The 71155-nt window shown below is 51.2% G+C and overlaps 1 long non-coding RNA gene across 1 annotated transcript; it reads left to right on the forward strand.

Annotated features, from left to right (window-relative positions):
* The first annotated feature begins 25721 nt into the window (after nt 1–25721).
* On the forward strand, nt 25722–30854 carry LOC106026352 (uncharacterized). Its single transcript, XR_002789884.2, has 4 exons — nt 25722–25775; nt 26344–26412; nt 26893–27943; nt 28190–30854. It is a non-coding gene; the product is annotated as an uncharacterized LOC106026352 (long non-coding RNA).
* The last annotated feature ends 40301 nt before the right edge of the window (nt 30855–71155 follow it).

Genomic DNA, 71155 nt, shown 5'->3' on the forward strand with positions numbered 1-71155 from the left:
GGCAGGGGCTGCTGTGGTTTCCTAGCCAGAGGGCGTCTCTGATTTCCCCCCAGACTCCCAGACCTCATCTCCTCTGCTTTCCCTTCCTAGCTGGCAACGGTGGAGGCAGCTTGCTCACTGTGCCCATTTCACAGATGGGCATGCAGGGTGAGTCTGGGGTGAGAAGGTAGGCCCTGTCCTCTCAGGAGGTCACACCCATCAGAGGAGGGACAAGGTGATTGTGTACATGGCCCCCTGAGAAATGTCCCAGAGCATGAATGGAGGTCACCATCTACCGGGGAGGAGGTCCTTGGAGAAAGCCCATTTGCAGATGGTGGCTGCGAAGTGTCCATGGTTTGGAAAGGCTCACTGATCCTGGGTCCTTGGTCCCATCTGTTGGGTTCACCTGCGGCGGGGAAGATCTGCAGCCTGGAATGTTTCTGCTTCCCTGCCAGGCTTACCAGAACCAAACAGCACTTCTGAGATAACCTTGCCGAAAGACTGTGGCCTGGCTGCCACCTGGTATGCCCACCGCACCCCCCTCCTGAATCCATCTCCCATATTTGCCTGGCTTCATGGCAAATACCTGCACTGTGTGACCAGTGCAGTTGTATGGAGAGCTGCACTGGGAGTGTATAGGACTCAGCACTCTGGGAGGCTGAGGTGGGAGGATCCCAAGTGCAAGCCCAGCCTGGGCAGTTTAGCAGGACCCTGTTTCAAAAATGCAAAATGAAAATGGGCTGGGGATGTTGCTTGTATGAAGGCTTTGGGTTCAATCCCTAGTGCTGCCAAAAGACAAAACAAAACTAACAGTGAGCAAACAAAAATACAAACATCAAACCACAAAACCAAGGATACACCAGAGTTCAGCGCTGCGGTCTTGAATTTCTGAGTCATTTTATCTTTGAATTTGTGCTAAAGACGAGGGCATAAGGAATGCACTGGGGACTGGCACCTGCCTCCTGCTGCTTCTGTGAGACAGTTCTGGGTTGCCTGTCCCTCTTCCACAGTGACGCAGGCCTTACCCAGTCTCCTGTCTCTGTCCCTGCCCAGTGTTCCAGCTCCCTTCCAAAAGGTGGGGACCAGGGCATCAGGGCGGGAAACCAGGGCCGGTGTACCCCTTGCCCCATGGGCGGAGTGGGCAGGACTGTCCTTTCCTGGCCGGCACTGCCACATGCTCACTGGCTGTTTGGGCACCTGAGCCGCCCCAGCACAGAGACTGCAGTGCCCCTGGGGTTACCTGTCTTCCCTCAGTCTGGGGGGTGGAGGGGCAGGGCCCTGACTCTGCTGCCCATGCCTGGCCAGCAGGAAGAGGAGCCAGGGTGAGTGCAAGGCACTGCTGGGGGCTCCTGGGGATTCTTGGGGTCTGCACTTGCTTCTGAAATAGCAACAAACAACCCTGGGTGGGAGATCATGAAGGAAAGAGAAAGCTTTCTAGGGAGCCCTCCCTGGCGCCCTTCATCCTGGCTTTTGAACCTAGGGCCCTGAAATTTTATTTGGCACTGGACTCACAAATCTCATAGCTATGCTGTCCCTGGGTTCGTGGCTCACGTGTGTCCATCCTGGAGGCACAGACAACTCTCTCCGGTCAGCAGGGCCACCACAGACACCTGGGTGCGGGGGAACAGCCTCTCGGCTGGAGACGAGTCCTCAAGGAGTGGGACCTGCCTTCCCTGGGACACCAGCTCTCTGATGAGGTCCTTAGAAAGAGGAGGCCTCTGCACATGCAGGCTGGAATGGCCTGGAGAGCCATAGGCCCACCCTGAGGGGCCGCAGGAGGAAACTGAGTCCGGAGAGAGGCTGTGGCTGCCCTAGCATCACTGAGCTGGGATGGGCAATCTGCAGTGAGGTGGTCCAGCCCCAATCTCTGGCTGCACGGGTGCAGAGCAGGGAGCCCCTGTCTTCCCAGCGCCTTCCGAAGCCATCCAGGGACAAAAGCCTGTGCCACCTGGCAGGCTCTGCAGTGTCACATGTGACTCCCCTTGGGTTCTGGCAGGGACTCCTTAGGGGTGGCACCCCTGTACCTCCTCTGTGACCACGCGGACCCTCTGCTAACTCCTTACCTTGTTTCCTTTTCCCTCCCAGCTCTCATCTGCCCAGGCGATGGGACAGGGACTTTGCCAGTTTGCTCATGGTGGTGCCATCCTAGGGCCTGGTCCACGTGGGCAGCAGGCAGTGTTTGTTGAGTGAATGAAGGAGTGAATGAGCAAGGCCAGTCTCAGCTCTCATTCCTCCTTGTATGCTCCCAGGACCAAGAGCTCATTACCCTGGAAATAGTTAAGCCCTCCTCGTGCCTCTATCCTCCTTTCCCTCATTTGTCACTGCTCATCGTGGGCACCGATGAATTGCTGAGCACCCCCTACATGCCAGGAGATGGGCTGCTGGCAGGACCCAGGGTAAAGAAGGACAAAGATAAGTGCTTTGCCCACGTGGAGCCTCAGGCCTAGGAGGAAACAGATATTTGTAAAGGTGACACAAACACACGCGAAATAAAGATTTTAACATGTGACTGCCAAGCAGGGTGTAAGGATCCTCGTGCTGTTTAATGACCCCTTCAGTGGGAGGCTACAGGGAAGCATTATTATTGTTCTTTGACGGGAAGGAAAGTCAAGGTCGGAGTGGAGGGAGCTGAAGGGTTCTCCAGTACGTGGCTGGCTGGTCAGTCCTATCCAGTCCCTACAGCAGCCGTGAGGAAGATCTGTTTAAATCCGGTCATTTTACTCGGAAGCCCAGAAGCCTTTGATGGCTCTTCATCTGGCTAACAGTAAAATGCATGATCCTTACCTGGAAACAAAGCCCTCTGGGACTGGCCAGCTCCCTGTCCTTGTGAGTCACTTAGCCATTGTAGCTTCTCTGATCTAGCTGTCTGGGCCCTGCCTCAGGCCCTTTGCACTTGCTGTTCCCCTTCCTAGAGTGATAATGTCTCTTTGGCTGTTTGTAGATCCCTCTCTCTAGCTCAGGTTTTTGTGATAGTGTCTCAGAGAAGCCTTTTGTGTCCCTCTGTCACTCTCTTATTCCTCATATAATCTGCTCTGGGACACAGTTTTTATGTCCCTCTTCATCTTGTCTTTGTTCCACAAGGGCAGGGTTTTGAGGGCAGATCCCTCATCTCCCCAGCACCTTGGACAGTGCCAGCACACAGTAGGACTTCACTATTCAATACTTAGGGGGAGGATTACTCTTCCCCTGCTGCACACAGCAGTCCCAGGCTCTGGGAGGTGCTGTGCGCACCCCAGGACCTGCAGGCTGCTGCATGGGGACCCAGGCCCCCGTGTAAGCAAAGCTCACCCTGGAGCCTCATCACTGAGACTATAGGGAGCTTCGGGAGAAGGGGTGGGGCTGGCAATCAGCAGCCCCACCCCGCCCTGGCCTGCCCTGCCGCCTGGGACCCCGGATCTGCAGGACACGGCAGATAGACGAGAGGGCCCTTGTTTCTGCAGAGTTCTCCTGGCTCTGATCCACACGCCTATGCCCCCGCCGCTGTCCAGGGCAGAGCCAGGACACCCCAAGATTCAAAGGCAGATGGGCTAGGGTGATGGGGCTTCCGGCAGAGGTGGACAGGGAGTGTGGTTCTCCTGTCTTCAGCAAGCCAGGTCATTTAATTCATTCCCCACGGTGAGCCGTGGAGCTGGACCCTGCCCCCCACTCCCTCTGCAGACACTGTAGGCCCTTTCCTTCTCCTTGCAGTTGGAAAAGCTCTCTGACCTCTCCTAGAGACCCTTCACCAACTGGCCGTGTGACCTTGGGCACTGTTTCAACATGGCGAATAAATTTAGGGCCTCCCCACTGACCTATACCAGCCCTTTTAAAATTTTTTTATTTTGAGACAGCATCACAAATCATGAAGTTGCTCAGCCTGGTCTCAACCTTGTGATCCTCCTGCTTCAGCCTCCCAAAACACTGGGATTCCAGGCAGAGGCCCCCATGCCTGGCTTGGGCACACCTTTCCCTCCCTGTGTTATCAGTCTTTTCATCTATATAATGGGAGTTACCATAGCTCCTGACGCTGTCTGCAGGATCGTCATGAAGATCAAGTGAGTGGAGGCATGTGACCTCCAAAACACGTGGCTGGATCTAGGCTCCTTGAACCCAGAAGCCAGAGGACCTGCGACCCCTGCCCTTTCCTGCCTTCCCTCTGCTGAGGGCGGGGGCAGAGTTGAGGAGGGGGAAGAGTGGGAGAAGAGACACAGAGATTCACCCCCAAACTGCTCTCCCATCTCGCAGAGCCAGTGCGACTGCCAAGCTGAAGAGACCCGGGAGAGGTCGCTCATTTTAGTTTGCTTAAGGTTTCACAGCAAGGAATAAGACAAAGGGCCAGGCCTGGGGGTCCAGCGGCACCTTCTGCTCGGGTCTGCGCCCTGCGCGGACCTGGATTCTGTGCTCTCACTGGCTGACGCTTTTTTATTTTTCATTTTTTCCAGACGACCGAATGGCTGCCTTGCACCCTAACAGGCGCTGGGAGCCTGTTTTATTGCGAGCCTTGGACTCGGTCCTACCCTGAAGTTCTGTGACTCACGAGAGTTTCTGCAGCCCTGATCAGTCCGTGAGATAACAAGATGGATTTCCAAGCGGACCCAGAATGCAGGGAATGCGGGGAATCCAGCTGGGGTGCAGCTGTGCTGGGAGGCCCTGTGGTCTTCAGCCTCATGAGCTTCTGCTTTTGCGGGAGGGTGAGTTCTGATGACACCCCCCCCCCCACGTTCCTCATGAGTGTTCCTTAAGTTAACATCCTCACCAGCACGGGGAGATGGGGGTCACGTTCCCACTTTTGGGGGAATCCTGAGTTCCAGGGAAGTGAGGACTCAACCCTCACCCCCCAGGACCAGATCTGGAATTCAGATTAGGCCTGTGCGACTCTGGGGCGCGCTCCCAGAGCATGCACACCCAGGGGCTGCAGTTCCCTTCCGGCCCTCAAAACAGGTAAATATGCTTCCCCAGGACTCCGCAAAACGGTTGCAAAACATTGGATCACATATAGGACTCAAAGGAAAAAGAATATGAAGAGAAAAAGCAAGAAACCAAACAACAAAAAGCAAACAGCAGACTCGACCCCTCCTGAGGTTTTGGTGGCTTCACTGGAGATCATAAAGAGGCGGAGACTCTTAAACCCAGCCCGAAGGCCTGTTTAAGACGGGCTGGTAGGAGAAAGCCAGCAAACGTTATGAGTTTTTTTCTTGTTAAAATCTCATTTCAAATAATTCCCTTTCGTCATCCCTTTTTTTTTTTTTTTTAATGAGGAGCGAAAACAAATGTTTTCCAAACCTTCAAACCAAAATCTCTGTGCGGGTTTCTTGTTTGGGGCCAAATATTCCACCCCTTCTCCCAGCTGAGAATTCCCTTCCCTCTCTCTTTCTTGGCCTGAGTCCCCCATGTTCTGCTGCCCTGAGCCCCTCACCACTGTCCTTAGATGGTGGTCCTGTTGCCATTGATGGCCAGAGTCCTGAGTTCAAGGTACCCAACCTTGCATTTTTTTAAATAATTAAAAGTTATTTCTTGTTTTAATACAAACCATACTTAAATATATTTCCACTGTAAGATAATCAGGGGACCGAGAGGACCTCAGAGCGCCAGGCTGGGGACGCAGCCCAGTGTCAGAGGTGAGGTACTGGTGCACTCCCCAGCTAAAAATCAAACCAAAAACAACAAACAGAACCAACCAAACAAACAAACAAAAATCAACAAAACCAGCTTTACATTTCCACTGCTTTCTGTGGAGATTATCAGCTTTTAAAGTTGTTTGTAAACTTGATTTAGATTTTCTTTTATTAAAGAAGAGTCACATACTTGTAAAAATCAAGTGGTTTTAAAAAGACTTGGAAGGAAGAAGAGGAGCTGTGCTCCGCACCCTGCCCGCCCCGAAGCTTCCCTCTCAGTGTAATTATTTTCGACTTGTGCTTATTTCTCCTAGAGTTTTCCTTCTTCCTTTTAAATAACATTTTACACAAAAAAATTCTTGAGTTTTGGCACTTGATCCAGTGAATGGATTTCTTATTACAAAGATAAAGATTTGTGTTTACACTGCTTACCCTAAATATCCTCATTGTAATCAGAGGGCCATTTTTGCTGAACTCAAATCCGTGTTTACTGTAGTAACCAGGAAAGCCATGTTCACAGTATTGTACCACGTTGACTCCAGATACCTTTCCTGACTCGTATAACCATTTGCTTTTCCTGGAGTTGGCAAGTGCCCTTGTGTTTTAACTAGAACTGCGGGCCTGCCGGTAGTTAATGTCGCTCTGTCAGAAGTACAGGAACATGTGGGCAAGTTTGCATGTACTGGGCAATCTCACAGTGCTGCATCCCAGGACTCGGTCCTCCAGGGGACCCGTGTGCTTCCACCGAGAAGTTCTCCATCACCACAGACGTTCCTTCGCCTGTCTCTTGGGTCACGTCCCTAATTTATTCCGGCTCGCGCCTTCCGTTTGCTGCGTGTATTTCTTGTCCTGTTGAACATCCTTCCGTAGCTTCCTGAGGCCAGGCATCGGGAGGTGCCTGCTTCGTCTGCCTGCTGAGGCAAAGCTCTGCCTTCACCTCTGCGCTGGTTTGCTTGCAGGTACAATTGTGGCTCCTGCAACCTTGGAGCTATTGTCCTGCACCTGACTTACGGCTCTGGGTTGTCTGAATCTTTCTGATTTCCTCCTACCGTGGGCTTTTGAGGTATTTTTCTTATGCCTGTGGCTCAGAAACCCCATCATTGTGTACCATCGGGTACTCAGGCTTCCTGGGTAAGAAAATACCCTGAACAGATGATTTAAGCTTTGTCTTTTCAGAATTCTTTTTTTTTTTTTTTTTAAATTTTAAAGAAGAAAGAGAAAACAGAAAAATCAAGAAGGAAACAAACCTAAAAAACGACAACAACAACAAAAGCAAAATGATGACAACAACAAAACCAACTAGAGAGATACAGGTTTTCAAAACAAGATGCCAGGAGTTTAACAATGGTTGTGATACTGCATGTTGGTGTCTTCAATTAGTTGCTCAGTTGGCAGACACAAGAATAAAACAAAACAGTAAAACGGAACGAAACACTGGATTTCAAAAACAAGACAGGCGGAAATCCCCGCCCCCAACTGCCGGTGCGCACTGCCATCCTCCAAGTAGACGCCCGACCCCCAGCCAGGCTGCAGTCAGTCAAACAGGCTGATCAAACAGGCTACAGTCAGCGCCAGGCTGATCCTTTCACCTCAGCTGCCGTCATCTGTCATCTCCCCGAGTCCCCTGCATCAGCCAGCGCTCCCAGGGTGAGGGGGTGAGGGTGCTCTTGGGGTTCCCCAGCCAGTGCACAGGCCGGCTCATGGGCGGGCATGGCTTGTCTTCTTGCTGTGTCTCTTCCCAGTCCCCATGCTGGAGCCTGGCTCGCGGGAAGGCCCGGAATTCTTGTGATATTGACAGTTGGATGTTAGGTTGCTTAGATGCTCTTTTAATTTAAAAACAAAAAAAAAATTTAAAAATCTCTCTTCTCCTATGTTTTAGCCTAGGAGATTTCTATTTTATCTTTCATCACTCATTCATTCAATTCTTTCATTTTTATTCTGAGATTTGTAAAATGTAAGAGCTCTTCTGTATTCTCTGGATGTCCACTTTTTATCACATCCTGGTCTTCACAGATTCTAAGCTCTGAGGCTCAGAATTACAATTTCAAACTTTTTTCTTCTCTCTGTGTTGTGTTTCTTTTCAGTGAGCTCCTTTTTTGGTTTTCGGTCTTCCTTGTTCATGTGGAGATGTACTCTTCAAAGAGCTGGTGATTTTTGCATAAAAAAGCTAACAAGCGTTCCCCAGGGTATGAGTGGGGGTGGGGGGGTGGGGGGGCCTACCTGGGCAGGTGATAAAGCTCTGATCAACCCAAATTGCACTAGGGGAGCCCCAAATATAACAAGGCTGGAGTTTGACCCCAGGTTACAAAGCTAAGTCTTTTGACTTAAATTCTTGCCTCCCCTTTGGGAATCCTTTAAGGGTCCCCTCCTGAGCTGAGGCAGATGGCTAAAGTCTACAGGGCTCTATCCCCAAAGGGAACTAAACAATGAGACACAGAATGAGTCCATGGAGATGAGCCCACTGAACAAGCGAGAGCTGTCCGGCACAGTGGGGTAGCCAGATCAGAACACAGCCTCCGACCTGCATCTTGGGGACCACAGTGAGTGTCAGCAGGTAAAACCCCCTGATGCCCAGTGCTGAGGGGTCTTTGTGCCCAGAAAGCCTTCCCTGGCTACCCTCAGGGCAAGGTTCCCAGGTGGAGGGGTGGCTCAGGAAAGACCTCTGCCCCCAGGTGTGGGCGCAGGTGGCATTGGGGTCCCTGACATACATGCAACAGGGCTGGGGGTGTCTCTGGAGCCCAGGGAATGGGGCTGGAACAGGCTGAGTGGGGACTGAGAGCAGTGGAGTCGGTGCGGGTGCTTGCTTGGGGGTCCTGCTGGGCCAGTTTCCTGTGTCTCTTTCTTGGGTGGGCCCCAAGTTCCCTGAGCAGGCCCCTGAGCAGGTGTGTGGCTGGCAGGTCTGCCAGTCTGTGGAGACCAACAGCCTTGAGCTGTGTGGACGGAGGTCAGGACATGGGGTGGCCACACCTCACTTTTGTTCTCAAACTCCTCTGAGTCTCAGTGTCCTTATTTATGATGTGGCCTGATGACCTGTGATGGACCTGGCAAGTCTGATTAGATTTAAATGGAATGGGTGGGGCTGTGTTACAAAACACTGACATCAAATCAACATCCCATGTGTCCTCACGTGCCTTCAACAGTACTGCAGTACACTGGTCATTGCTATTTTATGTGTGTGCATGCGTGTGTGTGTGTGTGTGTGTGTGTGTGTGTGTGTTACTAGGACTGAACCCAAGATCTTACCGCTAAACTACAACTCCAGCCCTTTTTACATTTAGGTGTTTTTTAGTTTGATTGTTTGAGACAGGGTCTCACTCTGCTGTTCAGGCTGGCCTTAAACTCACTAGACAGCCCAAGCTGGCCTCGAACTCACAGAAACCCTCCTACCTCAGCCTCCTGAGTGCTGGGGTTACAGGCATGACCACCTTGTACATTTAATTTTGAGACAGGGTCTCTATCAGTCACAAAGTTGCCCACTCTGGCCTTGAACTTACAACCCTCCTGCCTCAGCCTCCCAGAATGCTAGGATTACAGGCATGTGCCACTATGCCCAGCTCACTGTCATTTCTAACACCCATCTCCAGTTTTAGGATGAAAGCTGCCTGCCCATAAGTTGCTTAAGTTCTCCACTATTGAATTCTCAGTTTTTACAGTGCCTGATACATAGTTCCTTAATCCATATTAGCTAAAAGCATATACTGTTATTAATATGATATTGCAAGAGATAGACTCAAAATACTTCTTGTCTTATGAATAGAGCATTACATACTAGAGTTTGTCTTCTAGTATATCCACAGAACTGTTTGCCAGTCTCTGAGACTCTGTGTCTCTGTCTTTTCCGTGACATTTTATGCCCAGGCCTGGCCATGGTCCCAGACCCTGGTTCTAGAGCCCTCTAGAGCCGCTGAATGAGGCCCTGTGTGACCCAGTGCCAGTCACAGTGATGGACTGAAGCCACTGCAGGCTGAACATGGGGAGCCAGCCTCCTGGTCCAGAAAGAAACCTGAGCAACACGTATGCATTGGCAGGAGCCCTCCTTGCCCTCCATGGAGCTGTCTTAAAGGAAAGGTTTTCTTTTTTCTTTCTCTTTTTGCATGCAGATTATTTGAGAGCTGCTTGGCACTTGGGAATTTTCCACTGGCGCAAGCTGAGCCTACTGGTGCCAAGAAAGGAGAAGAAAATCAGACAAAAAGGGTCCCGTTCTCCCACCAATCTCAATTTGGGAGACTTTTTCCATCCTTGGGGCCATTTGTGAGAAATTAAGCTTCGAGGCCTTCTAGGGAAAAACTTTGGAGTTTTTATTCTCCAGTGTGGAAATTCTGCACATTTGAATATTAAGTGGTGACTTGAGAAGGGAGAGAGGCAGCCAGGCCAGAAGCGTTGCGTGCCCTTTTCCCTGCTGTCATAGGGAGGCGTGCGGTTTCTGCCGGCAGAAAGGGTGTGGGCCGCTCTGGCTTCACTCGGAGGGAGCAATCGCATCAGCATCGGCATCGTGTGTCCCAAGCCTCAGCTTCCTACTCTGTGACAAGAGCTAATGGCACTTACTGCAGTGTCATTGCAAGGGGCCTTGCATGTGCGTTTTATAAATGAAGGGCTTATCTGCATAATCACCTCTGAAGGGCTTTTCTGCTGTCAGCCCAACGAAGGAGGCCAGGCCCGTGGAGCTGACTCCAGCGCTCACCCAAGGCATCTGCGTGTGGCAGGGTGGACTTTCAGGCCGTAGGTGCTGAGATGATGGACAGAAGCAGCTTAGAAGCCAGGATAGCTGGGCCTCGTGGTGTGATGTTGTTCCGTGTTCCTCTCCATATTCATTTGAAAACACAAAACTCCATGGCAAGCTGGAGCTCTGTCCCAACTGTGTTGCAGGAGTCGACGGGGAGAAGCTTTGTAAAGACAATGAAAACAGGGAGCTCTGAGCAGGCTGACAATCTGACCTTCTGTTGGTGTTCGGGGTGGGGATGGGCCTCAGGGGAAATTGCCTTAGAATGATCTTTGCTTCCAGAACAGTTCCGATCAGGCCCAAATCTGCATGCTTCATTGGGCACAGCAAAGGGTCTGCAGGGGTCCAAGCCCTCCCTCGTTGGATTAGACCAAACGTCTGTTGATCTTTAAGCCTGCTTTCATTTTCTGCCTAGGAGGCCCCTTGTGGAATCTTTTCCGGCCATGCTGTGCTGGGGAAAGTTTTGTAATAATTCTTCCATCGCACTATCCCGGGGATGACATAGGCTGGACGTGGAGAGGTGCTGGACCTTTGGTCTTTCAGCTGGCTCTGAAAAGCCCGTCTGAGGGGAACAGTGCTCCCTCCCACCTCCCTCAAGACCACAGCAGGGCTCATGATAACACCTCGAGGTCCATAAAGTACGGAATGGGTTCTACGCAGACCCTGGCAGCCCTCTGGGAATTTTCTCTGTTTTGAACTTTAAAGTTAAAGAAATAACATCAATAACCAACAAATGAGATTCAGTCAAATTAAAAAACATCCACACAGCAAAGGAAACAGCCCACAGAGTGCAGAAGCAACCTGCAAGACGGGAAAATTTACCAGCTACACCTCATACAGAGGATTAAAATCCAGAATATATAAAGAACTAAAAAACTAGACCCCCCACATGCAAGACCCAATAAAAATGTGCAACTGAAATGAACAGACAGTTCTCAGAAGTGTGAATTGCCAAGAAATACATGAATGCATGTTCAATGTTCCTGTCTGTTGGAATAATGCAAATTAAAGCATTTTCCACCTTACTCCAATAAGAACAACTGTCATAAAAAAAATCAAACAACAACAAGTGCTGGCAAAGTTGCAGGGAATTGCAGGCCTTCTACAGTGTTGGTGAGAATGGAAACTGGTGCAACCACTGTGGAGATCAGTATGGAGATTCCTCAAAAACTAAAATGGGAACTTCATTGGACCCAATTATTCCTTTTCTGGAGTTAAAAGCACAGTATCCAGCGATACATGCAGACTTGTGTTTATGATGGCACAATTTACCGCAGCTAAATCCTGGAAGCAGCCTATGAGTCCATCAGCAGGTGAATGACCAAGTAAAACGTGGTGTCTACACATCGTAGAGTACTACTCTGCTTTCAAAAGGGTAGATTTGAGCCCTTGCAGGAGAAAGAGGCGTCTTGAGACCATAATGTTAAGTGAAATAAATCACACACACAATGTAAACATCACCTGGTGTTTCTTCTACAAGAAACTCAAAGTATAAGTAAAGAGCAAAATAAAAGATAGATGACGGGAAATAGGGAGATAGATCTTTTGCAAATGTGAGGGGGGACCAAGAGACAGAGGGAAAGGGAATATAAAAAGAACAAAGATGTGTCACATCATGTGCCATCGTGTGTGTGTCCCCACAATGAATTTATTCATTCTGCGTTGCGAGCATGTGCTGATGAAAATCTGCTCCATTTCACGAAGGGAATTGGCAGTTTACAACAATGTACAGAACCCAGCACAGGTTTAGCACATGGTAGGCATTTCATGGGGGGATGAGGTGCAGAGTCTGGAAGAGTGGGCTTCACAGCCAAACTTGCTACAGCTAGGAAGTTCTGTGTGACCTGGGAAGTTAGCATAAATCCTCTCCACCCAGTCCTCTATCTGCAAATCAAGGATGGTGTGGAACTCACTGTATTGGCTCTGAGGACTCAAGGAAGGGTACTTTTAAAAGCTAGCCCTGGAGTGACACAGTGTGGTCAGCAGAATATGAGCCCAGAAACATCCATGTCCTAGTCCCCAGGTCCTGAGACCACATGAGGGTCCATGGCAAGGGAACACAGGTGGCAGGTGAGGTTGAAGATGCTTGCCAGTGGCCTTTGAGATGAGGATGTGGTCCTGGGTTATCTCAGGGACCTCCAAATCACAAGCATTCTTAGGAGTGCAAGAAGGAGGCAGAGGTAGAGACACGTGGCATGGACATCTTTGGAATCTAAGATGCTGGGGGCCAAGAAACATGCAGCCTGGAAAGTTGCAAAGTCAAGAAAACTGGTTCTCATCTGCAGCAGAAGCAATGCAGCCCTTCTGGCTCCTTGATTTTAGCTTGGATTTCTAACTCATAGGAACCTCCATTTGTGTGGGTTAAGCTGCTAAGCTTGTAGTGTCCTAAGAGCAATACAAAACTAGGAAATGTCTGGTGGGCATTGATGAGACATGAGCTTACGATTTGCCCTTTACAATCATAGCCCAGATGGTTCTACTCTCACTTCCTCTTTTGTGTTTCCTGGTCTCAATTCCTACAAGATAGAAACCATCAATTTTCAGTGACTGGTACCACACTAAGCACATAGTAGCAGATGAATGAAAACTCATTCAGGTGGGACTCTTGGCCAAGTCGCCTTGGTTGTGTTTCCTGTGTGGTAGGCTGAACAATGAGTCCCTAGATGTCCCTATAGTAATCCTCCATGTCTGTGAATATTTTACCTTACAAGCAATGTGCATTTGCAGTGTGATCAATGTAAGGGTCTTGAGATAGTGTGACGGCTAATTTTATATGTCAACTTGACTGGGTCAAAGGATACTCAGATAGCTGGGAAGCCATGATTGCTGGGTATGTCTATGCCGTTATCTCTGAAAAAGACCAACAGTTGACTTAATGGTGCCTATTAGCAAGTCCAGTGATGGCCAAGATAGAACAAGAAGATGGAGAAAGGGCACTTTTGCTTCTGCTGAAGCTGGGACATCCATCTTTTGCCCTGAGATATTTGAGCTTCTGATCCCCTGCCATTTGGGCTCCAGGACTCATATTGGAAGAACCTCAGATTTCAAGACCCAGATCTCAGGCCTTTGGCCTCAGCCTGGGAAATACATGGTCAGCACCACTGGTTCTTAGGGTTTTGGATTTAGACTTGTTACACTGCGGGCTCTCTTTGGTCTCCACTCTGTAGATACCATATAATGGAACTTAGCTTCCATACCTGCAGGAGCTAATTCTCACAATAAATTCCTTCTTCCCTCTCTGTACGTATCCTGTTGCATCTTTCTCTGGAAAACCTCAACAAAGACAGACAGTCCTTGACCTGATGACAGTACAGTTTAGGAGTTTTTGACTTGGCACTGAAGGAAAAGTGACAGACCGTACATCAGAAACTGTACTTTGAAGCTAAACTGTGATCTTTCCTCAGGTAAGACATGCAGCGTGACCCTCTCCCTCTCCTTTCCCCCATTATGATGCTAGACAATGGTCATGCGTTACAGGTCCCCATTGGCCACGGGATCTTGAGAGGGGAACACTGGCTGGACAGTGGTTGTGCTGCTTGGTCCTGAGAGTTGGTTGGCTGAGGGGATGTGATACATTTCCTGTTTCTGACATTTTCAGTCACGATGGTTTTCTTGGAACACGACCCATCTTCAACTGAGAAGCACTGGTACCGACAGTTTTCTGTGGCTTTCACAGCACCGCACCACAAGGGAAGCAACCTGAAGGAGCACACAACCAGCCAAGTGCTGAGGGATGTGGCTGTGACCTCAGGGTCCAGGAGGCTGGGACAGGGGATATCAAGATCAAGGTCAGTCTGGACGGCTTAGCAACTAGGGAGATCCTGCTTCAAAAAAGCAAGTGAACAAATAAACAAACAAAAACTCACCACAAGCAAAACATTAAAACATACAAACGTTTAAGCATCCTGGATTGTCCGGGAGGCCCAGTGGAACTGTGAAGGTCTTTGTGAAAGGGGAAGAGACAAGACTCCGAGAGTGATGTGATGGTGGGAACAGACGTCTGAGGATAGCTGACTTTATCAATGTTTTTGGAACATTGAACACAGCTGTTTGCAGTCTCCCTGTTTGAATGTCCACCTTGTGTTCTTTGATACTGTGATTTGAGGAACTATTTTCAAGAAGATAGTGTGTAATCTACTAGCAGGTGATTTCTTACTGTTATGTTTTTTTGTTTTGTTTTGTTTTGTTTTGTTTTGTAGTTCTGTATTGCGTGTACCCTTACGCCGCTTTGGTTTGTTTTGTGTTTTTCTCTTTTTCCTCTTAAATTAAAAAAAAAAAAAAAAAAAAAAAAAAAAGAAGTCAAGGAAGGCAGGAGACCTTAGGAGGCTGCAAACGACAAGGAGAGGGGCTTCCCAGCCTGCAGAGGGAGCCAGCGTGCACCCCTGCCGAGGGAGTCACATCTGCACCCTGGCTCCTGCCCAGCAAGGCTGGCTTCAGAATCCCAACTCCTGGAACAAAGTGGATAAAGTTGTGTTGTTTTAAGCCAAGAGGTTTGTTTGTTCTGTTGCAGCACCGATAGAGAACCAGGCCAGCTGGGAACAGGAGGCAGCTTCCTTTTCACAGGCTGCACATACATCTGGAAGGTGATGTATTTTTCCACTTTCAGGGGGGAAACGAAGGCTGGATTGGTTATGTGTGACTGCATACCAAAGCGACCACACCTTGGCAACCTAACTGACTCCAGTATATCACCGTGTGACTTCTGGAGGCCAGGAGTTTGAGTGAGGTGTGACAGCCCTTGGCTTTCAAGGTCTCTCAAGGCTGCAACGGAGTGTGCTCTAGGGCTGTGGGGTTGCCCAAGGGCTGCTGGGGAGGGATCCTCTTCCACGATCACAAGGCTTGGCTTTCCCCTGCATGCTGCTGGGCAGAGGGCCTTGTTTGCTTGTTGGCTGGGCACTGGAGCTTCTGCTCACACTCCCCTCAGCCAGAATCATCCCATGGCAGTTCCTGCTGCAGAGGGAACTGGTGAGCTGGTGAGCTAGTGTCAGCCAGCGGCACCTGGCTCTTTCCATGGGACAGCGGACAACACGGCACTGGCTTCTTCACGCCTCACAAGCAGGAGTTGTGATCTAGTAGACCCTTGACAGTCTCACCCCAAATCGAGCCCCCACCCACCCTGAGCAGAGGGATCACACACAGCCTGAACGGTCACTCAGGGGTCACCTTAATCAGTGAGATGCGGGGCCAGGAATTCTGTGACCCGAAGGCAGCAAAGCATTGTGGGACATTTCCTCTTCTAAAAACAGCAGCAATAGCAGCAGCAGCAGTTCACTCATTAATAGAACAATTTCTCTATTACAAAAGGAAATGGACCAATCAGATAAGACCCTGGAACTGCCCTGGAATCCACACCTCTCTTTACGTCTGCCAATTGCTCTTTCGCCAAAGAGTCAAGGAGCTCATGGAAGCTCTGGTGACTCGGGTGATTCTGTGTCCTGTGTCTCTCAGGGCCATGCCTGACAGAGTCTACGGTATGGCAGCTGCCTGTTTCTGTCTCCCACCTATGATGGGCTGAACTCCTTTAGCCTTAGGGACACCCATGAATACTAAGTGTGAGCCAGGGAGAGACACTGGTACATAGTGGTGGGGACGTCAGTGGTTGTCACCTGTTCGGTCAGCATTCTAGGTCCCTCAGGACTTACACCCAATCTTAGGTACACCTCTCCCATCCAATGGGGACTGTGCTGGGCACCACTGTTTGCTTTCAGGCTCTGCGGAACGAGAGGGCCACATGTGCTTGTGTGTGTGTGTGTGTGTGTGTGTGTGTGTGTAACCAGGAATTGAACCCAGGGCTTCACTCACATTAGGCAAGCACTCTACTACCGACCCCTTTTAATTTTTTATTTGACACAATGTCTGACTAAATTGCTCAGGCTGACTTTGAACTTGTGGCCCTCCTATCTCAGTCTCCTGAGTAGCTGGGATTACAGGTGAGCATCACTGTGCTAGCTTAGTAAGTACTTCTGAAGCATCACAACTCAAAGCCTCTAGGTTTGAACTCTCCATCTGGGTCTACACACATGCTAGCTCCTGTTTTCCAAGTGGGCTTTGCTATGCGCCCGCAGATGCATAGAATTACTCCAAAATCCTAGGGAACTGCAGTGTGACTTTATTTCTTAGGTTGGTGAGTTCCCCAAACAATAAATTTTCTGACCACAAAATCCCTAGGTCTGTATGCCCTCTGGGTCATGTGCCCACTGGTTCAAGGATGCTTCTATCACAGCCTAGATCTGCTGCTGGGCTATTTCTTAATCTGATTTCCACTAAAACTCAGCAGTCTATGTCTTTGTCTGACAGGAAGGCTTTGGTGGATTTCCCAGTATGGAAAATGCCAATTCCAAAGCCCAGTGTAGTACAAGAGTTATGTAGTAGTCTCGGGGAAGTGCCCAGCATACTGTATTCCACTGAACCTTTAAAAGTTGCCTGTATGGTGAACGTTCCTGAAGAAGACCACATGGGCACCTCTCCTGGGATGCAGAACAATTGCTGCAACGACATTAGTTAAATAAAGTCTTACTTCCATATACTGATATATACGGAGTTGGCTACAGTATTTTCTTCTCTCTTCAATTGGCTCTAAGCAATGCAAAATGAGGCCAGCTGAAGTACTGATGTGTAATTGTTAAAGCCAGTCTAACAGTCTGTTTCTTCACACAGTGCTCTCTGTAAAAGGTCTGAGTGCAGTGGGATGGCAGAGCCAGTCAGCTCCAGGAATGTCAACTGGGTATGAGCCTCAGAGTAAGAGGTTATGTGTCCCCAGGGTACACACATTTACATATCAGAAACTAAAGCCACAGCCTCCTAAATTCATCCACGTGCCATCCCAATCAAGTTATGCAGGCTGGGCTTTCGGCTTATCTCCTTGCGTATTGCAAAGATGCTTTCCTCCCCCTGACCACCAGCTCAAGTTACTCACCATCCTCACTATCACTCATCCTGAGCCATCTCCTTCTTCACAATAAATTCTGCGACAGGCCTTTTGTCTGCATGTCCTCATGTGTAGCCTCACTTGGATCAGGCTCAGGACCCCTCGGCTGCCTTTAACTTTGAATATGTCTTAGTGTCTTCACTCTTGCTGTGGGCTACAATGGAGATGGTAGACTGGCGTTAACTGTCTGAGATTCCAATAAGGTCTCAATGGGATTACAAACATAACTTTCTGAATTGTGAGGGGAACTAAAAAAGATTACAATACTTGGATCTCAATATTTGAAAATACAATACGTTCCTCCTCTTTGGAGCTTATGCATCTTACCATGGAGCCAGGTACAAGAGACAGGAGGCATTGGTGCAGGGAACTAATGTTGTGTCCTGAGCTACGTCAGATGGTGCAGAACCCATGTTGTGACAACAAGTAGGAGAATGAACTTGGACCTGGGGGAGGCGTGGATGTGTTCTGCTGCCCCTCCCATGTACATGCATCCTACTTCTGATTTCTTTTCCTAACAAAGAAAAAATAGCACACTCTGCACCTTGGCTGCCACATAGGTCAGACCTCAAGTTGTAGTAAGTTTGCTGCAGTAAAGGAGCTATATGTGTGCGGCTCAGCAGCTGCAGTTGGGACAACTTCTGCTTGTATTTGTGGTAATCAGTCATCTGCCACGTCCACCCAGTTCCTCCAGAGGCCGGGCTGGTGGGCTCCTTGGGCTATCGCAGAGGACTATCTGCTTGTTCCCCAAGTCTCTGAGGGTGGTATTAATCCCCCTTATGTGAAATTGAATTCGATGTACTATCCCAGCCAAAAGCAGAGGCTGTTTCCCAGGTGTTTCCTGCTATAGGGATTCCCAATGGAGTGCGCTCCAGTGCCAAGGTTCTGACAGCTCATCTATTCTGACTCTACTTTGGGAACCCAGGAACTGACCCCGTTTGGGGGGCTGACTGTGATGTGATCCAGACCTCACTACACCTGACGTTCAGATGCCCCATTCTCAGAGCTGCAATCACACTTCGGTTCTTTGTGAAGTCACCTTGGATCATGTATTTAATAGTTCTCCAAAGATTTGCTTATTTCCTCTTCCTGGCATATGATTCGCCAAATGAATGTCCACGGCCTTTGTTTTGAAAGATCCCAGAGAAGCATTTCGGGGACCCTTAGATGTTATATGGTCTTGACCACGGGAACTTGGGTTCTTTTGCAATCAATGGTTTTTTTGAGAAATGGCAAAAGGTCAAAACTTTACATTGGGACAACTCCTCTCAGACTTCCCTTCACTCGTTATTGATCTTTTTGGGTTATGTATTAGGTAAGGACTTTTATTCACTTCCCAGTTATCTTAACCTTAGGAATAATCAACCCCCACTGAATATATCCATAGGCACTTATGGGTTAGGGACCCCAGGTTGCCTGTTGTGGGCCATTGTTCCTGTCTTGTGTGCCCTTCTCCTCTGCTCTGTTGTGACCTTGTCATTCCCATCCCTCTGGGTACCGAGTTTATACCAGTGTCTCCTACCATCAGCCCCGGCTGGCAGAACACAGCCGCTGACAAGTTTCCAAAAGATGTTTAAGTCCTCCTTACCAGGACAGTCCACACAGCCTGGTAAATGGTGCATCTTTGGAGCTTCTTTGAGAGCAGAGTCAGCTGATGGGTTTTCAGATATGAAGGCTCCTATGCTATGCCCATTTTTTCGTTTTTCTTTTCAATTCTTCCTTCCAGCCTTCTGCCAGTCTTCTGCTCTCTCTTTGTAATTAGGTTCATCACTATTTCTAGGCTCCTAAGACCAGGATATTGGAACCATTCAGTTCCCGAGTCCTTTGCCACAATATTAAATCTTATAAAATGAGAGAGCGAACATCCCCATGACAGCGTCCCCTTTTTCCAGTGGATATTCCTGCCTCATCAGCATCTTGAAGGGCCACACATAGGGAGACCCTCAGCTTCCCTTGCTAGTGTATGTCAGCCAGTCCTGGAGTCTCAGGGGTCACACTGTTCCTCCCATTCCCACGAACTCTTCTGTCAGCTGGCTCACGCTGTGATTGGGCCTCACCAGTGGTGTGAAGGTGAGGAGACGTCTTTCTCAGATCAGGCTGCTGTAGCAAACGCCACAGACTGGGGGCCTTACCCAACGGCAAGTTATTTTGCAGTTACAGAGACTGGCAAGTCCAAGGTCACAGTGTCAGCCAATTTGGCACCTGGTGAAGACTTCATGGGTCTTCTTCTTCTGGTTGCCTCCTCACATCACTTCTTATGATGGCATGAGCCTCACCATGAAGGTCCCCCTCATGAGCTCATCTAACCCTAGCCACCTCTCAGAGGCCCCACCTCCTAACAGCAGGCGACTGGGGTTTAGGGCTGCAACATTCACAGTGAGGAGGACATAGGCATTCAGCCCACAGACTTCCCAGCTTCAGAGTCTTGGAGAGGCTGGTGCCTCCTGCTCTTCACCTGTATACTGCTTCATTAAGATGGGTAAGGCTCTCAGCAGTCTGCTGCTGCAGCAGGTCAGGGGCAGAACCTACCACCAATGATGGGGCCGATTGCCACCTGGCTGAGAAGGAGGCAACTCCAGATTCCTGCCCTTGGGATCTGTTTTTCAGGACAATTCTAGTAGCTAATGTTGTCAGATTGGGTGCCCAAGAACCAGGGCCTTGTGGAATGCAGGTGGAGGCATATGCTCAGGTAAATCCAAGAAGACAGTGAAGGGCCCAGGATGTGGCGTGGCAGGGTAGGCCTGGGCGCTGGCCAAACTCAGGCTCAGAAGAAGCCTGGCCTCGACATTCCTGACATGGAGCTCTGGATGGTCTCATTCTGAGGGAAAGTGGATGCAACCTTGTATCTCAAGGTTTGAAGCTGGCTGCAGGATACCAGGCCAGCGTGGGCCAAGGCAGAGTTCCTCAAATATATTCCCTAGGATAAAGAGCAGGACCAATCTCAGGGCCCACTGAGTCACAGGCAGTGTGTGTGAGGGGAGTGCATGGTCTCCTTAGTAAAAGTGGTCCAGCTGGGCACTATAAACAGGGTTGCTGTCCATCTTTGGATAGGAGTTAATTCACTCTCTTGTCTTTTTCTTCATTAGCATCCTTTATTTTTGTGCTAGAAATTCTAAAGGTAAAACAAGCCAATGATGATCAGAAACATAGGACAGAAGGTAAAAGAAGGATTGAGCTGGGCCAATGGAAATGGTTTGGCTCAAAAAGCTATTTCTGCCTGTTAACCAAAGACCACTTTCACTGGTGTTTGTAGACTACAAACTACTTGCAAATCCACGCAACCCTAGGACCCCCATAACCACCTTGTGCACTGTGTGTGGTAAGTGTGTTTCTGGAGGACTGAGGGGACTATTTCAAGGCCACCAAGCTGGCAGGTGGCAGAGCCAGAGAGATGCCAGGCTGTCACCTCCTAGGTGCCAGGCTGTGGATGACACAGGTGCTGCCCTGGATTTAAGTGGATTACAAGTGAATTTCACTTGGAGGGACACACAGGCGAGGGTAGCCCATGCTGTTCTGGAACTGTAATCTGCTGTTTCAGGGTGACAGATGTGACGACATCCAAGCTTTGAAAGCCGGCCACCAAGGTTTATTTCCATATCTGTAAACCCAGGCAGCCAGGGAATAAAACACGTGTCTTCCTATCTGCCCGTCTCTTTTTGGGCTTGAATCAAGGCAGGCTTTGCGCTGCCCTTGAGAGCTGGGCAGGATCATTTGGTCCCATTGCCCGCTGTCAGCTGCCTGGCAGCACCGTGGAGGAGGACGGGCTCTGCACACACAGAAGCAGGTTCCTCCGTGTTCTGCCTGGAGAAGGGCTGGGCAGTGTGTCCAAGAAGCTGTCCTGTGGCCGCTTCATTCCGTGCTGCTGTCAATCACTACAGTGCCTCATTGACATTTTCCACTCTGGCCTGGGCCAGTGACTGCATTTCCTCCTCACCAGATGACAGAAAACCACAGCATCCAACATGCAGGCCGGTGATCCTTCCTCCCACCCTGGCTACAGCATCCTTCACTGCCAAGACCTCTCTTTTCCCAACCCAGACCATGTCTTGGAGCTTGTTTCTGGCCATCTTCCTAGACCCCTCTCTTCTGCAAGCTTGTGACTCTGAAACTTGAGCACCCACCCAATCACTAGCTCAACAGCCCTTTCCATTTCCTGCCTTGCCTTCATCCCATCCCTGTGTCAGGCTATAAATTTCTTTAACGTCTGATCCCCCTGCTATAAGCTCCATGGCTAGGACTGGACCCTCTCGCTCACCATAGGGCCCTGGCCCATAGCAGGTATTCAGTAAATATCTACAGCAAGCATATCTCATGCTCTGAATGCCTCACACCCAAAGCCTCCCTGTTCCTTCCCTTTTCCCCTCCTAGATGAGGAGACAGACTGTGATGGGAGGCGATTCTCTCGGAATGGTGTCACCAAGGTCTCCCCCAGGCTCACGGAAGTGGGGTTCACAATCCAGGCAGATGCTTCTCACTGCCACAAACTCTCATCTCCTCTGTGGGAACAAAGAGCACAGAGGTCAAAGAGACACAGAGGCCAGGCAGGTAGGGGCCTGGGCCACTTTCTGATGGATAAGAGTTCACTAGGAGAAGTGAAGCATAACTGGGCAGTTAACTCAGTGCTAACACCCCCCTTACCTCGATGTCTAAGGTGACAACAGGTGAAACCAGGGACTGATGACTTGCTCGACAGGCGCAGCCCTCCTCCAGAGGCAAACTACGTCCTGGGTCTGTGGAAGACCAGTTCCCAGACCTCGCCTCCTGGGGGGTGGTGTGCAGGAGAAAGGGCTCCGTTAGGATCTCAACCCCCATGGAGAAGGTGTTAGGCTGTGGGAGCCTTTGGAGAGGTGAGGTCAGGAGTGTGGATGGGACTGGCTCCTTGGAAGGAGAGGTGCAGGGCCAGCTGGCTCTGTCCGCACCACACAAGGATGCACCTACACATCAGCCATCTGTATCTCAGAAGGGGCCCTCACCAGAATCTGACCAGGGGACCTTGATCTCAGCTCCACCCCAGCCACCCTTGTAGTGGGTTAGAAGCCCCCTCAGCCCAGGTACTTCGTAATATTAGTCAAGACTAAGGCAGACAGGGAACCATGCCTGTTTGAGCATACAGGGCCACCTACCTGTGACACAAGCTGTGGTGATTTCTCTATCTCTCTCAGTCAGCATATCTCATAGTCCAACTCCAACTTAAATCCACTGTGACTTAAAAACGTGCAAAATCCAACTGGGTTAAAAACAAGTTGACAAAGGAAATCAGGTCAAAAGGAAACAAAAGCAAGTGGTGGGGGTGGAAATTAAAGGTAAGCAGAGTAAAACTGGCCCACAATATTTGGATGGCCAAGTCAAGAGGCTTGGCGGATTCTGCTCTGACCTGCCCCGCAGCTGGGGCCAAGGCGGTGCCAAGGTAACCAGGCCTGGGATGCAGGCATCTGAATGAGAAGCCTGAGCCAGTTCCTCAGATTCCATCCTGGCTGAGGGACAGAACCCAGCCTGGGACTGGAGCTCAGGGACCCATCTCCTCTGGGTTCTGGGGTGGAATGCTGGGAGGAGGGAGCCATGTCCTCAACAGCAGCTGCCCCTGACCACGGTGGGTGTCTCTCACAGCACCCCCAAGTGCAGCAAGTGGCCTGGCACCAGAATGGGAACCCAGGGCCACTGCCTGGTGTCCTGGGCGTGCTGGTGGGAGTGCATTTAGGGTGCTCAGAAGAATGACTGGCCTCTCATCTCCAGGGACTCACCAGCAATACTTGCTTTTCTTCTCTCCTGGGCTTCCTGTACTCTTGGGTGGCCAAGGATGCCGATGAGGCTCCTGCCTATTGTGTGGCCCTCCACACTGGTCTGTACCAAACGTGGGCCAGCCCTGGGACGTCCACATGATTCCCCATTCTCAACAAGGCAAGAGGTCTGCGTGGCTGGACTGAGTTTGTCTCTGATGGAATTCCACAGGGCTGCACCCTGGGGCAGCAGTGATGAAGAGGGGCGTTCTTGGGGTAGCCCTTGGGAAGCCACGAATGACTTTTTGTCCAGGCAGTGCTTGCTGGTGGAACCAGATCAGGCATCAGCAGAACTGGTTGTTATTCAGCAAAGCCACCCCTTCGCCTGGGACCAGGGCACTGCTTTGCTCTCAGCCGTGAGGTAAAGCAGCACAAAGATCTCATCAAATGAAGCCCCCACCTCTATTCTTTATAAATTACAGAATCTTAGGTGTTCGGTTATAGCAACAGAAAACAAACTAAGACAAGAACCAGAACTGGTCCCATCTGCCCAACCAGCAAGTAGCAAATATAGTTCCAAACGTAAGTGGGCCTGAGTCATTCCCCGCCCAGCACCCTTGGGTGAGCAGCCCTGGTGAGGAGAGAGCTCAGGGGGTTTATGGACCCCTGCAAGGCGGCGGTAGAGCCCGCTCCGAGCCACAGGCAGGTCCCCCCCCCCCCCCCCCCGTCCTCAGGAACCGCGGAACAGCCTGTTCTTTTGGCCGGGAGGCAGCCAGGATGAATTTCAGTATTTTCAAACCAGGCCTCACGCTTCTCACCCTCGCCTTCGTGTGCAGCTCCCTCGATATCCCAAACCCAGACTCCTGATTGACGGTGGGCGGGTGCCAAGCACATCTGGTGTGAGCCGCCAGTCACCCAGGTGCTGCGGAGGCGCAGCCAATGGGTCAACCGCGGTCAGCCGTGGGCGACTCTGATTGGCCTGAGCCCGGCCCCCACTTATCGCTCAGCTCCCCCCACCAGGACAGGCGAGAAGTGGGAGGCCGAGGCGAGGGACTGGGCCAAACATTTGGAAACGCTTGGCTTGCAAAGACTCAGCCAAAAAAGGAGAGTCAGACATTTCTTCTACCCACACAATTCAGAAAGCTTAGCTTGGAATTTCCTAATTTTTATGCTTAATTAAGATAAAGTGTCACAGAAGAACTTTCCGTTAAGACTCCCATGGGCTCCCAGCTCTGAAAGGCTGTGGGCAGCACAGAGGCTCCGGAGCGAGCTCCTTGTGCAGAGGCGTGGACATGGCCCAGAGAGGAAAGGAACCGCCCTTCATCACACAGAGAGTACAGGCTGGGAGCTGAGCCTGGGCTCAGGAAAACTGGCTTTGTTGTTCCTGATTCTGCAAAGGGCCTAGGTCTCAGGGAGAGGGCAGGGGCTGAACTGGCCCCCAGGGAACGGATTCAAGGCCCTGCCAGCCGGCCATGGCTGTCACACTGTCCCTAGATGACTGGCCTCCTGGTCTCAAAAAAGCCAGTTTTTCAGATGCTGCTGCTGCTGTTAAATCTAGGCTCAGAGTAATCCGGTTTGCAGAGGCCTCTGGCTGCGTAATAGGAGCACTCGAATAATTCTGTCTGCCAGCCCCTGAGGTTATGATCCATTGAGATGCAGCAGCCGGGAAGAGCTAGATCTGCCTCCCACTCATTCTCATCCTCCTGGTCCCTCCTGCCTCCTGGCACCTGCAGGGCCTAGCAGAGTGTGACCACAACGTGCGCACATGCAGTGTACACCCCAAGGCTCCACGGGAAGGCCTGCACTGGGGGCGCGTTCCTGAGGGAAAGCGGAGGGGATGCAGAGGCTCCCTGCACGAGACCCCGGGATGGCCTTGCCTCCTTTGGCCTGTGGTAAGGTCCAGCCTTCTTCTGACTGAATGCCAGATGGTCAGCACCTTCCAGTGGGCAGCTGGCAGAGAGACTGTGTCTCTGAGGGCAGGCCTGCAGCTCCGGGTCCACCCTCAGAGTTTATCAGTGTTCGTCTGCCCTTCCTTCTGGGCTCCCTGTGTGAAGTGCTGACCTAGCCAGGGTCCCTGTTCCGTCTTGGATAAGAGGGGCCTGCAGCCAGGCTGGATCGATTGAGATTCGACATGATTGTCTTTCCTGGGTGTCACTGTGGCGCTCCCTTGGAAGATTGTGGCTGGATGTGGGGAGAGATTACCAATGTCAGGTGTTTTTGTTTTTGTGGGTTTTTTTTTTTGTTTTTTTTTTTTTTTTTAATAGAGCCTTGCCATGTAGTTTAGGCTGGCCTTGAACTCACTCTGTAACCCAGGCTGGCCTTCCACCTCAGCCTCTCAAGCGTGGGGATTACAGGCCTGTGCCACCATGCCCAGCCTGTTTCACCTTTTACACCTCACCAGATTGGCTGCACATGGTGTCCTCACAGCTCCCAGGGTGCCAGGGCAGAGGGAGCTGAGTCTTGCAGAGGATGAGCTCATGCAAACCTGCCAGCCCTGGCGTGGATGCTGGGCACTGCCCTCCCAGGCCCACATCACAGCCCAGCCATTGCTCTGCCCACCTGGAGTCTTCTGCCTGGTAGGCAGGGCTTGTCCTGCCCTTCGGCCCTCTTTGTTCCTCTACAGCCTCCTCCCCACCTCCAGAGCTGCAGGCCACACCCAGGCCTCTGGCCCTAGAACTGAACCTCTATGCTGTAGTCCGCCCCACCCACACCCTGCTTTTGCAATCCTGCTCCCTCTCCATGAATCAGGCTTCCAAACTGGGTTAGTCATTTAGTGCTGTGAACTGGATACCAATCGAAAGAAAGGCTCTGTGGAGAGGAGAATTTTGTCAGGGAGGGTACGCCAGGGTAACAGATTTAGGGGGCCTCGATGGGCTGTGGAGGGCAGGGAGGCCCAGGAAGTGGGGGTGGGGTGGTGGTGGTGGTGACAGGAACAAGACCAGTGCACACACTGTCTTGAAATCATTACCCTTGGCTGCAAGAATCAGTGAAAAGGGTGGGGTCACCCCCACACTGGACAGGGACTGGGCAGACCTCCTCGAGGAAGGACTTTCTGAGGAGGCTGTGGTGGCCGTCATCGAAGGCTCCAGTCCTGGGGTCTCTGGTGGGAGTTCCTGTTCTCAAGCGCGCATGTGTAACAGGGCTCCCTTCCTGGGTTTTCCTGGCTCCATTTCGGGGATTTGACATAAGTGACTCCATTCCGAGACAGGAAAACTATACAATCCAAGACACGTTTCCCGGGATCTTCCGTGGGTCAGTCTGTCCTCCGGGGCTGCATCTCAGATGGAGCAGCAGCAGATGAGTGTGCAGACCGCATGCTCCCAGAACCTTGGTGTGGCGGTGCCACGTCCGCGGAGGTCTGGATCCTGGCTGGTGGTGCAGAGCACATGGTGTCTCTGGTTACAGGTATCAGACGCCGAAGTGACAAGCTTGAGGCCAAGAGGAACATCTGCTGGCTCGAGTCCTCAAAGACAGGTAGGGCAGAGGCTGCCCGGGCCGAGGCCAGCTGGAGTCTTAGCCTCTCCCCAGCCGCGTGCCAGCTTCTCTCTGCACAGTGGGGGCTCCATTTACTTATGCCAGGGTGACTCTGGACTTATACCCCAGGAGAGGGGTTCCCCTGTTGGGTTGTCACCTGGAGGGGCCGGGCAGGGGGTGCAGCTAGTGAGTTCCTCTTAGAGCCTTGTGGGGCGGGGCCGGGGGGGGCAGCTGGGACATCCCACATGCGTCTCTGAGTAGGGCACCACAGGGGGTGCCATGCCCAGAGGAGGAGGAGGAGGAGGGCTGAGGCCCTCCTGGGGCCTGGTCTGCATTTGGGTCCCACCTCCCAATCTGGGGCCCAGCTACCTCATTCCTGCTGCCCAGGGCTGCAGCAGCTGACGTACTTGGTGCAGACCCTTTCCAGTGCCCACCTAGGCTCTTTGGAGCCCACCTTACTAAACACACCATCTTTGGCAGCACGCCTTCTTGGTCCCCAGAATTCTCAGAGTGCATGATCTTGAAGATCTGACTCTCTGGGCAGCTTTGGAAGAACTGACTCATGGGAAATAACCCTGAATTCCTGGGAGATGAAGGTGAGAAGGCCCAGCATACAAAGTAAACAGATGGACGTCACACCGTCACAGGCAGAGGGAGCCTGGCCGCAGCCGCGGTCACTCGGCAGCCGCTTTGAGCCACAGAGCACACTCAGTGAGGCCTGGAGCCTGAAGACAAACAGGCTTCTTGGCTGCTGGAGGTCCATGACTCACAGCTCCGCTCCAGCCCACCCAATTCCTTGGCCTCTGGTGGCTCAGGCCGAGCCCTCGGCCCACTGCCCGGCACAGCTGGGCAGCATTAAGGACTTGGCACCCTCGGAGCTGGCCTCAGCTCCTCCAGGCCCTTCTGTTGTCAGGGGCTGACGGAGTCAGGACAGCCAGCGAGGGAGGAATGTGTCTGCTCCGGGCCGGGCTGACACCGGGCTGCAGGGCAGGGTCAGCGGGGGTGAGAGCAGCTGCGGATGACAGGCCTGGGCTGCCGGCTCCATGTCCTGGGTCCTGGGTCACTCAGCGCTCCCAGGTATGAAAGGGTTTTTGGGGACCCTCTGCTCAGGTCCCTGAGCAGTGGGAAGCATCCAGAGGGGCCCCGTAGATCTGAGCTCTGCAGCACAGCGTAGCCACCCTCACGCCTCAGCGTCCTTCTGTGCCCAGTTCTTCCTGCAGGCTCCTCCCCTGCTGCTGCAGTCACACAGACCACAGTTTGAGGACATCCACCCATCTCCACAACCCTCCTAGGGCCCATGTCACTGAGCTCTGCTCCCAAGTTCAGGCCAGACTAGAACTCTGGAACATTCTAGATTCTAGGACTCTGCCCATTCTGGGCCTGCACAGAGATCACTGGCTCATCCCACCAGGCACTCCTCTCTGTACCTGTGCTTGTGCTGACCTCGCCACTGTCCCCACCTCCCCATCTCCACCGTGTCCTCCACATTTTCTTCTTCTTGAGGCAAATCTGACAGGAACCATCTGCACAGGTGGGAGATCATCCTCAGCTGTCACCTTCTCCTGGAAGCCTTGCTTAACTTCCCCTCCATCCCAGGGGACCTGGTCATGCCTCCCTGCCTCTCCCTGAGTTTGGGGGGGGGGGGCAAGAACCAGGCTTGGCCTGTAGGGGGCGCCTTCTGACACTGTTTTTGAGGATGCCCTAAGCACCAGCAGGGGGTGGGGAGTGCTGGTCCAGAAATGAGGAGCACGAAGTGTCCTTTCTTCATCTTTTCCAGAGACCTGGCCAGGCCCCTGGAGAAGCCCGGAGCGCTGGGAACTCACATCAAGCCCTGCCAAGAACCTCAGGCCACCGAAGAACACTGGACATGGCCTCCTGCTCCAATGTACATGTGCCTGTCCCAGTGGGCCATGAGCGGTCTAAGGAAGTCCCTGAGATGTTTCTCTTGAGGACATCTGATTCCCGCATGGGCTGGCCAGGGGCGGGCACTGAGGTTCTCCAGCTTCACTCCTTCAGGTTTCTCAAAGATAGGGCACAGCCTGGGTTCCTGGAAATAGACACAGGTCTGAGTCTCAGCAGCACAGCCCCAGGCACCTCATCTGTCAAGGCCGAGGCAGGCTGGTCTTTCTCCTTCAAAGATGCCCTGCCCCTGGGGCCCTGGCCTGGCCTGCTAGCTCAGTTGCCTCTGCAGCCCTCTCCTCCTCTCCAGTGTCTTCCTGCAGTCCTGGGTCCGTTAGCGTTGCTGGATGCTGATGGCCCTGGGAGACTCCAGGCGGAAACACTGGAAAAGTCTCCTCTTCTGTCCTCACAGAAGACAAGAATGATTTTCTGATTAGATGTAAGGCAGCGGGAAGAGCAGAGGGGGTGGGCTCAGAGCTGGGATGATGCCCCAATCTGGCTGTAGCTTCCATAACTCAGTTATGGTACCCCCCCGCCATGAGTCAGGCCCCATGGTGCCCCTCAGGCCTCCATCTCCCTGATCAGTGAGTCAGAATCTTGGGTTGCATGATTTCACAGACACTGCCAGTTGCAGCCTTTTGGAAGACAATGTGTTGCATACCTTCTGGACTTAGCCCTTTGGGTAGCTCAGACCAGAGAGGGGTCCCATCAGATTTGGAGTGTGGATCATCCAGAGGAGATGACCCTTGGATGCTGGCTCAGCAACCACTCAGAGGCTCTGTGTCCTGGACCTGGAGGGCAGAGACAGGCCCCCCACCTTCTGAGCCCCAGCCTGCAGTGGTCTTGGACCCACTGGCCTCCCTGGCAGCTGAGTCTTGGCCTGCTGGCTTGGCTGGTTACAGGGAGACCTCAGGTGAGGGGCTCCTCTGAAGCCCACTCAGGATGGGGCATCCTCCTGGGGGGGGCTCTCTGCCTCTTGCAGAATAAAGCCTTTGCTAGGCTTGGGGTCTCATAGTAGTGGCTCTCATGCCAGGTCATCAAAAGGCTGTGAGGCCAGACCCCTGAGAAGTCTATGATGGAGAGGAGGGTTGGTATCCCAGACATGTCAGGCTCTGCCTTAATCCAGGCTGTGTAGTCTTGGAGAACCAAGGTCTCTGTGTCTCTGTGGTCAGAATGATAGGAAAGAAACATCCTTGCCATCCTATCCCATGGCACTAGGCTCAGAGGAGATGACATCTGAAGAGCTAAGGGCGTGGCTCAGTGTGACCAATCCCACTGCTTGTGAGATGCACATGAAGGCTGGTAGTGCAGGCTGCAAGAAGCACTTTAACAGCGGAGAGGAATTTAGAACAGGTTTGCTGCCGAGAGGACAGCGGGTGGATTTCCAAGTGCGATCTGGGTCAGAGATTGGGCTTTGCATGAGGGTTGGAGGATGCTGGGAAAAGGGTCCAAGCAGTAAATGTGATTATCTAAAGAATGTCTTCTTTGGGGTCACTCAGCACCTTGTAGATTTCCTGGGAGCACCTGCATCGCGTTTAAAATTATGCTCACAGCTACAGTTTAATAGAAACCATTCTCCTCTGGCTTGCAGAGGATTTTAGCTTTAGATAAGGAGCTCAGGAGGTCTGTGCAGGTCTTGTGGAGAAGTCAGACTGGGGCTCATTTGGAGACACGAGGCCTTGACCAAAAGGTTTCTTGCTGTCTTATGACCTCGTACCAAGATCAAGAAATATGAAACTCTCTCAGTGGAGCCCTTCGTTGTGGGGTGGGAGGGCTTTAACTGGTCACCGAGTCTCACCATTAAGGGTGTTAGTCCCGTGACCAGAGAGTGACCACTATACTCAGTACGAGGAAAGGAGACGTGGTAGAAGCAGGGCCGTGCCCCAGGGGAGAGCCCTGTAGTGGACATCAGATCTGACCTCCAGCTTGTCACTTCCTGAGCAAGATGTCGCCAAACTGCTGGCCGCCAAACACGGATTCCCTGCTTACTAACCAAGAACAATATAGGGGTCCCCCACCTCTGTCAGTTAGGTTGGCTTTCCCATAAGCAGACGCCAGTATCTAGCTATGATTGAAGAAATTGATTGTGTGATGCTGTAGGAAGGGAGGGGAGGGAGCTGAGAATGGAGGGTGGAGGAAGCAGGGCCGGGGAAGGGGAGCAGGACCTCGGAGCCCTGGCAGGTGTGGGGGACAAAAGCCTCCTCCGGAGTAGTGTAGGAACCTGAGCTGTTCACCCACCAGTCAGGCTCCTCCTTAGCAAAGCTTCTGGCAAAGCGGGACTGTATCAACTCTGTTGGCCGGGAAGCCGCCCAGGACCCTGGTGCAGCACACTTCTGGTTGTGCCTGAGTGGGTCTCGGAGGCATGTCCTTGGGGCCCATACGGGGTCCCAGGTCCCTTCCTCTCTGGCTCTGTTCCCCTGCTCTGCGTCCTATTGCTGTGAACTAAGCAGCCATTCCGCCACGATGTTCCTGCCTCAGAGTCATCTGACCATGGACTGAATCTCCTTAAAACCCCAGCTGAATTAAACCTCTCTTCCTTTCAATTGTGGGCACGAGGCATTGTGTCTGTGGGACAGCTGACTGATAAACACTTAGGGTGTCAATGCCCTAGAAGCTCTGGCCTGCCTGGAGTGCCCCCCCCCCATGGCACTGTGGCAAGGGCACCCTCAGACACTGGAAGCTGGGGGTGTGTTTGAAAGGCAGTGTTGTGGCTAGTGTCTAGATGTTCCCCAAAGCCTCGTGCCATCATGGGTGGAGACTTTCACAGGTGGCTGGATCTAGAGAGTGTGGTGCTAGAATCAAGGATGTGTGACTACCAAATCAGTCCACTGATTGGCTTGGTACAGTTCTGACTGGGCTCTGTGCCCTCCCTCCCTGCCTCCCAACCAAACCCCAAAGTTACCCTGATAGCAACCCTCTCCCTTGCAGCCCCAGTTACTCTCCTCTCCAGGGCTGCAGGGAGTGGACCTGGGTCACCATCTGGATCTCGGGACCCCAGAGGGTGTGGCTCACTCCAGATAAGAAGCTCTGGAAGGGTACCTGTTCCTGTCCAGCTGAGATGGCCTCTACTAGGGCAAGAGCAATGCTCTGGTGACTTCTGGAAGGTGGTCTCGTCTGATAGCTCATCTTCTAGAAAGGAACCCCCAGAGCCCGTTTAGCTCCCAGATCAGCTTCCCAGCATCAGTATCCGTGTGCTCCGTTCTGTGGAAGAAAATGTGCTGGCTTCCCTGTCTCGAATTTGCAGTGAGCATGGAAGTCAAGGCACGTGTTTCCCGTGTTGACAAGGAGGGGCACTTGTAAAGAGGAAGGGACCATTCCTGCACATACACACCTTCTCTGCCTCTGAGCTCTGGCCCTGCCTTCTCCAGAGCTGGCCGCCTCCTGGTAGCCCAGGAAGCTGGATGAAGTCACGGGGTTAGGAAGCAATCAGCCTGGAATGAAGGGTGTGTGGTTTTCCTTCCACAAAAAACAACACATGTGTCTGGTCTTTTTCCTTCTTTGTCATTGATTTTAGGGTGCACTCTTGAAAACAAGGTATTGGAGGGCACAGTTATTCTTGGGGTTACCTTAAGGGTGCAGAGTCACACAATAATCCTAATAAAAAGACCATGGGGCTGGAGCAGAGGCTCATCATGGATCTAAGGCTGTGACTGTGTTGGAGGGGGTCAGGGACACCTAGGACCAGAGACAGGGCCACCCTGGGCCTGGGCGCTCCTCTGATGCCTTTCGATTGGATCGTGGGGGTGCTATACTTACCATTGGGTTAATGAGCTCAGCAGCCAGGGTGCAGTTAGGGGATGGGGTATGGTTGGGGGGGGTGTCACAGGGTGGAGAGGTCTCTCTGCCTCCGGGGTCCCCCCTTCACTCCCTGCTTCCTCAATGCCCTGACCGCAAAGCTTTCCTTGGTGCTATGGGCCCTCCCACCACGCCCTTCCTGCCGTGGCTGCCTATGGACTGAATTTTTTAAAGACTGTGAGCCCCAATACACCTCTCTTCCTTTAAATTGGGGGTGTCAGGTATTTTGTCCCAGTGAGGAGAAAGAGACAAAGACACAAGGTGAACATTTAATGCTGACTTTTATACCTGGTTAGACCAAGGCTCAGATTCACCCACTTGTCCAGGATGACGTGGTGGGTACCACAGTGGCCAAGCACTCTGGTTTTTCATTTTAGCCCTGCATCTTCACAGCCCTGGGACCTTCAGTTCTGAACAAAGGAGGATGGTTTCACCCTAAGATACCAGAGCCAAGATTAAAAGCAGAACGGCCTGGTCCCCAACTGACACTCTGACCTCTACCCTCACCGCTCTCAAGTTTCTACCCCGCAGGAGCCTCTCAAGCAGGGAAGTCCCTTTACCTAAGGTCACACCAACAGGAAGTAGAAGAGGATGAACTGGAACTCAGGACCGTCTTTCTCCAGTCTGTTTTCTGACTTCGTTGCCTGGGCAGGAAGGACATCGTGCGGGTCATAGGGAGGCGGAGGCTCCCAGTGCCCTTAGCCTCTTGAGCCCTGGTGGCCGTGCCTTGCTGGGGTGGCACACGCATCCCTGGGGAGATGCCAGGGTTTTTGTGGGGTCTGCATCTTTGGAGCTGTGGGTGGCTCTGGCTCCAAGGGACAGATGACAGAAGAGATCACCCACCAGGGCTGCTTCTATTTGAATGGAGCACAATGTTCAACAGCTCCATAACTGGCAAACGTAAATACAGACGGAAAGCAAGGCTGGTTTCAAAAGAGCTGCAAACGTGAGGCACGATATGGTAACCGTTCTCATAGGGATCAGCACCGCCCCTCCTCACTGGGCATGATCTAACGCTCATGTTCTTCAGGCTGGGCAAGGCCGATCTCTGTCTCTCTGTCTCTGTCTCTGTCTATCTTCCTCCGCTCCTTTCATTATAAACACACACACATGCACACACAGTGAATATAGTCACAGAAGTTCCCCAAGCTGTTTCTCTTTCACTGAAGCTGTTTTGAATTTATGAACAACTGCGGTGGGAAACTCCTCTTTCACTGTGACTGGCATTAAACATTGAGTTCAGCTTCTTGTCCTAATTATCCCGAGATTATTTCTCTGTTCTGCTACTCCTCAGCGCCCCAGTCTATCCAGCCTCCCAGTTCCCACCCCACCTCCCCTGTCCTCCTTGCCAGAGCTGAGCCCCAAGACTGAGTGGCCGAGTCTGTTTCCAGTGACTTCTGTGTCCCAGCTGGTTGCAGGCTTCCTCTCTTTCCTTGGCAGTGGAAGCCTGGCGTTTTGGCTGAGCACACGGCCACCTTCACAGCCAGTCTACATTTTGCAGTGCTGTTTGCGGCCACCAGTAGGTAGTTGGTCCAGTTTTGGCCAAAGAGTTAGAGACATGATTTACACAAGCCCTAGAGAGACAGGTTAGCACTCCCACACTCTCTTCCCTTCCTGCTGGTTGGAACACAAGCACAGCATTGATTGACACTGGGAGCATTTTTTCATTCATTTAATTAATATAATTGAGTAAATAAAATAACAGGTATCAGAAATAACAGACAGTAGAAATAGAGTACAACTTGAGATATTTTGGACTGATCAGAGAAAGACTAAAATGACAGCATCGTAGAGATGACCAAAGTGGAGGCCCAGGTCCAGGAAAGCATAATCTGTCTCAGGCGCCTCTGTGATACCGGCTCCACACCCCGGAAACATGTGACCTTTCTATGGTTGCTCTTTTCACTCATGAGCCTTCCCTGTCAGTGTGCACTGTGGAACTTACTAGCACAGATACCATGTTCGTTTTCTATGACTCTGGCCACAACTCTATGAAAATCAATTTAAAAGAGGAAAGGACTCACTAGGCTCACAGTTTGGGGGGGTTTGGTCCATGGACAGTTGCCTCCAAGGCTCTTGAGTCCATGGCAAGGTAAACATTATGGCAGGAGCAGGTGGTGGAGGAAGTGGTTTATCTCATGGAGGAAGAGATGGAGGTACCAGACGCTCCTCCAGGGACTCACATCCCAAGACCTAAAAGCTTCCCTAAGGACCCACCACCTCCCAGTGGCACTGAGCTGGGGCTTTGGGGACATTTAGGGCCAGACTTATAGCAGATGCTTTCATGAAGCAACTTACACTGAGGCCAAGCGAAGTCTTCAACTGCTAGGGCTTTGTTTGGATCAGAATCTGCATACTTTTCTCTCCTGACTACCACTAAGCTTGAGCCCTTATGTGACAGTGTCTTCCAGATTGCTCCTGTCCCTGTGTCCTTGGCTGTTCATCATTGTAACAAAACACTTGAGATCATCGACTTAAAAAGAGGAGAGGTTTATTGTGTTTTTCAGTTTTGGAGGTTCCAGCCCGTGGTCTGTCGGCCCAGTTGCTCTGGGGCCATTGTGGTAGGAGTGTGTGGTGTAGAAAGCTACTCTCATGGTGACTGGGAACGAAGAGAGGAAGAGGAAAAAGCAGGGTCTCAGTACCTGCTTCCTGGGCCACACCCCAATGACTGCACTTCCTCCCACAGGCCACACCTCTTAGAGGCTCTGCCATCTCCCACAGGTGCCATGCAGGATGAAACCTTTGGTATGTGGTGGCCACTTCAGGCCCAGCAGTAGACTCTGAGACCTTTTCTTCCTGTGCTTGTCAACACCTCCCCTTGAAAGCAACTATGGCTCGCTAGGCGGCAGCTGCGCTCCAGTTCACCATTGTTTCTCTCTTCCCAGCCCAGCTCTGTGATTGGCACATAGTAGGTGCACAATAGATATTTGTGGAATGAAATTAGCCATGAAGTAACTTGTCTTCACTCAGAACCTGGAAGGAGGAGACCGCTTCTCAGTCCTGACTGTCCACCTAGCAAAGCCAGCTGGACAGTAAGGGGAGGCTCCTTGTGCAAGAAAAGGAGAAAAAGCCTCCCAAGTTTGAAATCAGCATGATGAAGACACCAGAGCTCTGCTGTGCATCTCAGTGCTGCTCACGAGAGCTGAGCTCAGGAACCAACCCAGGTGTCCAGCACAGATGAACGGGCAAGAATACTATACAGCCACCAAAAGGAGGGTTCTGTCATTGGTAATGATCTAGATTCACCGAGAGAAGATGATGTTAAGTGAAATATGTCAGGCACAGGCAGCCAGTGCTGTGCAATCCCACTGCTGGTCCCAAAGCCAGGGGCTGGGGTTAGGATGTGGGGAGCGCTTGGCAGAGAGCACATGGTTCCAAGTAGACGAGAGGGATGCTCATCTGGAGCACTGTGAGTGACAGCTGATGGTGACACAGTGTCCTTGAAAGACAGAAAGAGCAGAAGCAAGTTTCTCACCTCACAAAGAGTAACCGTGTGAGCTGGCATGTGTGAGTGGCTAGACTGAACGTCTGCACAGCGAATGCGTCCTTCAGAACATCACCTTGTGCACAGTAAATCTGTGCTGTGTCATCTGCATCCACTTGAAGACAAATCCAAACATTCGAACATGGAGCCCGAACCCTTTCAAGTTCTCTTACCAGCACACATGCCCTCGGCCAATCCTGAGCCTCCGATGAGCCCAGGCAGGGTGGAAAGACGCGGGCCCCGGTGCCCATTTTCACTTCTCCTGTGTCAGCCTCATCGGCCTCGGGGAGGGAAGGCCACACTTCTCGGGACCCCGCCGTCCTCTCTGCACCTGACCCAGGTTCCAGGTGTAAGGGAGGCGGTGGCCCGGCTGTTGGGGGCCTGCGAGCTTGTGCCACACACGGTCACAGGCGCTTGGAGCTTGGCTGAGCTCAGCATCAGGAGGGCCCTGGAAACCCCGCACTCCGGGACCAGGGTGGCTGAAGCAGGGATGCACAGGGGCCCCTCCTTTTCTCACCCACATGATCCGTCACCTCGTGGGTTTCGTTCCCAGACACAAACTCAGACAAAGCTGCTAAGGTTTCCCTCTCAGATTTTCGTCATTAGGGACAGTGGCTTCAGGAAGATGGGCTAGGAGCAGTGTGCTTTTTGGGTGGTGAGTCTGGTATATGATATTCAGACAGGCATAAGCATTCATTTCCCCATAAAAAACTAAATGAGAATTGTGTCGAATGTTTTTTCTTAGCATCTATTGAAGCTTTGAACCAAATGTGTTCAAACTTGTACTTTGCCAGTTAAGTTTCCTAGGAGCGGTAAATTCAATTCTATCCTGCACCCAGCTATGGAGATCTGTCAGAAGTTATTAAGATGGCTTACCATTTTCCACATCTATAGATGCACACCTATAATCTCAACTATTTGGGAGGCTGAGGCAGGAGAATTACAAATCTGAGGTCAGCATGGAAAACTTAGTGAAACCTTGTCTCAAAAAAAGTGTCCAGGATGTAGCTCAAGGGCGGAGTGCTTGCCCAGCATGTGACAGGGACCTGGGTTTAATTTCTAGTAGTAAAAGAAAAATAAAGAAAAGAAAAAAGCATTGTTTCCGTTTTGCACAGAGCTGCACTGTTGAACACCACCGCTATCCTGACTTGTGCTGCAGTTACCACACAGTGAGGCTTGACACAGGAAGGTGCAGCTTCTGTTACTTTGACAAAAAGGACAAGCTTGGTGTTTCTGAACTAAGACGACGCTGTCTTATTCAAACAAACTTACTAGCTAAACAAAACAAAACCCAAAACAGGGGATTTCAAGATGGGGACAGTAAAACGGGTAATGAAGCTTGAGGCCCAGAGCTGTGGCCAGCTTCCCCAGATGTTCCTGTTCCACTCTCGATCCCTGACCCACGGACACAGTGTAAGTCCCAGGCAGAGGACGTCAGGACGCCAAGAGGGGCGGGGGTGCTGCAGAGGAGAGTCCATTTGTGGGGGAATTAAGAGGGACCACCATGAGAGCTTGGGGCGGGCATGCAGGTGGGCACCAAAGGTGGGTTTTGGAGCTCTGGTCTGCTGTGGTTTCAGGAGCCTCTCTGAAGCAGTCTTGAGTGTTCTCTTGAACTCTGAGACAGAGGTACTGCTTGTGATTCCGAGGCAATGTTACCCCTGCAGGAAGACAGAAAGGCAAACCCGGGCAACAGGAACTTATCATTGCTATTGCTTTTGTAGGTTGTAAGCATTATCAGCACCTTACGTTTGCAACATACAAACAGCTCTAACGTACAGCAAGATGCGAGGCAGGCAGTTGGGGCTGTGGGAGGGAAGCAGACGTTGCCTCCTCTAAGGCGGGAAATGTAATTTCAGTCTAATAATCGATCCTGATTCACACCTATCTTGCATCTTGCTGCACATTACAATCAAGCGTTGCTTTTTCTTCTTCCTGGTACTGGGGATGGAACCCAGGGTCTCCTGTGCCCTAGGCGAACACTGTGACCTCCTCAGCCCCCAAGCATGTTTTTAATGTAGAAAAACTCTGAATGACAGTGGCTATAAAATTATCTTCCAAAGCGAAGCATTAGAAAAATATTGAGGGGAAGAAGGGCAGGTGGAAATTCGCCAGCTCTGAGACATAACTACGCGTTGCACAGACATGCTGGGCAGGTTTTCTTCTGCAGCACCCTGCACGCATCTAGAGCCACATTTAGTATGTATTTGTCCTCCCTCTTCAGATGAGTAAAACAATTCTTCAAGCCAGAAGTCTTTATCTTTATCTTCCAAGGCATGGTCCAGTCCCCAAAGCCCTGACACTCATAGGAAAGAGGAACTTGCACGTTACTGATGGCCTCCAGTGTGTGGCATTTCCAGACGCTGGCACCACCAGTTCCTGGAAGTTCTAGGGGCCTGTTCACGTCCATGATTTACAGCGGGCTTGCAGAGATGGCGGGATCGAACACCCCGTGGCTGGTTCCAGCTTTTCCCTGGCTGAAAATGGCACGAAGTGCTCGGTGTTTGAGTCCTTTATCAGTGAACAGGGCTACTGTTAAGATTACTGTAGTTTTCCTTGGAGCAAAATGTGGGGCAAATAGATATCGAGACACTGTGTACCCTGGTGTTCAGGGCAGCACCCCACAGCTGGCTGGACACGATAAACATTCTTCCTGATGAGGATCTCTCTGTCTCTCTGTCTCTCTGTCTCTCTGTCTCTGTCTCTCTCTGTCTCTCTGTCTCTCTGTCTCCCTGCCTCTCTGCCTCTCTGTCTCTCTTTTCTTTCACTCTCTCCTCTTTCTCTTTCTCTCTTCACTCTTTCTTCTCTCTCTCTCTCTCTCTCTCTCTCTCTCTCTCACACACACACACACACACACACACACACACACACACACACGCTCGGGGATGGCCAAGCTGGGCAGAGGTGTGAGGCTGGGGCCCTGACAGCTTCTTGCAGGAAGAGGCTAGGCCACATTAGCACCTCTGCCTGTGCGAGGATGTTAAGCTTGTGGTGAAGTCTGAGGACTCACGTCCAGAGGCCAGGAATCTGCGGACACTTAGCACATTGAGACAGCAGCCTTCATTCAGTCTTCCATTTGCGCAGCTGCCTGCAGGCCTGACTGTTCTCCAGAGGAGCTTTGTTACAAGCACAGCTGAGCTCCAGAAGTACCACGGCTGGCAAGGGAGGATCCACTCCAGGACAGGGGCAAGCTGGATGGCAAGCTGTCAAACAGTGGTTGTGTTTTTCAGTGGCTGTTTTCTGTGGCTGGCTGACTGCATGTGCAGGGAAGCAGCCTGGGGTGCATCATCTGTCCTGACAGCTGTGGGCAGCTGGGACCAGTGGTATGCTTCCCTCACATGTGTCTTGGCCTTGGGTAGGGTCCAGGTCATTCTTCCCAGTGACCAGATCTGCTCCTAAACAGAGGGGTCTGCTCTGGATAGATCTGGCTTTACCACTCACACTGTGGGATGTTGGGCAATTTACTTGGCTCCTCTGTACCTCAGCTTCCTCTCCTTTAAAATGAAGACAAGAACAGTAGAGATCATTCACTTATATTAGTGACAAAGAGCGTGAGTTAGCTCATTACTCATTCACTCATAGGTTGGAATTAAATTAATTTAGAACTTAGAAATATGCACACAGCAAACATGCAGCAAATGCTGGTTGATAGTCTCACCACTCCTGACCTTGTCCCTTCTGACCTCAAAACCAATGAGAGGGCTCTTTGAGTCCCAAACACCTTCAGAAAAATGGCCCTGCCAACACCTTGATCTTGGAGGCCTTCCAATACTGTGAGAGAACGCTTGTCTGTCACTGGGACCACAAAATCTGTAGTGCTTTGTTACATAGCCATAGCTGACTAATACAGCAAGTTGATGCTGATGGCTTGTTGCTGGAGGCCTTGTAGTGGCAGAGCTAGATTGAGTCTAGGTCAGCTGACTCTTAAGTCCCTTTAGTTGGTTTCCTCCCTGTGATGGTTAAGGGGAATGCCAACTTGATTGGCCTTGCGATCTTCCCCAGTGATTGGTGGAGCACATTCTGGGTGTGGCTAGCCGGGACATGGAGGCAGGGCATTGAGGTCTACATCTGGCCCCTGATCCTTTCTCTCTGGCCCTGTTTCTCTGCTCTGCTTCCCAGCTTCTATGAATTTAGCAGCTTTACTCCATCACAACCATTCACCATGATGCTTCTGAAACCTTGGAGGCAGGGCACAACAGCTGAGTTGCCTCAAAACATGAGCCAAATTAAAGCGTTCTTCCTTTTAGTAGTGGGTGCTGGGTACTGTGTTCTAGCAACAGGAAAGCTGGATAACACAGAAAATTAGTATCAGTGAAAGGGAATTGTTTAGAAGTCTTTGGCACTTTTGGGAGGGTTTGGAGATGTGAGGTGGAGAAGCCTTAGTATGCAGTAAGTAGAACCTAACAGGTGATTCTTTTCAGAGCACAGAAGATCAGAGTGGTGATCAGAATGCAGATAATGACTGCCAGGCTCAAAAGGCTTCAGACGGCAACAAAGACTCCATTGGCAGTTTGACTAGAGACCATGTGTGTTACATTCTGACAGGAGCATTTGTCTATATTTTGCAAGACTTTGCAGGAGACTGAGATTAAGGACAGGAGATTAATTGATCTATCAGATGAAATTTAAAAGCAGCCCAACATTCAGACTGTGGCATGGGTACTCGTGGCTACTTTTAACTATATTTATACTGAGTCCTTCAGAGGGCAGTGTGTGACGCTGTGTGAATGAAACAAAAAGTGCAGTGGAGACTCCAGGAAGTCAGAGATGTGCCGGGAATGTGGAACATCTACTGAGGACACAGTAAGCCATGAACGGAGCCCCAAAAGAGAGAAGAGACCTCTGTAGCTTTCATTAGCAAGGACAGAGTGTGGGGACCCCCAAGCTCTTTGGAACTCACATTTTGCCACATGTGCCACAGATCGTGGACACAGATCTACAGGACTTAATGTTTGCTCTGCTGAATTTCAGTCTTACATTGGTCTAGTTATTTTTTATTTCCATATTCCATTTTAGAATGGAAATTATTATGATCTGTACCTAGATGTCCCCTCAAAGCTCCATTTGCTCATATTTGGGGCTGTTCAGAGCCTGCTGGATCTACTGCATGTGACATTGGAATTGAGAGTGTGTGGTACTAAGTTGTCCGCTGATTGGAATTAGCACAGTTCTGGGTGTGGACAATGGAAGCCACACTCTGAGTGTGGGTAGGACCAATCGATAGGTTATGTCTGGGTAGAATATAAAGGGAGCAAATGAAGGCAGACTTTCCGCTGCTGCTTGCTGCTGCCTGACTTTTGCCTGCCACACCATGAACTGTTTCTCCCCTGCCAGGACCCACTGCCATGCAACCCTGCTTTGGGCAGCCAGTCAACTATATACAAAAACCTCTACAAACCTTACAGAAGCCAAGTAAGCCTTTCCCCCTCTAACTTGTGAATGTCAGGTGTTTCATCTCAGCAATTAGGAAAAGTAAGACAAAAATGTTTACTTTGTGCCATAACCGTGGGGTTATGTAACTTGTTCTGGGGTGTGTGTGTGTGTGTGTGTGTGTGTGTGTGTGTGTAAGTTTACAACTAAGAATTTCCCTGAGTCTTAAAGACAGTTTTGAAAATTGTTGGGTATGTTGACATTGGGTTGCTTTTCAGGATAGTTGTGTTAAGTTGGATGGGATTTTAAACTTGGTATTGTGTTAATTTAGATATTAATTATGGTTTAAGGAGATGTGTTTGGATATAAGGTTGATAAGGGATGGATGCGATGCTTAGCTTAGTATGTCAGCTTGATTGGCTTTGGAATCTGCCCCAGAACACACTTCTGAGTATGTCTCGGTAGATGACAGAGACGTGGTCTTGGGATCCATATCTGTTCCACTTCTTCTTTTCCCTACTGTGCTATCTGGCTGCTATGATCTGAGGAGCTTGCTCCACTACACACTTTGCCATGATGGTCCTGCCTTGGAGTCAACCAGCCATGGACTCAGTCCCCTGAAACTATAAACCAAATTCAACCTTTCTTTCTTTCAGTTGTGGGTGTTGGTTACTGTGTCCAGCTATTGGAAAACTGAGTGGTACGCTCCCTCTCTGCATACTGAGCTCTTCCTGTATAATCTCCCATTTTCCTTTTAGAATAAGAACCATTCCTTTATCCGACTTCTACTGACTGGCCTTTCCCTACAGAGCCACTTGGTCAGGAAGAGAATGGCCACACAGAAGAAGAATGTTAAGAGGCTGAGTTAAATTCATGAATATAACATCTGCTTACTGTTTTATGCTGAGGAAATTTTTATTGTAAAATCCATAAAATTACATTGTCCCTCTGCACATCTTGTCTCAGGCCTGAGCACTTTATTGCTTCATTGCAACAAATGTATTTACATGCTTCCTGCATTCACCCTGCGGAGTCTGAGGAGCACCCTGCAGGGGGTGGGGGAAGGAGCCCAGCATCCCAGATCAGGATGCTTAAGCATGTCAACTACAAGAGGGACTCTGTTCACTAGCTTGACCTTGGGCAAGATGTGCAATCTCTGATACCTTAATTCCCTCCTTTTAAATGTAAGGCAGAAATTTTATAAGCTTCCTTTACATTTCCTTTTTCTCCCCACTGAGAGGATTAAGTGGGTGGTACATGCCCTGTGATTACTGCACTGTTGGGCAGGCAATGGGTACCCTATCACCAAGGGTTACTTTTGTTATGTTCTTCTTTTTCTTATGATCAAAGCTTCTTGAATATCTCAACAGGTCACAAGGGATCTTATGCTATTAGAATTAGTCTGAGAGTGTGCTACACCTCCATCATAGCACATACATCAGATGTTGGTGCACATTGCTGCTAAATGCTTACATAGGAAAGTAGGCATTGTGCATGATCACAGCCTTCTCCCTGGCATCACCACAAGCCCTCATCTCTTCTCTGGAGTGTGCCCGGAGCCCTGTGGGGGCAGAGGAGTGTGTTTGCACACATGACACAGCCCCACAGCAGTTCCCAAAGTTGGAGGCAGGAAGCTTCCTACTACAAGCCTGGCAGATCCTGGCTGTTCACCAACTTCCCACTGTCTCTGGGATGATTTCCATGGGGTGTAAGTCTTAGAGCCCATTTTCCAATATCTGCGCTTTTATAGAGCTGAGAAAATCATGATTCCTCAAAACTTGAAGGTCTGGGTTGAATTAATGAGGAAAACAAAGGAACAAAACAGAAGTTTGATTTGTGCCCTGCCATGGCTTGGCATGCCAGGGGTGGGACCTTTGTGCTTTTAATTCCCAGCCAAGCTACTTCGGTGCTGCCCCTCCAGCTCTGGCAAGATGCGCCCCAGGAATCTGGACCCCACTTGAGAGGCTGCTGCTGGTACTCAGTTCGTGGAAGGCAGTCACAGCTGTGTCTCCACCAAGCCCTTCTTGGGAAGAAAGAAGCAATCCAGATCTTTCTTTTCCCCTAATTCTTCTTCCAACTCTGCTTTCGCTCGTACCTGGAGTCGAGGCTCTGTAATCCAGGAACAGCTTGGAGATCTGGGAAGACGGAGACACTGTGATTCCTCTAAGGCATTCATTCCCCAGGGCTCCGGAGCAGAACTCAGCGTGTCCCAGGGACAGTGGAGGACACCTGCAAGGCTACTGTGGACACCACAGTGACAATGGCTGGTGACAGGAGACGATGAGTGAGAGATGAGTGATGAAGCCCTGAAGGGTACTCATCCCCCTGAAACTTCACATGTGCTCCTGGGCTTGCTGTGGCTCCTGAACTGTGTTAACAGCTCTGATAAATGCATGCTGTTCTCTCTGTGGGTAAGATGTGTTGATCGAGATCTCTCCTAAATCCATCTCGACTCTAATTGCAACACTGTATTTTCAGTAATTCATTTATGTTGTTTATCTTGGCTGGAGGAGTAATTAGGATGAAAGGAAGTCTGAGTAAATGTGTGTCTTACAAGCTGAACTGATGGTCTTCTGTCCCCCCTCTTCACACAGTCTCCAGTGCCTGCCCCTGAGACATCTCAGGAAGGGCAGGCTGGGTGCCATCCTGAGACCTAGGGAAGCTGAGACGTCCCCTGTCCTGGTGCCTCCAGCAGCCCTTCGTGGGCTTGCAGCTTCTCCCATCCCTGAGACCTCTGGACTCATCAGAGCCTTGACACCCCCATCTCTGCCCCTGGCCATCACCTGTCACTCTATGTCAGTCTCCTTGCAGTCCAGGGGACGGAAATGGTAAGCAAGGTTGATTCAATCTTTTAGGGGAGCAAATTGGAATTCAGGGAAGTGAAGCCCCTTGCCAAGGTTCCCCACCTCGTCTGAACCAGGATTAAAGATGAGCTTTGCAGTCTTTGAACCGGATCTACCATTTCTTTCAGTTATTCCCCACCCAGGAAAAATCAAGTCAAGGCGTCTCCGGGCCAAGGCTGCCTCGACTACTCCAGGTTGTCTGTGTAGCAACAGCTGAGTTGAAGCCTCCCATATGTGCTGAATTGGGGGAACAAGGACATATTCCCAGGAACCTCAGAGTCTTTTGGGGTAGACACCTGCTTTAAGACACTCGTCAGCTATGCAGGGGTAGGGTGTTGGGTGCAGTAGAGGGAAAGTGACTTTTGGAGTGAGTTTGGGTGCAGCTTAAACTAGCTCCATCATTTTCTGGTGTGTACTTTGGTTTCCTCATCTGCAGAATGCAAGGTAATGGTAAGAACTACATCAGGGGGTATTGGAAACCGACCATTCATTGTACCCTTGCATTGACATGGTTCAAAGAACTTGGATGGATGGAAGAACATCGCCCTGAGTCTTTGGCTCTGCACAGTCAGGGTGTTTCAGTTTATACCCAGCTGTCGCCACTAAAAAGCTTCAGGAGCTTATAGGTGGGAATTTTAGGAAGTGACTGATCAGGGGTATGAGTTTCATCAGTGAATTAGGCCACTGATGACTTTATAGCTAGGTGGATGTCGGGAGGTGAAGCCTGATTGGAGGAAGTGGGTCCGTGGGGGCGTGGCTTGGAGGAATCCAAGTGGGTCCTCTTTTCCTCCCTTGTCTCTGCTTCCTGTCTGTGGTGCCCTGAGCAAATCTCCAGCACCAGGCCCCTCTGCCATGCTGGCCTCAGAACCCACTGACTGGGCTGAAAACTCTACAGACAGTGAGCTAGAACGAGCCTCTCCTGTTGGAAATTCGTGTGTTGGATATTTTTCCCACCAGGGAAGAAAGTAACTAAGGGGAGTTGGCTGATCTGTGGGTCCCACTCAGGTCTACGGAGACGGATGCGCCTGGGACAGGCAGGAGCAACAGCTGGAAAGCGTCACCAGATCAAACGCTTCAGGCTAGCTACACTCCATGCAATATTTGGGTTCTACTTATATCAAATAATGATTTTCGTTCATCTGAAATTCAAATTCAGCTGCCTTTTTTATTTGCTAAATCTCACAGCTCTAGGTCTGGCTGACCATCTCCTATAAAACCTGAAGTTTTGAGGCTCACCTGTGCTACTCTTGGGGCTGGGAGGCCTGGGAATGAGAAGGAGGTGGGAGAATCAGAAGGTATAAGTGCGCCAGGAAGGCAGGCTTGGAGGAGGGTGTGTCTTCCTAGGGATCTGCATCTCCCCAGCTCTGGTGAGGTTGGTTCTTTTTCACATACTCCAAAGAGGCCATCTGCATTCATTTTGCTTCAACCTGTTCCTCCTGTTTTCTGCATGGACCCAGTGAGTTATCTGCAAAGCACCTGGTTCATTTAATTTTCCTGCTTGCTGCAGCAGATCATTTACCAGAATCTCCATTTCTCTGACTTTTTTTCTGATGGCAATAAGATGATTTGCCTAGCCCTCCCCTGCCCCCCAGGTTTTCCTGCTACTCTTTGCTTAGGCACCACCTCTCTCTGTGTACAGTGAGGGAAGGAACCATTGTCTGTCATCATTTTAGGAGCAATGTTTCAGGGCAGGGGTTCTCAGTGTGCTCCAAGGGCCATTGCATCAGCATCCTTGAAATGCAAATGAAATGCACACGATCAGAAACCACAGCAATCTGTGTTTCTGCAAGGCCCCAGGTAGGCTGAGATTTCCTGCAGAATCTCCAGTTTAGGGAGACCAGCTTGAACTAGAGAGCTCAGGAGTTTCACTCTGAATGCCAGCTCTCCCTCGGTGGTGGGCCTTAAGCAAAGCCCTGGCTCTTCTGCAATTTTCCTCTGCAGGGTAGTAGCAGAACTGAGGGTCTCAGAGTCCCTCCTACCAGCCAATGTGGAGGCCTACTGGGGGTCCCGGCCTGATACCTCTGAGCAGGCAGTCTGGTGGGTAGAGGACCATGGTGCTCCTGCTCAGGCCTCCCTTTCCCTGCCACCCAGCCTGCAAGGTCCTCAGCCAAGAACAAAATGGCACATGCTGTCAGTTGACCTTGCGAAGTGGCCCTGTGCCAGTGCCTACTAATTGCTAATTTGCACTGAAACAGCAAACAAAAGGCCTTGAAGTGAATGCCCTGATTATTTGGCTGGTTCCCACCAGACTCCTTTAGTTGCCACCCAGGGGGCCGTTCCCCGAGTCTGGAGCCACCCACCCCAGGATTCCAGGAGGGCGCTCAGGCCAAGGGCACTTACCTAGCCCCAGGCAAAGCTGGCTTCTCTCTGTGGCTAAGTGGGATGGGGGAGGAGCTGGTTATTATTCTGTCCTATTTCTTTCTAATGTTTATGCCTCCCATGAAGAAAAGAATATACTGATTTCTGTGTCTTACGGGCACAGAGCTCTTGCAGGAGAGAAGTGGAGAGAGCGAGGGCCTCAGCTCCTCCAGGTTGCAACTGGGACAATTCCTAACCCTTTCAAAGCTTCACTCAAACTCACACTGACAGCACAAGCTGGGTGCCTCCTAGCAGGTGGAGCCCACTGAAAGTACCTTGATCCCAAATCTGGGGCTTTGGGAGAGGAAACCTCAAAGTAGGCAGTGTGCTAAGCCCGAGTTTTGCATCCTCCTGGCTGAGATCCTGAGCCCTTCTTCTGTTGCACAGGCGCACACAGCGCTGTTCTTTGTAAGGTTCCACAGCACAGAAGAAATCCACGTGCCCCAAGCTTTCAGTGACTCTGCAGCACTTGAGAAATGGCGAGGGTGGAGAGGAAGATGGAGTGAATCCCACGGCATGTCCCTCTCCTGGCTTCCCGTGTGCAGCTTCCCCAGGTCTCGGGCAGCCTCAGGCCCCCCGGTGCTCATGCAGGCTTCCTGACCACTGTCCCAGCAAGGTGACTGTCTTCCTCAGAGGAACTTGGTTTCAACAGAGTGGTCCCTTTGTCATCTCCTTACGCAATATCAGTGGAAATGGGCAGAGGCCCTGACTCCTGAGAGCTTGTAGAGGGAGAAGACCCTCGCACAGCACTCAGTTGGAGAAAGATTCAGGTAGGGATAAGAGCCTGAATTTGGATCGAGCCCCCAGCTCCTCCTCTATGCTGCACAGCATCAGGAAGAAAGCTTTAGGGGACATTATTTCTCCTGGGTATGACTAACACACAGTGCACCACATCGTGGGAATGGAAGCCAGTCCAGCCACTGCAGAAATCAGTGTGGAGATTCCTCACAAGACTACAACTGGAAACCCCATGTTACTATCTCCTTCTTCCCCAAAGAGTTAATGGCATCACACTGCAGTGATACCTGCAGACCCATGTTTATAGCAGCACAGTTCATAACAGCTAAATCTTTCCTTCAGAGAAAAATAACCAGTACCCACAGTGGCTGCCTTGAGACCGTCATGTTCTGTAAAGTCAATCTGACAAGCTTAAATATCGCTTGTTTTCTCATGCTATGGGAAACCCAAAATATAAATCAAGAGCAAAATAAAAGATAGTAGGAGGTAGGGAGACAGATCTTCCTCACGGGGCAAGAGATGGAGAGACAGAGGGAGCCGGAGGGAGGGGAGGGGAGGAGGACTAAAACGGAATTCAGGTGTGTCAGGTATGTGGATCGACTTCACACGGGGGTGTAATCATGTACTGCAAATGCACTAATTAAAGAGATTTGACCAAGGTTGACAATGCATACACTGGGGAAACCATCACGGTCCCAGTCCCCACTCTTCCACATGCTCCTTTTAAACATTTTTTAAGATTTATGTTTAAGGGCTGGGGATTTAGCTCAGCGGCATAAGCACCTGCCTTGCAAGTATGCGGTCATGAGATCGATCCCTGGTACCGATAAAAAAAGATTTATGTTTAATTGGTACATAAAAATGTAGATTCGTGGGGTCCCTCGTGACGTTTCTACTTATCATGGAATCATTAAGGGGTATGTCTACTTCTCAAACGTCACTTCCCTGTGGTGACGAAATCCTTTTTTTTTTTTTCCCTCCTGGCTTCTTTGAAATATACCCAGTGCATTATCTCCATGTATCCTCTGAGTGACAGAGTGTCAGAACTTCTTCCTCTGGTCTGATGCTAAGATAGTACCACTGCTCCACCTCTGTCCAGCCCCGCCTCTCCCTCGCCCCTCTTCAGCCTCCGCTCACCACCACTCTAATCTTGACTTCCTGAGATCAACTTCATAAGATCCCACTTCCTAAATTCCTCCTCCTGTTCCCTTCCAGCTCTGTATGACTAGAGATTTACTTCCTGTTATCATAGACAGTGTTGCACCTTCAGGAATTTTGCATAAATGGAACCAAACATTCTACATTCATTATGTCCAGCTTGTTTCTCTTCTCTTTGTGTAATTATTTTGATTTTTGTCTACATTGTTATATTCATTACATGTTAATTTCTCTTTAGTTTTGAGAGTCTTTCATTGGGTGGATGCATCACTGTTTCCTTCTCCATTTACCAGTTGATGGATTCTTGGATTATCCCATTTTTTTACCGTTAAAATAAAGATGCTTTGAGTATTTGTGTGTGTGTGTGTGTGTGTGTGTGTGTGTGTGTGTCTTTGTGTGCAATATACATTTCCACTTACCATGGGTAAATAGCTAGGAGTGCAACAGTGATACCAATGTAGTAGATGCATATTTAATCACTTGAAAACACTGCTAGATTGTTTTCCAAAGCAATCTCCTAGTCTTACCAGCAGGTTTATGAGCATTTTTGTTGGTCCACATCCGAGCTAGAATTTGCACTCCCCAGGTCTTTAATTTCAGATGCTCGGATGGATACCTGAGTACTTACTTAATGCTGTGCATTCTGCAGCATGTAATGACGAATAGACTGCAGCATCCCTTCTGCGTTCATTTATTTTCCAGATACCATCTTGGGCGAAGTGTCCATTCAATTTAATTTTAACCATTTAAAAACTGAGTTGCTTGTCTCCTTATTATGTCTTAGTTTTCTTCACATATTGTAGATGTAAAGCCTTTATCAGGTATCTGCCTCGAGAAGACGTTTTTCTATGTCTGTGCTTTTTCCTGTTTAACAGTGTTGTTTGAAGAGTAGAAGTCTTGTAAAATTTTTTCTTGTCTGTTTGGTTTGGTACTGGGAATCTAACTCAGGCCTTGTGCTTGCCAGGCAGGTGCTGATGCTGCTGAGCTCTACCCCCAGCCCAGGAGTTTGTTTTTTGTTTGTTTGTCTTGTACCAGGAATCTTGCTAGGTAGGCATTTTGATGTTGAGCTATACCCTCCATGAGTTTTGTATTTTGATGAAGAGTAATCCATCAATGTTCTTTTCACTGGATAATGCTTTTGGTGTCAGATATAAAAACTTTTTCCCAACCTAAGACTATAAGAATTTTCTGCAGTGTTACCTCCCAAATGCTGAATGACTTTCACTAGTATATTCAGGTCTATGACTCAGTTTAATTAATTACTGTGTGTTATACAAATTAAAGATCAAAGTTACATTTGTCTTTCAAAATGGCCCAATATTCCTAGTTACCCTTTGTTGAGAAAACCATCCCTGCTTTGATGAATTGTCTCTGTGGCTTTGTAGAAAATCAGCTGACCAATATGTATCAAGAGATGTACTTGCTTCATTTCTTGACCATACACTAATTTATTGGTTTATTTGTCTGTCTTTTCATCAGTAATGTCCCCTCTTGATTAGGGTAGATTTGTAATAAGTTCTTAAATCAACGGGTATAGATCTCTTAACTTTATCCTCAAATCTTTCTCTGGTGTTTTAAGTCTTTGCATTTATATATGGATTTGGGAATTGACTGGTCAATTTATACCAGAGTCTTGTGGGAACAGAAGTTGACTTTATGACTAAGTTTTGGGGGAAATGACATGTGCAAAATTTAGTCTGCATATCCATGAACACTGTCTACTGATCCATGATTGTCTCTCCATTTGTTTAACTTTTTCTTTAATTTCTCAGTAGTGCTTGTATTTTCCAGTATACAATCTTGCACACTTTCATAGGCTTATCCCCTGTGATTATTTATTCATTTATTTGCTACTGGGGATTGAACTGTGTGATGAAGATGAAGAAATAAAGACGAGAGACAGAAAGCTGGAATCCAGTGGAGCCCTCTCTCCAGATGGAGGAAAGGACCTGCTCAACCATCACAGTGCATTTATTTACACATTTACCAAGATAATGTCATGTGACACCCCTTTGCCTAGCAACCCATTGCTTGGATTGCCTTGGGCTTGGTGTTTTCTGGACTGGCACAGCTTACTCACGTGGCTCACCCCAGCTACTTTTTGTTCTCAGGACAGCCTTGCTCCTCCCTATTCTCTCTGCTTCCTGGTTGCCATGAAATGAACAGCTTTTTACCGCCATGTCCTGCCATGATGCTCCTGCCTTGGAGCCAGCTGACCAGGGACTGAATACTCTGAACCTCTCCTCCTTTAAATAGTGGGTGTTGGATATTGTGCTCCAGTGATGCAAAGCTGTCTCATGCAGTCACTGCCCTGCATGCTGCTAGACATGACAGAGAAGGCAGCCACAGGAACAGGCTTTTAACTGTTAATCCCCTCAGGGTGAAGTTAGGGACCTGACTGCTTTGGTGTTTGACTTCCGACAGCTTCTGTGCCTCAGCCCTCTCTTCTCCCTGAGAAGGCAAATGACTCCAAAACTTGGGGGGGGGGTGTTCAGAGCAGACAATGACAGGAGAGAGGAGAGCCAGGCCACACTGTCCCTGCCCATAATACCATGTACCAGCCTTCAGGCCTGTTTTTCTCAAGCCATTCACATTTCTGTGTGAGAACCCTGCCTGGCTTTCCCCAGACATCCCTGGTAAGTACATATTAACCTTTCAGCATGTATGTGACATCTGTCTCAACTTCTGGACATAATGACTTCTGCAGATGATGGTACACACTGTCTTATCAGACAGACAGACCACCCTGTATCTTCATGTCATTTGCACATGTGATTATTTTGATAGCCGGTGCCCACACACTCTCTACTACTCTGCAAAAGTCATCCCTGGACTTGCCCATGTTCCCTTGGGATAAGTTGACAGGGAACGTCCTGGGAGAACAGGCCAGATCATGTTAGGGCTTCAAGACATACTGCCAAATTCTCTTCAAAATGAGGTTCTGGCTTTGGAAATTCCTTGGTGGCCCAAGGAGTTTTCTTGGGACTATGGGGCCATCTAGGACACTCCTGCCAACTCCCTCCCTCCCTTTCTGGCTGGGGAAGACAGGCACCACAGCCACACAGCTCTGCCAGCAATCACTGCCCTCTCACCACTGTTTCATCTCAAACAACTGTGCGTGTTCATCTCATCTCGGCATCTGCTTCCTGGGGAACCGATACTGGCCCAGGGAGGAGTCTCAGCTCTGGCGTCTGAAATGTTGAGGTCAGGCCAGCGTGGACAGATGACCTGCCTCCTGGCCAGCCCAGTTCCTGAGCGGGGGAACGAGGCAGTGACACACTTCAGAACGTTCTTATAGGCTGGGTGTCTCGTTCAGGTTCTTGACGTCCTGAACAACAAATCCAGCAGGACTCCTGAGAGAGGCAGTTGGATCAATGATTTATTTGAAAGAATAAGACAAGATCCACTCTTCAGGGTGGGAATGGACCAGGGAGAAGAGCTGACAGCAACTGGAGACCGGACGCTATTGGTTTTAAACCCTGGGGCTTTGGATGGGACTGAGGGTCTGGTCTAAGCTTTTTTTTCCCACCAATGAGTGGCGGACTCAGTCCTGTCATCATCTGGTGGGGATTATTGACCTTTTATTGTCCTTGCAGAAACTGTCACAGTGGTCAAAACCCAGAGTTAGATCTGCACAGCCAGTGGCATGGTGACTAGGGTTGGGGTCCTTGAGGGTCTCAGGTGACCCCTGGGCAGCACCAGACACACCACATGTGGGTTGAGTTAGCTGGCCACCTTTCCCATGCTGTGGACCTGGTGTCCAGGCCAGGGCTAACGTCTGCCTCAGAAGGTGGGTCCAGCCCCAGAATGCAGCTCGGAGCTGCCTCCCGTCTTTCCCTAGCTCTTTCCTGCCTCAGTGTCCCTGTGGAAAACTGCAAAATGCACACGTGGCCACCATTTCCTTCTTCCACATGAACAGAGGCCTGGTCCATGGGAGCAAATGCAGGAACAAAAGTGACTCAGAGGCCCAGCGCCAGGATGCAGTTGTATTGGCTATCACACAGGACCTCGCAGGGCTCCAAGGGTCACCTCTGGACCCAGTTGCGGTGACTCATAGGTGGGTGGGACTGAGGCCTCATCAGCAGGACGCAACCAGCACAGTCCTGGCCCCTGGCCAGTGGCTTGGAGCTCACTGCTAACCAGGGGGCGGCTCCTGGCAGAGCTGCCACTTCCCTGAAATCTGCACGAGGGCACAGGGGCTCTGGACTGTGTGTGGCATCCAGGGCAGGGCATGATGTGCTGCTTTGGGGAGGTCATCGCCTGAGCTTCCGCTTTTACTTAATCTGATTATTTTTTATTTATGACAGTTTAGTGTGCATGGTACACAGTGATGGAATCCAAGTAATTAGCATATCTGTCATCTGCAAGGGCCGTCATTTCTTGGTGGTGAGATCACTCAACACCCCTTCTAGTGGCTTTGAAACACACATCATGGTGTTGTGAATGACACTCGCTCTCCTGTGTAACAGCATCAGAATTACCCGCCCTGTCAAGTCACACTGTTCTTCCCCTTGACCACGCCCTCCGTCCCTCAGTCCACTCTCCTCCTGTTACCGCTGTTCTCTTTGTTACTTTTCTGAGAGCTTTGTAATTTCACTGTAATACAAGTGAGGTCTCTGTGCCTGGCTCTTTTCACGTAGCACAGTGTTGAGGCTCAGTTTCGAAATCTGCGTCATAAGAAGTATTTGCTGCTGGCTATTCTCTGTTGATCATTTCTATAGTAAAATCTAGGGGGTTCACCCCCAATTTGAGAGAAGGTCATGGGTGAAGAGAATATTGGCTTTCCTCTTCCAGTGTGGTATAAGAAATAATTAATCATCTGGGTGTGGTGCCCTTGTCATCCTAGAACTCTGGAAGGCTGAGGCAGGAGGATTGCAAGTCTGTACCCAATCTGGGCAATTTATCACAACTCTGCCTCAAAATAAAAAATAAAATGTGCCGGGGATTGTAACTGAGTGCAAAATCCCTGGGTTCAATCTTCTACACAAAGATAAAGAAGAGGAGGAGAGGGTGGGGAGGAGGAAATTAGCAGGATAATGGTAATGATTAGAAGACAAGAGCATTTTCTGAGTGAGTTTCCCGCACCAGGAGCTGCAGTGCTTGCCCCTTTAATCCTCTCTGCCCTCCTGCCAGACAAGTGCTCACATTGCCATATGTTACAGATGAGGAAACTGAGGCACGGAGAGGAGAAGCCTATGAGTCCAAGGACATGTTTAATTTTGATGGATCACTCCCACTGGTCCCAAACATTTCTTGCTTCTTCTTCTTGCTCTACTGACTGTGGCCATGATGGATCCAGGAGATAGTTTAGGATGCTGCTCAGAATAAACCTTTTCTCTCTTTGTTTTGTTCTTACTTGAAAATGGTCAAACTCACTACAAACATTCATTGCAACACAATAAATAAATGTCTGTGCCCTATGTGTTAGTTACTTTTCCTATTGCTGGGACAAAATACCCAACACTGACAAGTTAAAGGAAGAAAGGCTTATTTCAGCTTATATTTGTAGAGGTTTTATTCCATAGTCCATTACTTCCAAGGCAGGGCGGCCTGGCAGAGAAGAAACAGTCCAAGAAAGGACCAGCAGGGGGCAGCAACAATCACTTTCGTTTCCCTTTATCCCATCCAAGCTACAAGCCTATTGGATAGTATCACCAGCACCCAGGATGGGCCTTCCCGTTACTCACATCCAGAACTATGCTGAAACAATCAGTGGACTAATTTAGCTATCACACACCCTTCACACAGATCCACACAGCGTAGATCCAGCCAGCTCTGAAAAGCCTCACCTATGGGTGCATGAGACCTGAGGGGGACGTCTAGACACAGCCATAACACCTTCCCTACAACTGGAATGTCCAAATCCCAACATTTTGCTCAAATTTTTATTTTCTAAAGAATAAACACTATAGAACTATTTGGAGTTGAGCCTCCCTCACCTTTGTCTGGGGCTGTCTTCTCTTCACTTTCCCCCAAAATCCAGTGTCTCATGAGGAGGCTGACTTTCTCATCTAGGTTTTCTATTGTGTGACGTACACATGGACTCAGACACACCATGTAACATTCTTTGGTGGGGTTTGAATTCCACAGTCTCTGCTGGACATACTTCTATAGAACTTGTTTCTTTCCTACACAATTTTGTTCTTGTTCTTGATCTTGTTGGTCTGAACAGATCCGGCTACTTTATTTTGCTGTTCTATAATATGCAGCTCTACTGTCACTGAGCTTGCAGTTTCCATGCTGATGGCTCACATGTGACTTTCAATTTGTCTGCCTTATAAATAATGCTGTAATGAACATTTTTGCATTTTCCTATGAAAAGTTTTCTTTATCACGCATGAAGTGTGATGAAAGACCATATATTCAAATTTTAAAAAATATTACATTAAAAGGCAAATTGCCATAATCCTCCTCAAAATCCTTCCTCTTGCTTTGCACCCACTCATCTCATTGTTCTGGGCACTTTCTGAAGCAGCTCTGAAGGCCCTGTTTCATGGATATCTTTATCTGCACTGTATTGACTCCCTTGATGGCCTACATGAATTCCACGTTTGCTTTTTCATGGCCCTTTTGATTTTGAGAACGAGCTGGAATCACAAGCTGTCAGACTTGGTGAATAAGGTGATGAGAACACTGCAAAATGTTTTCAGGAGCCTTCTTTTTCCTAGGATGCAGCAGCTTTCACCACATTTTTGATTATACATCATAAAGACATTCATGGAAGAGGACTTTCAGAAGTGCTTCAGAAATGGGATGAGTATGTCTGATGCAAGGGGAAGTAAGTTGGGTGGGATAACAGCAACATGGCTTTTATAGAAATATATATATATATTTAAATTTCAACATCCACCATAGTTTTAGATCAAAGAGTATCACTGCTGGGTCACATCGCTCTATGCATGATCTGGTTACTTATCAGTCCTATCCATTCATCGTTGTCCAAATGCATCCCTAATTATATATTATTAGTATTTAGAGATGGAGTTGTTGGAAGTGATTAAATCCTGAGGGTGAGGACTCTGGGATGAGATAATGCTCTTCAAAAGAGGCTAAGGGGGAAAAACAAGGAGGATGAGGAAGTGGGTTGCCCCTTTTATCTCTTCTACCATGGGAAGGCGCCTTGCTCCTTCTACCCCTCTGCCTTTGGCCGTGTGAGGTCATAGCAGCAAGGCGCCATCTTGGAAGCAGGGACCAGGCCCTCACCAGACACACAGCCTTGACCTTGGGCTTCCCAGCCTCTGGAACTGTAAAGAATAAATCGAATTCCTCATCCATCACCCAGACTCAGATATTTTGTTATTGTGGCACAAACAGACTAAGACAGTATTATCTGGCCTTTAATCATTCTTAATAATTTAACAAGCAACTGGAAATTCATCACGGAGACTCATTCTCACCTACCTTTAACTCAGTATTCCTGTCTCCTCCCACGTGAAGATTTATCCAGCTGGAGACAGAGGACTTTTTGGTAGCCTTAGGCTTCAGGAGAGATCTGAAGGTGGTTAACATCCTGGCTGAGCTGGCTCTGGGCATGGCTGAAGTTACAGAGTATGTGGTACAGATTTTTTGTCCTTATGTCTAATTACCTTCTCCAAGCTGTGCATTTTCGATTTTACTAAGTATTGCTCCCATATGGTCATGACCACACCCAACTGCATACACTCCTCCAGGCTGGCACCAGTGGACTTTACTAATGTTGGCCTGTCAGATGACAGTAATATGATACTGTCATTGTTTGACCCTAACCTTATATAATTCCTAGTGCAAATGGAAATTTTAGGTATTTATAGATCCTGTGGATTTTTTGTTCTGTGAATTGCTCATATGTTATGTTCAGTTATTATCTACTACATTGTGTTATTTTCTTTTTGGTTTTAAAGAATTTCAATTTGTTGCCTGTTCTAAAGGTTTCTAATACATTTTCTCATCACCTTTCAAACTTCTGTGGTGCTTTTCATCACATGGGCACTAAGTTTTAAGAAGTCACATTTACTCATATGTTTACAATGGATTTGTAGGTCATGCTGAATACATGTGTTTGTCTTTTGTGCTTTTATGATCATGAAATATATCCCATGACATTTAATGTTGGAGTATTGGGAAGTCCACAGCTCTGCACCGTGAAATCTGTCTGCACCGTTTGGCAGCCATCGCCACCGGCCATCTCCAGAACATTCTCGTCTTCCTGGGGGAACCGAGCTTCAGCGTCTGAAACACTGGCTCACAGTTTTCTCGTTCTTGGACTCCACAGTTGCGCCTTCTAGTGGGGACCTCTTGGAAGTGGGATGAAGACTTGGCTCATTTCACTCCACGCAGTCTCCAGGGCTCTTCCCAGGGTCAGGCCTTGCTGTTTCCTTTCTAAGGCTGGATAATTCTTCAGGTGCAAAAAGGAACGTGTGTAGGTGAGCACACACACGTATGTGTGAATGCACACAGTTTGCATTTATCTGTGGATGGCTGGTGGCGTTGCAGCTTCTCAGCCCTCAGGGGTGTGAGGTGTTTTTTATTTCATGAAAAATAAAACAAATTTTCATAATGGAATAATAAAAGAATGACAACAATTAATCTTCAGAACACTTACTCGGAGCACAAGACAAAGATCGCCACTTACAAGATGAAACAGATAGCAGCATAAAATTTTCTTTCCCACAAACTAAGAGGAACTAGTAGCATAAATGACGCAAACCAGCACGTAATGAAAGTATTTCTGAAACGACGGTGTGAGGTTTTTTCTCCTGTACTCAACAAGCTGCCCGGCAGACCTCTGCTAATGTCCTCTGAGAAGACTCGATGGATTCAGCAGAGACCGATAGGCTCGGGCCAGCAGTCCACAGCTCCGTCCTGGGAGCTTAGAAGCCGGTCCTGTGCCCAGGGCTGCAGAGTGTCGCTGGGTCCAGATCCCACTCAAGAGCTCAGGGAAGCAGTTTCCTGGTTCATTGTGAAGGACGGAGAGGAAGAGCGCAGGGGGAGGGGGAGGGCGGTGGGGCGGGGCGGGGAGCCTCCAGGCTCTCCAGGTGCTGCCGCCTGTCCTGTTCAGCTCTCTGGAAGCACCCAACCCTGTCCTATGGGGGTCTCACCGAGACTTTGTCACAGCATGGTTGACAAAGTCATCAGCTTAACCTTCAGCCTCTCTCTCTCCCCAGAGGCTGGGGGGCTGTTAACCCTGACTTGGGGTCTCCTGTGACCAGCACCTGTCCGGAAGCCAGCTAGGGGCCCCCAGTCAGTCAGCTTACTGGCACAAAGCAGTCACTGTGGGCTCCCTCCTTGCTTCCTTCCTTTCTTTCATTTTCTTTCTTTTTTTCCTTCCTTCTCCTTTCCTCTCTCCTTCTTTCTTCATTTTTCCCCTTCTCCTCCTCCTCCACCTCCTCTCTCTCTATCTCTCTCTCTTTCTCTCTCTCTCTCTCTCTCTCTCTCTCTCTCTCTCTCTCTCTCTTCTCCCTCTCCCCCCAGTATTGACGCAGGACTTTTGAACTGAGCACATCCTCAGCCCTTTTTCTAGTTTTTGTCCCCAGCTGAGATGCCCCACGGTCCCTCCTGTATTGCCAGGAGCTCCACCTTACTTCTCTTCTGCCCCAGCCTTCGGACTGCTGTGATTGCAAGTGTCCAGCCTGGCGATGCAGAGGAGCTTGTGACAGGAAATGAGAGGAAAGTCAAGCACGTGTTTCATGGAACCACCTACTCAGCAGTGATACTGCTGGATCACATTTTTAACTAGATTGGGAGACCTGAATCCGACATTCCCAGCTCCTATGCCCATGGACCCAGCAAGAGTCTACCAAATCCAGCTCTAGGATGGGAAGAAGGGAAGAAGGGTCAGAGGAAGGAAGGTAGAAAAGAAGGAAGAAAGGAAGGGAAAGGGAAAGAGGGTGGAGGGAAAGAGGTGAATTTTTCTCTAGAGGCACACTCAGGGAGTTGTGCTGGTGGCCTCTGGCCTGCTCCTGGTGAGCACTGATGCCAGGGCCTGGGCATCTCCCCTGTGACCCTCCTCCCACAGATTCCAGGCTCTGCCCTTCCTGGGCTTTGCTCCCTTGCTTTCCGAGCTCTGGACACCCAATTCCCAAGCCACAGCTCTTCCAGCTGCAGGTTTCTAGGGTGCTCTCTGTTCCTGGTCTCCCCGTACATGGGCCTCTCCCCTGCTTCATTAATGGGGTGTATTGCACATACTTTGATGGAGGTAATAACATCTCCATGATGTCTGCAGTGCGCTGAGCTCCTGTTACCCACAGTGCACCCCCAGTAACTTCTGTCCCACATACAAATTCACGTGTTGAAACCTAATAGCCAAGGTGATGGGGGGGGGGCTTTGGGAATGATTACATCATGAGGATGAGTATCTCATGAATGATAAAAGAGGACCCCGAGAGCTGCTTTTACTCTTCCCCCTGTGAGGACACAGCAAGATCTTCACATCTGCCAGGAACCTGGAAACAGCCCTCGCAGACCCTGCTCTGCCCTGTCTTGATCTTGGACATCCAGGCTCCAGACCCAGGAGAGGTTCCTAAGCCACTAGCTCTGGCATTTGGAATAGTTGCTTAGAACGACTAAGACCCTAAGACATACACTAGTTTTGTCCTTCCTTTCTTGCTTCACCCAAATTTTCTATTCTTGCTTCTTGTGGTCATTTCCCCTACAAAGCACCCATTCCTAAAGCCTTGTCTTTGCTTGGGGGAAATCAAGACATGCATCTGCCCCGGAGCCATCATCATGGTAGCGGCTGTGAAGGGCTCCTCCCTGTGCTAAGCCATGGTCACACAGAACAAACCTTATCTCTGCATCCCCCAAACTCTGACTGCTGCTCTCTCCTAGCTGTCCTAAGGACAGGAAACCAGACACAGGTGAGAATACCAGGCCCAGAGAGCAAGGATCTGGCAAGCGTGGGTTCTGAGCCTGGACTCTGACCTCCCATCTCTGACCTTGTTCCCTAGCTCTGGGTCCTTCCCTGAGGGCCTTGTGTGACCTTTGCCGAGTCATTTAAACCCATGGGATTGGATGGGATGATCCTAGCATACACTAGCATCTTGCAGCTGGATGTCAGAGCCCCAGGATGCAGACATCCTCCCTTCTGGAGGGCTGTAAGGACCAGAGGACACAGCCCCCTCCGTCACCTGCTCCTTGGTGACCCCCTTGATAAAGGTCAGATTGGAACCTGCAGCTCTGTGATTCAAGCAAGAAGATGGAGGAAACCTGAGGAGGCAAAGAGCTTCCCGTGAGAGGCTACCACACCCTGCAGCCCCTGTGGGTGGGGTCCACACATCCCTGTGCAGGGGCAGACTAATGTGCACAGATGGAGCGAAGGTCTGTCTTTATTATCATGTGAGGGCTCGGGAGTGCCGTTTTATATGTCTCTGTTTGCACAGTTTTAGCATCATATAGGCTGAAATTAATTCCATGCAGGAGAGGGGCTGCTCACAAGCGGAGCCAAGAATTTCCAGAGACGGTTGGGTCTGATTCTGGCAGCCACTGTGCAGTGATAAAGGTTCTCAGGCAGTCTCCCTTGGCCAGGGGCATCCAAGGCTGTTGCACGCTTTGGCCCCTGAGGCCTATTTTCTCCTTTTCCAGAAAACTGGGTGTGGAGCACAGGCTGGGAGTCAAGGCTGACTCACAGAGGGGAAGCAGAGCCGGCGTCCTCCCTCCTCCTCCAGATCATTTCATGCATAAAGCTGGGGAGCCCCGAACAGGTCAGCTACTGCAAGTCCCTGAGCACCAGAGCCATGGGTCTGACCCGTGGCTGGTCTGCACTCGGATACTGGACTGTCCACCACGAGGACAGTTCTCCGAGTTCAGTGTCTTTGTTTCTGTGTGGGGTTGCGTTGGTCCTCTGGTTTGCAAAGATCTTCCAGTGTTTTGTCCTATCCAGGGCTCCCTGGGAAGCAGGCTGGTGATGCTATCACCATGGTAATGGTCCCAGTGGTCCAGAGCAGCCCTCCCTGAGCAGCTACTCTGTACCAGCCTCCCACCCACCCCTGCACCTCTGCCTGGGCATACATGGCTTTCCCAGTGAGTAAGGGCAGAGCCTCGGCCTGGGCCTTGCCTGCGAGCCAGCCACTCCCCTCCCCGGAAGTGCAGAACTACTGCACGATTGCAGCTTATTGTGTTCTGCTCCCCCGCTTCACTGAGGCCTTTCTGTGTGCTTGGTGCCCCTGGCAAAACACCACTGCATCCTACCTCCTCCCACCCCAACCCCTGAAAGCCAGCTTAGAGACTGTTTCCTTCTGTGAGCCCCCTGAGCTTACCCCAACTAATTGCTTTGCTCATTCAACAAGGTTTCACTGGGAGACTTCAAAGTTCTTACCAGCGTGTGCTCAGTTCAGTGGCTGCAGAGCACGGTCTGCCTCCCTCCCCCAGCCTTCCCCCAACCTGGGAACAGGAGTCTGGTTGTCCAGTGCCCCCCACCCCCTTGCCCAAGGAACAGATCCTGGCTCCCCAGCTCCTCCCTGGGTGTGTACTGACTGTATCTCTCATTTTCTGTCTTCTGAGGCTTTGACCTTGTGGACAGGACAGGCTGTGTGTGTCCCTTGGGGCTGGCCAATTCCTCTACAGAGAGAGCAGCTCACTCAGGGCACTTTCTAAAGGGTTCTCGAGAGGAACAGAATCAACAGAAAGCATATGAATAATTCTGCTAGAGAATTTATTAGCCAGGCTCAGAGGATCAGAGGCAGGAGAGTCCATGTGGCTGTCTGCTCAAGGGAGCACTGCAGGTCCAGTAGCTGCTCAGCCCAAGAAGCCGGAAGCCAAAGAGCACCTGGGAATATGGATGCAATGCCTGTCCAAGGTCAGAGGCCTGGACGCTCCATGGAGAGACACCTGCATTTGCATCGGAGGCTAAAGAAACTGGTGACCTAGAGGTTGATGTCCAAACACAGCAGCAGTGAAGGGTGCACCTGCGCAGGAAGCCCGGGGCTCTTCAAAATGGGCGCAGGCTGCCTTCTTTCCCTTCTCATTCCAGCCAGGTAAAGACCTGTTGCTGTGTGCCGCCACTTCCGGGGTGGGTCTTCCCCCTCCTTCACAGACGGACTCAGAGGTGTGCTCTACTAATCCGCTAGGTATTGTGAATCCATTCAAGCTGGTTAGGGGTCACACAAACGGACCATTCTAGAGCCCACACCTTCCAACCACTTTCTCTACAGAGTTGTCACATTCCGTGGGGTGGCATGTCCCCTCTCTCTGGAATCTGTGAACATAACAAACCATCCTGTCTCCTTTCCCATCGGCCTTGCCAAACTATGTAATTACGAAAGATTTATCAAGGGCTGTGGCTGCTGGGGGCCTGACGGCCTCCCTAGGCCTCTGTGCCACCCCTGTACCCCACTCTGTGTGGTCAGGGACCTCTCCCATGATTCTCTTGTGGGGCTGGGGATAGTGATAGCTCCTTCTACCACCAGCCTCTGAGTTGCATGCTGCCACTTGCTGGGCACCTAGATCTGGTCCTCACTCTCAGAAGTCCTGGTGTTAGAGACTTCTTGGTTATACCATCAGAGGTCCACTATTTCCTGCCAACACTGGGCTGGGACATCCCGGGAAGACTGGGTGAGTGCTTTCTCCAGGTTCACCTGATTATGCTGGGGACAGTCTCAGTGCTGTCCCCGAAGACAGGGAGCCTGGCTACTCTGGAGGCAGGAGTGAGGCCATAGCCAGAGAGCTGAGCAGAGAAGACAGAGACCCTGAGCAGGGCCTGGGGTTCCTAGACATAATGGGCTCTGTCTCAGCCAGTGGCTGGGTCGTTGGGTCCCAGGTAGGGGCCATGGCTGGCAAAGCAGTGAGGGCAGCCGGCGGAAGGAGCGGGCGCTGGCCAGTGTGCTCAGAGTCATTGCAGATGTGTGTGCATGAGGAGTTCGGGGGACCCATGCAAATCCCTGTGTCCCCCAAATTCACTTGGTGAAGCCCTGGCCTCCTGTGAGCCCGCTCAGAAATAGCACCGTTAAGAGGGTGGTTATGGTTCAGTGAGGCCCTGTGGTGGCCCCAGGGCAACAGATCATGGTCCTGGTGAAAGGCAGGGACAGCAGGGCTCCCAATGAGCTCATGCACAGGCAAGGACCCACAGGGACACTGCCAGGAGGCACCGTCTACAGCCCGGGGCAGAGGTCTTAACCCCAGCCCATCTCAGCAGCCCTGGTGGCTGGGCCAGGTGGAGCGGGCAGAAAGGACGGGGAGGAGCAGCAACCGGAAGGTCGGGCACAGCTAGGGCTGAAGCAGGAAAACCGGGTTTCAGGCAGAGGGAACGGCAAGCCCTGAGCAGGGCACGAAAGAAGGGGATTCACTGGAGTAAGGGCAAAGGCCGCGCAATAGGGCAGGATGTACATGCATGCGTGTGTGTGTGTGTGTGTGTGTGTGTGTGTGTGTGTCTGCTTATTCCTCCCTCAGTTGCTGTTTGTGCTTCGCTTGCAGGTGCCTGAGTCCTTATTTCTTGGCCCTCCGTCCACACTGACTGGGGAAAGCCTCGCGTGCCCAACCTCCTCCTCCTTCACCCCGTACCTCATATGCAGTCTGTCCTCTCCTAGGTTACAAAATATGTCTGCGGTGTGCACGGACACAGCGCTGACTTTGTACTGGGTTAGCTGGGTCTTCCGTGTCTGATTTCCTCCCTTCCGGTCTGCTCGTCTGCCCCTCTGGCCTGCTGCCTGTCTCCTTTTTTGTCCCATGGGGTCTGGACCCATCCTGTCTCCGCAGTGGGTGGATTCTCTCTTCTCCTTGCTATCCTCTCTCCATCATCCAGAACTGGGCTGCTGCCCCCCACAGTGGACACTGCTGTCTTCCTCTCCTGACCAGGGGTAACAAGCAAAGTATCAGTGAAGGGTGGAGGGAGAGAGGAGGTCCAGAGCCCCAGCGGGTGGTGGGAAAGCACAGAGGACAGTGGCGCACCCTGGTGCTCGGGGAGGCCGAGACCCCGCCACAGAGGCTGCAGCTGCTGACGCCTTCCGGGGCTGCCTCCATCTCACCTTGGCTCAGACTGCCTGGCCCAGGTCTGGCCTGACACTATCCCACCGAGGGGCCAGCATCTCTTCAGCTCTCGCGGATGGTTTATTTGGTGGGTACAGGGAGGAAGTCATTTTTATTAATAAAAACAGCATGCTGCTCTATGTGCAAAATAAGAGATTTATTATGTGCAGTCATTAAGGGCGATTTTCCAAACCAGACAGCATCTTGGGAGGCATATTAAAGAGTTTAAAGTGTAGATAATAAAATCAAGCCCTCTTTGGGGGTGAGCAGCCCAACATAATACCTTGTTCTGTTTCTGATTCTCGCCTGCTGCTGCTGCAGCTCCACACTCCCGGCACGGGCCGGGCCGAGGGGGCAGCCTGTACAGCCTGGATAGAAAACACCACCGGCAGGGTGTGTCATGGGCGGGGACGCTTTCTCTGCACTCCAGACGGCACCCGGGGCAGGACCTGGGCTCAGGTTCCGGATCTCCCCTCTACACAGTCACATGTGCCACGCATGCTCCTGGCCCCGAGTGTCTGATCTAGGCCTGTGACATCTCAGTGCCCTTCCTGATTGGGGCCCCAGGCAGACAGACATCTGCAGGGCCCCACTTAATACCTAGTCTTGTAGTGCAGAGGCTGAGGAGCCCTCGAAGTCACAAGGCTGTACCCGAGGGGCAGGGTCTGATCTGTAATACAGCCCTATTTTTGCCAGGGGCTGCATGACACACTCACTGGGCCTTTCATTTCTGTCCTGATACCTTGCTGGACCTTGGAGGGACTGTCCTCACGGGATGGCCCAGGGAGCCTCAAAGCAGCCATAGCAGCCTGGTGACATTCCTCGACGGATGTGGAAGGCAGTGGTGATTTCTCAGAAGTGGAGGCCGGTAGGAGGCCTGCATTGAAAGCTGCTTTCGAAAAGAAGAAAATACACTTTAGTTAGGAGGCCTCCAGGCAGTCTTCTGAATCATCACAGATACAGGGAGAGCAGCCAGTATGTCCAGCCCTAGGGGAACGGGTAGAGCACGCTCTGCAGTGGGTGTGTGATAAGCAGGCCAGGTACCTTGTTGTCTGACAAATGCCGCCCCAGGGTGATACCTCATGGGGAAAGCTGCTCACCCTTGCTGATTTCAAAAGGAACTTAGAGATTACGGTAGGCATGGGGATCCTATTCAGTTACCTATTTGAAAATGGTCACAGCTATGTCTGTTCATAGGCTCAGGTGATTGTCAGGTTCTCTGAGCCTGGCTGTGGGATTCTGTCTGCAGAACAGCTGTCAATCATGTGAAGTGAAATCACCCACACCTAGAGCTATCCCACCCGGGTTGCTGCTAGGCCTTGCTGTGGGCACAGAGATGGTCCCGGGAGGAGAGAGATCTGTCTTCTCCCGTTCTCCTGGCTGAGATGCTGTGCCTGACAGCGGCAAGTTAAAGAGGGAAAGGTTCATTTTGGTTCACACTTCTGTCCACAGCTGGCTGGCCCTCAGGCAGCTCTGTCCGGCAGAGAGGCCTGGAGCAGGAGAGCTGGGCATAGCATGGGGAACAGGAAATAGAGAGATGGGTGAATCTCAGGGAGATGAACCCTTCCAGGCCACACCCAGTGACCTGTCACTTCAGCCCCATAATCCAGTCACCTTCCCAAAGCCCTCTCCCCTATGAGCACATGTGGCTTTGGGGGCCATCTAGCTGTAAATTGTAGCAAGACGCTGGGAAGACAAGGGCCTGTCCCAGAGGCCGGGATTGGACCACCTCTCCTCTTGCTCCTTGAGGACACTTCCTGGGGTGCAGGCTGGGCTGCAGCTGGTCCTGGCTGTCCCACATGGTCTTCCTGCACCTTTGTTCCCAAGTCCCTTAACCCTGCAGCCTCTCACTGCTCCCTGGCCGAAGGAGCAGCCCCTGCTGTGCAGATCCCAACACGGGCTCCCTCTCCTGAGGGCTTCTCCCTGTGGTGTCATCTTCGAAGAAGCTCATCACTCCCCGGGGAAGGAGAGGGCTTCATGCTCCTCCTGCAGGAAGGGAAACTGAGGCCTGCGTGGCAAGCTGAACCCTGGGGCCCAGCCCTGGTGGCCCCGTGTGACCGTGGGCGAGGACCGCGATCCTTTCTTTCAGGCACCGGGTGACTGGCGATTCATCCTTCAGAAGCCAAGCGCACACCGTGGGAGGAGGTGGCGCAGCGGCAAGGTCATGGCTCGGTGCAGAACGGTTAGGCCTCCGGCCTCCTGCCTGCGTGACCTGGGCCAGAGACCACTCCTCCAAGGCCACTTCCCTCGGCTACCAACCGGGCTCACCATCTGCACACCCTGAAGGCCACCTAGGGATACAGGGGCTGTGCTATCTGGGCTGGCTGGAGCCTGCATGTCTTTGACAGTGGCCTCAGTTTCCCCCCGGGACAGCCACCCATTCGGCTTTCCCAGCATGACGTCCTGAGTTGGGGGTCACAGCAAATTCATTTCCAGTTCCCCAAGCATCACCTGCCCTCTCTCTAGGCTCCAGGAAAACCCAGCAGAGCTTTCCCTTTGCCCCTGGTGAACCAATAACCTTGAAAAATAAAACGTCTACAGCTCATTCAGCCCGGGAAGGCAGCGTGGCTTTGCAGACACTATAAAACATCAAATTAGATGGAAAATTGCCCCAGGCACCTGTAAATGAAAATTACTCTTTTTTATAAGCGGGGAAAATGACCCTTAAAATGCAGCAAAAAACGCTGGGCTCTTCCTTCTATGAACAACAGGCTTGCGGTGGCCAGCAGGATCCGCACTTACGCGGCCCCAGCCCAGCCGGGGTTTTGCAGCACCTCAGCGAGAGAAGAGGCCTGCCCGGCCTTGGTTCCATCCCCCTGGCTCCCACCCGATGCTGGCTGGACGATGCCGGGTTGGCCCGGGCTGTGAGTGACAGAGGAGCCGTGTGGCTTTAGGCTGAACCTCTCTGGGCCTTGCTTCGGTCTTCGAGCCGGGAGAGGCTCTGACTGCACAGGGACAGCACGCTTCGCCTCCAGTGCTGTAGCGCTGGATGTCCCGAGTGGTGATGGCAGTGGAGTCCCTGTCCTCATCCCCGCCAGCACAGGGCGAAGCTCCAGGTGATGTCCACCACCCAGTGTACAGGTCCAGCGTAAAAGTTCTCGATTCTGTGAGTCCCTGCTCTGGGACCTCATAGGACTATTTCAGGGACAAGGAGGAAAGAGAAGATGCTGTTGGCCGTAGCATAGCGCTTCTCAAAGGGGGCCGATTTACCTCCAAGGGGCCGTTAGGCAGCATCTGGAGCCATCTTTCAAGGCGGAGTTGGGGGGCTGCTTGTGCTGCTACTGCCATCTAGTGTTTGGAGTCCAGCATGCTGCATCGCCCTCCTACTTAGGCGCAGGGCCAGGGGCATCCTGTGGTTCCCTGTGCCAGCCCCTGGCATGGCTCCCATGATGCAAAGCAGAGCGCTGGGGCCTGAGAACACTGGCTAGCAAGCATGAGCTACCCTGTGACACACTGACCTTCGTAGACGCCTGCTAAACCCCTGAAGGGAGTAAAGAAATGGGGGTGGGAAGTCAAGTGTGGGGATCAGGAGACAAAGCGGCAACAGTGACCAGGCCAGCTGGGGCATCTTGGGTGAAGATACCAGGGCCAGGCTTTGTGGTCTCCACCCCAGTTTAGCCTTCGAAACTTCTGTTTCTGTGGCGATAACCCACATTATCTTCCTGGCCACTATGGTTCCTTTTCACAGCTAAGAGGAAAAAACTGAGCTCTTCAAGAATCAAAAGTAGATCCCAGGGAAGCTGAGCAGGGTGCTAGCGAGCTGCATGTGTCTATACAAGTCTGTGCTGCCCTCTGGCCTCAGTTTTCCAGTCTGTGAAATGGGGAGGTAGACACATGGATTCATTCCGACACCAACCAAAGCAAAGCCAAGGGTCACCTCCAGTCCTGAAGGGAATGAGGCCTGGTCACAGAGCCCTGTGCATCTGTTCTGTCCACTCTGGGGTGGGGTCATGCAGGGACAGGTGCTCCAAGCTACATCTACCTCCCTCATTGCCCACACTCCTCCTCTGGGTGTGGCCCGGGATGCTTCCAGCTATTAGAGCAGCTGCCTGGGGCACCCATAACCCCATTGGTCTGTCTCTGTGGATTGCTTTTTAAAGAGGGAACAAAACAGGTTTTCCATGGTCTTACATCACCTGCGGCTGTCATTCTACTTCGTGCCTGGACTCTCCCCATCTTGCAGCCCGTCTATCCCCAACCCAGCTGCGTCGCCTCCTCTCGGAAGCCCCCTGGAGCAGGGACACTACAGAAGTAGGCACTGTCTCCTGTCCCCAGCAGTCAGCAGGGAGGCCCTGAGCCACTTCCAATTCTTCTTCAGCCACAGGTGACAATGTGGGACCTTATGCTTGCCTTAGCCATTGACACTGACGATGGACAGAAGCAGAGCAGTGGACAGGAAGAGGCGAGGAGTCGGAAGTTTGAAACTGTACTTTAAAGAAAAGCTGCAGCTCCAGGGCCCCACCGGTGGGCATGGGTAAGGGAAGAGGCTCGACTGGGAATCAGACAGCTGGCCGCAGAGGGAAAGTCGCTTAAGATTTTATTTGTTTGTTCCCTTTTGGGCCAAAGGGGGCCGAACCCTGGGCTTTCCCACTGGGCCTCATCTGCAGCTCATTTTTAATTATTTATTTAAGACACTAAGTCACTAGGTTGACCTTTCCACTCTCCTGCCTCAGCCTCCCAGAGCGCTGGGATGACAGAAGTCCTGTGAGTTTTAGCCAGTCCTAGTGACGAAGAGGAAACATAAAGGGGTGAGAAATTTGCCAGACATCACAAAGCTAAAAAGGCCACGGATGCAGGATGCAGGATGCAGGATGCAACCATGTAGCGCACCCAGCTGCCCCTCTCCAGGGCAGGGCGCACCTGACCAGTGAGGTGCCCCGCTCCAAGAACAGCTGGGCGCAGTCTCCAGGCGAGGTCAGGGCGCCCCAATGGAGGTTTAGCCCGGGGCTCAGCTCGCTGGTGCAGCCCCGATCATTCCAGCCTGTGGCCACTAGAGGGCGGCAGTGCCTTTTCCACGGGTGAAGCTTGTATCGGGCCAGCGGTCCAGCCCACTCTGGTCCCTGGACGCTGGGGCCCTGCAGCTTACTGGGAATGACACCCTTCCTCAGCCCCGGCCCACCCAGGGGAAGACCTGGTCTGAGGACTCAGGAGGGAGGCTGGACAGGACCGTCAAGGCCACAGCATCAGCCCCTCTCTGGCACCCATCTTCTACCTGAGATAGCCCACAAAGGACAAGGAACCTGCGTGACCACAGGGGCCCCTGTGCCAGTGCTGTTGCCCAGTCCTCTGGGGACAGCTCCACATTCTCCCAGGGGACTTCTCCTGTGACTCCAGAGACATAGGAGACTGGAGTGGAAGGGAGCCCTGCGGGTGACCCAAGGCTGATGATGCATGACCTGAAAGGGTCCCCTTGCTGCCAGGCAGGGAGCAGAGGCTGAGGGGTCCCACTGGGGAGCCCCAGGGCACGTCTGGTCTGTGCTTGGTGCTCAGACTGGGAGCAGTGGCTACACAAGGTGAACCGTGCCGGCAGCTCTCAGCTCTCGGCGTGTGCGTGAGCACGGATTGAGCTTTTAGCCTCTGCACCCCGCTGCAATTTGACCTCCAAGAGCCACGTTTCTTTGGAGACACACACAGGAAGGACGCACAGACGCTCCGCTCAGAATATGTGTAAATATTTGCTAGCTGAGAACCAGGCTGGGGGTGTACATGTGTTTCTAATTAATGACACGGAGGGCCCAAGCCTGCAGCCCAGGATGGCGGGGCTCTTCCTGTCACTGGCCTGAGTGTCTTCTTTGAGCAGTGTCCTCTGTCCACTCATTTCAGGGTTGGGTCTGCTCAGCTCTGCACCCACTCAGCCCTTGGGCCCCTCAGCCTGCTAAGCTCCTGCACCATGAGGTGGCAGACACCAGGCAGAGTTCCCTGGATGGGAGCTGGGTACCAGCCACTGTCTGAGTGTCGGCCAGCACTCAAATCACTCTACTCAATATGCATTGCTGTGAACCCTTTTACAGATGGGGAAACTGAGGTCCAGGGGTGCTAATCAGGGACAGATGAGGACTTGGCACCGGGCTCCCCGGGGAGAGCGTTTCCTTGTAAACCCAGGGCTGTGCAGGCCAGAGCCAGCAGCCAGGGTCAGGTTAGCCCACCACTTCTGCTCTCGCTCTTTCTCCCCCAGGACCCCCCCCCCCGCCTGCATTCTCTTTCTGGTGACTCAGTGTCTTTGGGACCCTCTTCTCCAGGGTCTCCCATGATGGGCCCCAGCTGGAGCCTGCAGGGACCTCTCAGTGTGCAGCTGTGCTCAGGGGCTGAGGGAAGACAGCTTCTCAGAGCTGGTTCTGCTGCATGTTGCATGGTGTGTGCCCCCAGCAGGCATTCCTGGGGCTTGGCAGGGCTCAGAGGCACCCATGGGACACACTGGGCCTGTGATAGGTGTGGCCTCTTCCTTAACAGCAGGAGCAGCTTGGCGTCAAAGTGAAGTCCCCTGAGCACAGAAAGCAGCAGGAACATTTCTGTGGCTCCCGTTCATGGTCCCAGTCCTGTCCCCACACCAGGAGAGGTAGTATTTAACCACTTCCCTCTTGAACGCGGATCAGGGGGGCGCACTGTGGGGTGATACCTGAGAACACCCAGGCTGGAGGCAGGAAGACCATCCTGCACTGCAGAGGGCGAGGGCCTCCCCAGGTCGGTGCTTGGAAGGGGACCCTTGCCACCAGGCGCTCTGTCTCCTGGGTGCAGCCAGCCCCTGTGGTGGAGATAAGCAGGAGCTATGAATTCATTTCACCAAGGTCAGAATCACAGGCCTCCCTGCTCGCCCTGCACTTTTATGGCATCTGAGCTCCACCCCCAAAACCAGCCTGCAGCCCAGGAGAGACCAGGCCAGCTGGAGACAGCTTATCAGCCATGGTTTCAGGAGGCCTGTGGTGCAGATAACAGGGGGAAGAGAGCTCAGGGCCCCGAGGGACCACAGTGGGAGCTGAGGAGCACCAGGGAGGACGGAGAGCAATGTCAGCCGGGGCTAGGTGTGGAGGAGTCAGGGGCAGCCTGCCCCCGGTGGCCCGTGTAACCATCTGAGTGATTACACTCAGAATAGGTCTGCAATTTGTCACCGTGCTACTATGGCTCCAGTTAAATTTTCCAGCCTCAAAATTGCATCCAAATTCATTTTCTTTGCTCCATAATAAGCGTCTTAACCACACTCTTCTACTTTCCAGAAAAGGAGTTGCTGGGTTTGACTAATTTTACAGTAATGACTCCACCGCTGTCTCCCCTCTCAACCCAAAGAGCAACGTTTTTCTTATAAATACATCACGGGTGGAGGGTGAGGATGGCGAACCCTTTGTGTCCCCTGCATCTGGGACCTGGGATGGTGCCGGAGGGAGTGTGGGGGGGGGACTCCCCACGATCCTGATCCTGCAGACCCTGGGTCCAGGGCTGGCGCTCAGCAGGGCTGGTCCAGGAGCGTGGCCGGTGCATGAAGGGGGTGCGAGGGAGGACTGTGAGCTGTCTGGGCTGACACCCCCTTTGAGTCAGTGATTGGATCAGGGGATTCTCACACCTGACAACTCCGGACTCCAGCCCAGAGGAGGCAGGGGATGACCTGCGTGGGTGGGGCTGGCCTGCGGAGAGCTGGAGGCTTAGACAGAGGCTGGAGCCAGCAGGGAGGTCAGGGACCCCACTTCCCCTGCCTGAGTCCCTGTCAGGTCCTGGGCAGATGCTGGGTGGCGGCAGTGTCTCCCTGGGCAGGATTTCTCTGGTGCCCGGAACAGGACAGCAGGGACGAAAGCAGCAGGGTGGCCGGCAGCTCGGGCTCCCGAGGACCGCACTTTGCTGCTTTCGCCTGCTGTGTGGCCCTGGCTCCCCTCTACCTCTCTGGGCTCTTCAGCAATTGCTGAGCCTCCCACTCTGCACTTGAACTCTCAGGCCCAGCTGCCAGCCCCCACAGGTCCTCTCCAGGGAGCTCTTCACTTTCCCCTAAGGGGAAAGTGTGGTGGGTACAGGGCCCAGAAGCCTGGGTTACTGTCCCAGTCCTACCCCCACCAGCCGAGCCCCCAGGTCACCAGTCCTCCGATTCCTGTCTGCCCAGGAGCTTTCTCTGGCTTTGTTTGGAACAGTTTTACGCTGACATCAGCTGCCTTTTGAATGTCTTAAGTTGACAGTCCCTCTG

Source organism: Cavia porcellus, unplaced genomic scaffold (genome assembly GCF_034190915.1).
Source record: "Cavia porcellus strain 051 isolate PalLab524CR breed Dunkin Hartley unplaced genomic scaffold, mCavPor4.1 scaffold_18, whole genome shotgun sequence".
Taxonomy (NCBI): Eukaryota; Metazoa; Chordata; class Mammalia; order Rodentia; family Caviidae; genus Cavia; species Cavia porcellus.